Source organism: Peromyscus eremicus, chromosome 6 (genome assembly GCF_949786415.1).
Source record: "Peromyscus eremicus chromosome 6, PerEre_H2_v1, whole genome shotgun sequence".
NCBI classification, from domain to species: Eukaryota; Metazoa; Chordata; class Mammalia; order Rodentia; family Cricetidae; genus Peromyscus; species Peromyscus eremicus.
Window position 1 is genome coordinate 93898937 of NC_081421.1, and position 71315 is coordinate 93970251.

General features: G+C 46.4%; 1 protein-coding gene and 3 long non-coding RNA genes across 6 annotated transcripts in view; 1 reads left to right on the plus strand and 3 right to left on the minus strand.

Annotated features, from left to right (window-relative positions):
- Positions 1-3682: 3682 nt before the first annotated feature.
- Positions 3683-8229, minus strand: LOC131912683 (uncharacterized). Of its 2 annotated transcripts, none has more exons than XR_009379682.1 (3): positions 7811-8229; positions 5092-5202; positions 3683-4459 (listed from the first exon to the last, which is right to left on the minus strand). It is a non-coding gene; the product is annotated as an uncharacterized LOC131912683 (long non-coding RNA). The 2 variants fall into 2 exon arrangements; XR_009379681.1 differs by having other exon boundaries at positions 3683-4473.
- Positions 8230-10671: 2442 nt separating this feature from the next.
- Positions 10672-31293, minus strand: LOC131913524 (uncharacterized). Of its 2 annotated transcripts, none has more exons than XR_009379909.1 (3): positions 31181-31293; positions 28791-28918; positions 10672-10758 (listed from the first exon to the last, which is right to left on the minus strand). It is a non-coding gene; the product is annotated as an uncharacterized LOC131913524 (long non-coding RNA). The 2 variants fall into 2 exon arrangements; XR_009379910.1 differs by lacking the exon at positions 10672-10758 and adding an exon at positions 21664-22866.
- Positions 31294-33424: 2131 nt separating this feature from the next.
- LOC131913525 (uncharacterized) lies at positions 33425-36267 on the minus strand. Its single transcript, XR_009379911.1, has 3 exons — positions 36043-36267; positions 34828-34913; positions 33425-34063 (listed from the first exon to the last, which is right to left on the minus strand). It is a non-coding gene; the product is annotated as an uncharacterized LOC131913525 (long non-coding RNA).
- Positions 36268-61764: 25497 nt separating this feature from the next.
- Bcar3 (BCAR3 adaptor protein, NSP family member) overlaps positions 61765-71315 on the plus strand; it is a 114694-nt gene continuing 105143 nt past the window's right edge. Inside the window, exon 1 of the mRNA XM_059266182.1 lies at positions 61765-62092. Within this exon, the coding sequence (XP_059122165.1) occupies positions 61776-62092 (317 nt within the window). The 5' untranslated portion in view covers positions 61765-61775. The remainder of the gene's footprint in view (positions 62093-71315) is intronic.

Here is a 71315-nt window from a genome sequence, read left to right on the forward strand (position 1 = left end):
TTTAATTCAGTTCTATTGATCAATATGTTTGTTTTTTACTTGGCGTATTTTGTAATTAAACTCTTTGGTCACTCTTCATTCCATAACATTGGATATTCAATGTACTATTTTAGAGTTGAACTTCACAGGGTATTTCTGAATTTAATTCAGTGATGATATTTTGCTATTAAGTCATCCCCTGTCTTCCCACCTCTTCCGACTGTGATCTGCCCTGTTTTCTTTCTCCTGAATTCTCCAAGTTTCTTCACGGTGGCCAGTGTGCAGTACTGTTGCACATCCCAAATGACTTATTTAGAAACCAGAGCTGGCTACCCACTCACAGATACGTCCCATACTTCTGGGGCAAGAATGCTCTCCTCTGTTCTGCCTACAGAATTCATCGGAACGCTACCAAGTGTCAGGCTTTCAGCAGCTGTGTTTGAATCTCAGAAGAACACTGGCTACTACCAATGGGTACTGGGAGCATATGTAATTCAGGCCATGGGCCTCACTATCTTGGCCCAAAGAATCTTCTCTGAGAATATTATCGACAGGCCCCTTTTCCAACCAATTGATAAAGGAACACTTCATAGAACTATAAACAAGACGTGAGACACTGAGAGGTGTAGCTCAGTGGCAGAACTCTTCACAGGTATGAGTAATGACTCAGGTTAAATTCCTAGAGGTAGAAAAAAATGTAGCCGGGCATGTTGGCTCCTACCTGTTTTCCAGCACTCAGAAAGATGATGTAGGAGGATTGCCATGAATTTGAAACCACTTCGTGATACATAATAAGTTTGAGGTTTGAGGCAAGCCTGGGCTACAATGTGAGATTCTGTTTCAAAAACATTTTTTTTTAAACCTACGACTCTGGTATGATAGGCAAATGCTCTATCATTGGACTATAACCCCAGACTTTAAATCTATATGTATTTACACACATCATCAATATCGTCTATGTCTATATATCTATACATCTGGGGGTAAGCCAGATTCTCATTAAGTTATTCAGTCACAACAACCTCCCACAGACATGCTAGCAGGTCAGTCTGATCTAGGCAATTCCTCCATGGAGGCTTTCCTTCCAGATGATTCTAGGCTGTGGCAGGTTGTCATTTGAAACTAACCAGTACAAGAGACAGAGCGCACCACTCAAGAAGGGTCTAGAATTCACAGTCCCGGCTTCTTTAGTCGATCTCCACTAAGCCTAATTTTATTCCCATCTCATACGATGCCACCACCATATCACCTCTGCTCTTGCAGAGGGATAAAGCACTGAGCAAGGCAGGTACCATCCCTGCCCTTGGGAGCTGACAGTCCAGCTCTGCAAACAAACCTTAACAGCTTGTCACAGTGGAGATCGGTCACAGAGGGAAGTGCAGGTGGCATGGGTGTTTGGCAGAAATGTTTGTCTAGTCTAGGAGCCAGGACTTTAATATGGTTGTTGAGGCCTTTACAGGAATTATCCATGGGAAAGGCCTTCTCACAGAAAACCCCCGGACTACCTATCAGCTGCACTCAAAATCCCTGTGTTCTGTAGCCTTCCTGACTGGCCCAGCAATAACTCTGAATACCTGCCTTGGTGTTCCAGTTTGCTTGGAGTTCTACTGAAGTCACAACTAACTTTGCCTGTTCGGCTGAGGTCTGGCCACACCTGGATGTCATGGCCTCTGTCCTTGGTGGTTTGATCCTGGGGCCCATTCACAGATACGATGCCGCCACCACCTCTTCTAAGCTTCACCACTGCCCCAGAACACCACATGATCTCAACGGTCGGCCCAGGCCAGATCACCAACACCCTGGTCCTTGGCCTCTGTGACTGCAAGGCCAGCCTATTAATTACAGCCCCGTTGTCCTCTGACTCATGCCTATACAGCTACACCATGTGGCAGATCCTATTTGAATGCCCTCCATCACAAAACATTGTATCCCAAACAGGAAGATCCAGTATACCCCGAAACACATCCATACATCCCATTTGAGGCAAACCACACTGAAGATGAATGCAGTCACTTCTAATTGATATGATTGTAAACATAAATCCTAGTGTAGTTTACTACTCAAACCGAGAACATGGCTGCTGTGGGGTCTAAGCCTTACTGCCTTTGTTTTCTTTGCTGAGACGAGATGGGTGAAGGAGAAGGCCTCTCAGTGGGGGTGCAGGGCTCAGACCAGGCTCCCCGCTAAATAGGAGTGTCTGGTAGGAGGTGGGGTTATAAACTGGTGGTGTTATGACCGATCTCGTGAAGGCCTGAAATGTGGGCCTCAGCTTTCCTCCTGGAATCTGTCCTCCATGCAGTATCAAAGGGAGAGAACATGCTTGGATTCAGGTGGCACCTGAAATACTTTATTTCAACACCTACTATTTGTTTATGTAAGACAGGCTTCCACAGATGTTCCACCCCATGTAGAGCCTGTTTTTGAAGCTGAGTCCCTGGCCTTGCATGGCCTTCCTTTTCAGACTCCTCCCTATCCGTATTTCTGTGATAAATCAGATTGACTCAAGGGCTCAAGCAGGTCCGGTGGCTTTCCCCTGGCATGAAGTCGCTGTTGTGTTTTCTCTTTGATTAAAACAAAAATCCGTAGTTGACAGAAAGGTTGTAAAGACAGGACAGAGTTCCTGTGTCCCCCTGTCCTGGTGTCCCTACTGTTAACACGGTATGTTCCTGGAACTGCTGTCACAATGAGAACCCCAGGCTCGGATTGGGTTAGTTGTTCCCAGGGTCCTGTTCTTCTACAGGGTCTCACCGGGATGCCTCACTGCCCTGAATCATCCGCCTTCTTTCTTACAGTGTCTGACTTCCCTTTGTTTTAATGACCTTGGCAGTTTTGAGGGATGCTGGGCAGGTGCTATGTAAACAGCCCTTTGATCTGACTCTGTGTGTGTGTGTGTCTATACATGTTTGTGTGTGCACATGTGGATGTAGATGTGTGTGCAGAGGCTAGGTGTTGGCATCAGGTCTCTTCCTCCGTCACTCTTCACTTTATTTTTTTTAGACAGTGTTCACAGAATCTGGAACTCTCCAACTCAGGTCGCCTCCACTGTCTCTTCAGTGCTGGGATAACAGGTCTCATCTTGCCGTGCTTGGGGGACTCCATCTCACCAGCCCTTCCATCTGTTTTCGTTTGGGGCTTTGGTTAAACTAGAGTGTTGAGTTTGTGGGGAGCCTCCATTAGCACAGCGTAGTCTCCTATCACTGCACCGAGGATCCATGCATCAGCACGACTCACCGAGCTGGTGGATGGCCTGGATCACCTGGCCTCGTTGGTGTGCCAGGGTTCTCTGTGGCCAGCTACTCCCCACTTCCTTTCCATTCTGCATTCCTTAGAAGCAAAATATGCTTAGGGGAGGTACAGGAAGGAGGTAAGCTCTACTTCCTGAGGAGAGGCTAGCTACATATACCATCTGGATTCTTCTGTAAGAGACATCCCAGTGATGCTTTTGATGTGACAGAGAAAGTTCCTCTAGGACTTACTAGCAGGCCAGTGGGGCTGTGTGCACAACTTTTCGTGGGCGGACCTCATATAGAGTGTCTCATGGAGCCATGCATGGAGGAGTTTCTGGCTTCTAGGTGTTAGGAACAGTTTTGACATGCAGAATGCGGGACATACGCATGTAGAAATTCAACTGCTGGGTAAATCATTGAATCCTTCAAAAACAGTTAGCAGCTATGCATGAATATATAACACTCCGCTGAGGCGCAGAGGACGGAGAAGACTGAATCAGACCGTGAGCATTCAGGGCAGGGGTGCGTATGTCTCACCAGAGACTGCACACCCGCTCTCAGTCCCGGGCCAGGAGGAAAGGAAGCAGCAAAGAGTGATGAGCAGCAGTGGGAAGTCCAGAGTGCTGCCAGGGGAGCTGATTTAGGGGAAGTCAGTGAGGGTCTCTTTGTGGATCTGAAGAATGAACAGGAATAATCAAATGTGTGGCTTGGCAAGGACAGTCCAGGGGAACAGCTCTCCAAACAAGGAACTGCATGTGTCCAAAACAAACCAGTGTCAAGGCAGACATCTGGAGGAACTGAGAGAGGTATATATAGAAAGACAGCGTTCCTGGAAAAATCACATGCCAATGTAGTCATAGAGAATAGTTCTGCTTCCTTAAAATGAGTTTGTTCTAGAGAATTTAGCACATGAAACTCAACGATATTTTGAAAACATATTTCTACTTTAATTTGTGGGTAAATGTGAAGGACGAGCGTTTTAGAAACTGTGCTCTGAGACTGGACATTTCACTAAGGAGGAGCTTAGACAATCTCAGAGGGGCTTTTAGGACATGATGAAGTGGTCCCAGTTCCGTCTCACCACAAGGCTGGGTGGTGCCTGCTGGGGCTCACAGAGGAGGCCACTCAAGTCTTTGCTTCCCGTGAAGGCCACCGTCTTACTTGGGTTTCTTCTCATCCCAATGGCTGGCTGATGCAGAGTTCTGGGGCTCCACTTTGGACAACTTGGAATTACCATCCTGGCTTCGGGGCTCCTGATAGGCATGAGCTGCAGTTTCTGTTACAGCTGCATCACAATTCCTGCTTGCCCTCATCCCAGCACCCCTCATCCCAGCACCGCCTCTCTCCCAGCCTTCCAGGCAATGTTTCTGGAAGTGCTCCCCAAGGAAGCCACCTTCGGGATGATCTCTCTGTCTCCAAAGCTATTTCCTCAGAGAGTAACATTGTGGGCTTGGTTCTCTCCTTCACCTTTATGTGGGGGGCTTGAACTCAGGTTGTCAGGTTTGCAAGATAAATGCTTTGCACACTGAGCCTTCTCACTAGCCCTCAGATGTAGCTTTCAAGGGACCACTATTCAACTCAGTACCCACCAAAATATTAATATTAAAGTGATTCTATTCCAGTGTAGAGATGGGCCTTATAGATAACTTAAAATTTCTTCTGTGTATTTTTTTAAAAATAATTTATGCAGAAAACATGCATTACTTTTGTAATAGTTTTTAAGTTGGTGTCTTGACCCTGAGTGTGCAGTCTCAATGAAAATGTCCTGCTCTGTAAGAGGACAAGAGATGATGGCCACAGGCAGGATGAAGGGCTCTCCCACCACACCATTAGCAAATCTCATATCCTGAATACAATGCAACTTCCAGTGTGCTATTGGACTTACAGTCAGTATGGTGAGTGTCTGAGTTCTCTCCCAAACTTTTATCCTCCAAATCCAGCACAGGGCAGAACAGCAAGTTGTCAAATGCAGAAATGAACCTGAGGAAGAGTCAACCTGGAAGAATAAACCAAGGGCTAGGGACAAGGTGAGGCTGCCACATGACACCCAAGGACTTGTGAGAGGTTTGCTTCATCCTGTATTAGCAGCAGCATCTATGCAGACAGAAGCATGCTATTTTATGGATATAGGATTCCTACACATGAAGATCAAGCCTATATGAGCTCACCATTAGGTATCAGCAAACAAATAAGGAAACAAAGAAACCATGTACCAGTTAATAGAAGGAGAAAACAGACTTAAATTTACCTGGAAAGTAAGAGTTTTATAAGACTGTTGGCTGCACAATCAATATATAAAAATCATAGTCCTGTTGTACCATCTCTGGTTAGAAGTTCAATGGCTTCATTTAAACAAAAATGTCTTTAAAAAAGATAACATTTGCAAAACAACAAAAGTAGTGAATTTTGTAGGACTTATGACAACATTAAGGATATAATTCACCATTACTTTCTGCATGTTAAGGAGAGAAAATACTGCCCGTTAGAATTCCAAGAAGCTATCAAGCCTAAGGCACAACCTGTAAGATAGGCCTGAGAAAAAGAACTATGTAGAGAAAAGTATAACTTTATTGAAAAGTATTTAATGATGTAAAAAGTTGAGACATGATCTGTTTATGGACTCAATATTATTTCTCTTTCAACTGTACAGGACATTTTGGTAGATTTCAGTACGATACAGTCAATGCAATTCCCACTACAATCCCAACAAAGGTTTTGAGATAATTGACAAAGTAATTCTAAAGTTTTGATGGAATATAAACGATTAATATAAGTGATAGAGCCAAGAACTACTGAAGAAGATGGAAGACAGCATCCTCCTATCAGGTATTACTAATTTATCACAAAGAGACAAAGACAAAAATGTTCTTGTGTGTGGATAGAAAAGTTGACCAATGGACAGACTAGAGAATCCAGCGTCAGACTGACTTATTCATGGAAGTTTGATATAGGCCAGGCACAAAGTGGTGCATCTCTGAGAAAGAGAAGGGTTGACAAATCAATAGGGAGGAAACAGAACCCTTAGTCCATACCCAAGTGCTAATTCTTATGGAGCACAGACTTAAATATGAAAGGAAAAATTAAAACGTTTAGGGGAAAAGCTTAAAGATGTGTTTATAGTGCTAATAATAAAAAATTAATTAAACTATAAAAAATTACTATACCATATATAATAGTTAATATTGATTGTCAACTTGACAGGATTTAGAATTACCAAAGAGTCAAACTTCTGGACTTTGGAGGGGACATTTCATTACACCTTTGCCATCTTTTCTGACCTTTCCCTCCCGAGTCCATTCTAGAGAAGGGGCTCACATTTTAACCCCATCTGAAGTACCTTTCAGAAGGGAGTTCTCTGGCACCCAGGCCAGGAGGTAGGAGGGAAGCCAGACAACTGTAGGCGTGGCCTCACAGCAATGGCAGAATGTAGGCACACTGATGATGCTCTTCCAGAACTAGAAAGAATTCAAAACAGCTTTTTTGAGCTCTGCAGGTGCTGCTTGCGCACTCAAGGTGGGTTGTCATTGCAGAATATTTGATTGCACTGTGAAACCCCAAGACTGTGTTAGTAAAATAAACCTTGGATCAGGGGGTGGGGCCAGCGACCGGTTGACAGGAATTAACCATAGAGAGTATGGAAGAGCCAGGAATATGGATAGAGAGACGTGCAGGAAGGGGTAGGGAGAGACTTAGAGATTCACAGTCCTTTTTGGTCTGGGATGAGTGGAGAAACACTTTCTTGCTGGATCTCCAGCCAAAAAAGAAGGTCAGCTGGTTGCTCTTTGGCTTTTCTGATCTAGCAGGTTTTCAGCCCATCATCTGACTCCTGAGGCTTTATTGGTAAATAGAAGAACTTAGTTAAAAACAATATTAGGCACCCCACATTGGGCGCCAAATGTAGTCAGACTTTCTTTGGACCGCCAGCTCCCAAATAATGACATGGAGACTTCTTATTAATTAAGAAAGCTTGGCCTTAGCTTGAGCTTGTTCACAACTAGCTCTTACAACTTAAATTAACCCGTTTATATTAATTCACATTCTGCCACATGGCTTGTTACCTCTCCTCCATACTGTGCATCCTACTCTCTCTGCGGCTCGCTGGTGAATCCCTTGTGGCAGATTCTTCCCCGAAGTTCCTCTCTCTCCCTGCAAGTCCCACCCATCCTTTCCTACCTAGCTATTGGCTGTTCAGCTCTTTATTAAACTAATCAGAAGGTGCCTTGGCAGAGACACATCTAGACAGTGGACAAAAAGGTTATCCCACAAGAGGTGGTGCTCTGCCTCAGTCCAGCAAAGGAGGTGCTCTTGTATGCAGGTTTTCCTAAGATAATATGGCCAAGCAGGCACAGTTCTGGAAGATTGCCATAGGCTGGCAATGGAAAGCCCCAGGAAGCCCACTCACAATGAATGTGACTGTTATCTTTATAAATGTCCCCAGCCTAGGATGCACATATGGAGTTCTATCCACCAGAAGCCAGCTTCCTGTCTGGAGAGGACTTGGTTCCCCTCTGTGGGCTCTCCTCTCTTTTCTCTTCTTCCCAAGTAGTAGATACAGCACAATGAACAACTTGCCAGCTCTTATTGATCACTTTATTGCAAGTAACCTGTTCATCCAAGTTCTGCTGCCCTTGACAGGGGGTCCATCCATTCCTTACAGGTCTCCAGGGACAAGATATTGCCACGGAGTCCCCAGAGGGATGTGGCTGATTAGTTTTTCTTTCATCCTAAATGCAATGACTCCTTCCAACTAGAGAGCACACAAGACAGGGAAATGAGAACAGGGCAGCCCTTCTACTAAGAAGTGCACCAGCCAATTCCAGGCCACGGCAGCAGGCCCTGCCTTCCAATCCCCCCTGCTTAAAACTCCTAGCCTCCCTCACTGGCCACCATAGTCTGTTTAGTCTCTCTCCTAGAGTACACTCAAGATTCTGTCTATGATCTAAGTTCATGTTTCTCTGGACATCTAGTCCACAGGAACAGCTTCCCAAGGGTGACTGTTCTTCTGGTTACTGAGGCCATGAAAGTTGTTTTGGCTCCCCTCCCATCTCGCTGTGTGTGTGTGTGTGTGTGTGTGTATGTGTGTGTGTGTAGGGGGAAATCAAACAACAACCAAGCCAAAAGTTAGGATCCATCTTTAAGAAACCTTCCCCAGAGAGCTGGCCCATGACCCTGGTCAAGGGAGCAATAGAAGAGCTTCTAAAGCCTCAAAAGAGAAACAGCCCCAGTTACAGTCAGCCACAAGAGTGTTTGCGTCCATGTCCATTACTGGTGGGAAGGGAGGCGGGACCACTCCCATGGTGCCCCCATGAATGCAAGGTACACACTTCCAGAAGGCTTTTCTCTGAAAGAAGGCCTGTCACCAGCTAGGTGTCTGCTTGCCTCCAAGCCAACAAGGCAGCTGCCAGGGGATAAGGGGGCGTGTTTCCCTAACGTAATCTCTTGCTAGGTCACTTTCCTGGCCAAGGTCTGTACTCCTGCTAAGAGCACTGATTTTCCATGAAACACCTTGTCCCTGGGGCCAGGTTGGTGTTGAGGGAGAGATGTGTTTTTATTCTCGGCACACGTCTGGGAATATCCCTGGAATGAGGCTCTGTTTTTTGCCTTCAGGCATTTTGAAGTCTTGCAGGGGAGTTCAGAGATCTGCCCGAGCCTCTGCTCATGGCCACTGTTTTATTCTTCAGGCCGTGACCTCCACTGACATCATCCTGACCCCTCCATCTATTTGAATCTCCCATTCTTTTGTCTGGGTAAAGGCTTTTACTCTCAGAAGTCTAATCTCCCCCCAACCCCCAATGCCCAGCAAAGAGGAAGGGGCCGATTTGCTAGATTGGGGTCTGCACCCCTCACTGGCAATCAAAGTACAGACATGCTCCTCGAGTGAATTCCTGCCCTGTGCTTCAGCCCTAGAACACAAGCTCTTCTGTTCTTTTATTGCCCTCGGGCCACTGGGCCCAAGACTTTGGAGAGGGGACTTATGCTATAGAAAGGAATAAGTCACCCTTCCAATGGGCCAGCACTTGGTGTGAAAGCAAGTTAGTTTCACTGTTGTGCTGGCAATATGACTCCCCAGAAACAAAAATAACACCTCTAAAGAGTGCTATGGTTCCATAGTGGCTGCCTGTGGCTAGGGGTTTGTGAAGGTAACAGAGCCCAAGACGCAGGCCATATTATCCTCAAGGCGCCCCTCGGACCCCCATGGGTCAGTGTCAGCTGCCTAATTTCTGCACTTGAAAAGCACATAATTATGGTATTGTTCGACTGCCAAGAATTCTGGGTTAATCTCAGTTTTATTTTGACTGCTACCTAAAATAGCTTGTCCCCGAGGACAGCAGCGGAAAGCCGGGAAGCCCAAACTACAAGAGCAGGCCTGCCTGAGATCCAGGCAACCCCCCACTGGGGGACATGGAACCAGATCACTCCCCACAAGCCTATTCTTCACCAGCCACTGGCCCACAGCAGCCCCCACCCCTATTCCCACAGACAGACCCACTCCCACCCCACCCCCACCCTGCTGTGTTCCACCAGGATGTCTTTCTTTTTTTTCCAGAGATAGGGGTCTCTTTATGTAGTCCTGGCTGTCCCAGAACTCACTGTGTAGACCAGGCTAGCCTTGAATTCACAGAGATTCTCCTGCCTGACTCCCAAGTGCTGGGATTAAAGGCCTGTACCACCACGCCAGGCAATGTCATTCTTGAACCTTCTTTTTCCTGATGCTTCTGAGCAACTAGGCACAGGACTCGAGTCTGCAGGGCAGGGCAGGAACTGAGTAACATCCTCTCCTCTTCACTGATCCCCACTGTGCTGACGTCATGGCTTTCCCTACTTCCTTCTGGCCCCACCTAAGATCAAGTAAATTTCTCCAGTAGAAGACATCTCTGGAGTCCTGAGGTGCCCAGAGATGTCCCTCCAGTTCCTGCTAGCAGAGGCTGTATAGCCGTGCTACCAAGGGTCAGCATGATCCCAGCTGCAGTACCCATGGAATTGGCTCCGCCTTGTTCCGGCTGCTCAGCATCTCCACCTACCCCAGCAGGCCCACGTCAGGGCAGATGGGCAGCATGAGAACACAGGGAAGGCACCCGGCCCTGGATGCTCCAGAATCCTCCTCACTCTTTCCTCTACCGCTTATTAAGGACAAGAAGAAAGACGCCAGAGAGCCAGGCTTCCGGCAGCAGAGCAGAGTGTTAAGGACCCGCCTTTTCTTTGGGCTCCTTGGTTCACAGAACAGACTGGTTCTCTTAATAGGAAAACAAGCAAAAGATGGAAATAGGTAGAGGTTTTACCCCTAAGGGAACAGAGACTTCACTCTGTAGCCCAGGTTGTCTGGAGCTCATCATGTAACCTAGACTGACATTTAACTATTAACAACCCTCCTGTCTCAGACTTCCGAGTGCTGGGATTATAGATGCAATGCTTGCCCAGTTTAGCCCCGCCTCTTAAGGGGCTGCCACCTTCCCAGGGAGTCACACCTTTAGCACACGAGCCTTTGGTGGATCTTCTACACATGTGGGTGAACTGGAAACACTGTTGCTGTCTTTCTGACGGCTTTGGATCTCTGTGGAAAGTGAAAGGGTATTTTAATCTAGTAACCACAAGGTCCGTTTCGTGAGCATTTCCTTTACGGTTAGACCAATAGGGCTTGATACCCATTGTACCACTTAAACTTCGTGATGATTTTGAAGGCAGCTATCTTTTTTTTCCTTTTTATACTTGAATAAAGTGATGCTCAGAGGTGTAAAGTAGCTTGCCTAAGGTCATGGCTGGGATTAGAGAGAGCAAGGATTCACGCATCACCCTGAATCCGTATTTTTCTCCACATAGTGTGGCATAGCCCTTCCTAGCATCATTCCTTACAATGCAGCCTATGTCTACACAGCATGCTGGCATGTTCTCACCTTGGTACAAGTGGACCCTCAACTTGGGTACCCAGTGGCCTTTTGGGGAGTGTCTGGTCACAGTAAGTAGGTGAGAGCCTGCTTCTATCCCTCCCTCGCCACGGGTCCCAGTACGATTTATTCTTATTGCACACAACTGCCATAAATGTCTCTGCATCCTCCAGTTGGACTTCAGCATCTGCCTTGGTAAGCTGTCAGGTTGACTGGAGGCTGACTGAGCTAGGGAAGTTCAGAACCACTCTAGCACCCGAATCTGCCTGAGCCCATTCTGTACCTATGGTGTGTTCAGCCTCTATGTAAAGCCGACCAGATAATGCCCCACTACAGGTTTGAATGCGAAATGTCTTCCACATATTCATGCATTTGAACACTTGGATCCCAACCGTTGGTACTATTTTGGGATGTCATGAGACCTCAGAGAGGTAGAGCATAGTTAGAGGCAGTGAATCCTGTGAGGGGCAGGTCTTAAAATATATGTCCCAGCCCTACTTTCTGACCTGCTTGTTCCACTGAGCTGAGAGGCAGTAAGCAGTCTCAGCCACATGCTCCTACTGCCGGGGTGATGCCTGGGGGTCACAGCCATGAGCTCCCCCCTCAGCCATACCTTCCCCACCATGATAGGCTGTACCCTCACAATCAGCCAAGACAATTTTTCCTCGAGTTTCTTCTCGTCACATATTTGGTCACAGCAAGGACAGAAGAGAAGTAACATAAATGCCCTGTGGGGGGTGGGGACAACGAGGAAGAAAGCCATTGGGCAAACTGCAGCCTTCCCACCCTTACGCAGGTAATTCTAGGCTATGTTCTACACGGTCTCTCAGAGGGACCATGGACATTTGAAGTCAAGTATCCCTTGGTGGCCACTAGCTCCTAGGCCACCTTTATCGTCCCTCCCCTACCACATTTCTCACGTGATGCCTGTTAGCGTCTCATTCTCCAGAACCATCTTCCTCAAGAAACCCTGCACTATTTGTGACCAAATCTGTGTCTTGGGATCTGCTGTGGAGGACGATTGAACAAACACATGTAGACAGCAGTGTGCTCATGTCTGTCTCCTAGGCCAAGCGAACACCCTTGAATTTATTCTCTTGAGGGCCTTGAGCAAAATAAATTTATGTCTTCAAAACAAAATGAGTAGCAGAATTGGGCCTAATTCCCAAGTCTGCTGGCTTCGGGCCAGGGCTGTTAAATCCACGCTGCCATTTCAACTTTCAGATGTGAGATCTGTGGACTTTTTCAAAGTTCATTTCTCTTTCAAGAGACAGGGAATACATATCTCGTAAAAGCAGAAAAGTGCAAAAGATCTGGTTTTGTAATCATTCCCACCACTGAAGGAGCATTTACATGGCTATTGTTTTAAAGATGTTCCATTCTTTTAAACAAGGCAGAGGGCTGGAGGTGTGGTAGAGTGCTTCTTATCCAGCCTATCAGTAGCCCTAGATTCTATTTCTAGCACACACAGGAATATTGTTTCAGAGATTTAAAAGGCAGGAGAGCTCCCTTTGACCCCCTGAGAAGGCCCCAGCCCTGTGTCTTGCTTTTATCTCTCTATACTCCGTGTCAGTCTACACAGGGCTCTCTCGGGGTGCGGCAGCCCACAGGCAGCTACCGGAGGTGGACCTAGCGTCTTTTCACTGGAGAAGGATGCTGACATTCTTGGTCCAGAGAAACTCAGCGGGGTTAGCAGATGTCATCCTTTGCTGCATGTCATCACAAACAGCTACAAGTTGGCTGAACGTTACCCCAGTACATTAAAGTTTGTGGCTTGTTCTGACAGAAATCTACAAAGTGTATACTCAAGGCCAAGCTTGCAGCTTTTATCTTGATGAGCTGGAGAGCAGAGGTAATGATTCACCACACGCGGGTCTGGAGGCTTCTCCTGCAGAGCCGCCATCTGTCCAGAACGTGAGGGAATAAGTGCTGTCAGGTTAATTGCCTTGGATCCGCCAACCCATCTGCATCCGTTTACATCAAGTCCTAACCACTTTGGAGGGCCTGATGGAGGCCAGCTCTGAGTTCCCCTCTCTGGCACATTCATGGAAGCATGAGCCACCAGCTCTGGCACTCACGAAACAGGCCGATGAAGTGACAACCAGACAACTTTAGAGCCAGGTGTCTCTAGTGAGGATTCCAGCCTCATCGTTGACAAGCTGAGAGGTTTTGGATGGCTAGCTGGATCTTCTCTAGAAATTGTCTTACCTTCAAGAGTCTTGCTTATGACATGTGAAAATTTCAAAGGTGGGACTTTACCTCCCTCCTGCTTTCCAGACACTTACCATCCAGCCAGGGAAAGAAGACCCTTTTGCTTGGCAAAACAAAAACATCTCTAAGACATAAATACTTCAAAATTCAAAAAGAAGCAGGAATGGAAGTAGACCCAACCACATACCAGTGTCTGACACACAATAGGTTATTGGAGTTTCTTTTAATGTTTTATTATCCAGTAAGCTAAACTCAGGAGTCAAATATTAGGGAATAAACCTGATTGATTCACAGAGTGATGAAGCAAAGGTCACTTCACCCTCTTCTACACTTCTCTGTTCAAAAAACCTGCACATCTTTTCAGCCCCTCCTTATCTGTGTCCTTCTAACTCCTCTGAGTCCTCCAGAAAACTCTATAGTTCACTCCATGGGCAGTCTGGGAGTGAAAACACAAACAAATCTTTCAAAACATTTCCCACTTTTTGACTAAATATAAGGGAAAAGTTTTAACTCTAACATAGTAAAACTTATATAATAAGAATAAAAAAGGTATTAGCTCTAACAAAATAAAATTATATACACTAAGAACAATTATCAAGTAAGAAATACATTCACAATGTCCAGTCCATTAGTATTTGGCAAGTTCAGAGAAAATACTCCGCTATCTATCCTATCTTGGTGAGTCCAAAGTTTTGTATCTAATTTACTTTCTATCATAACTAAGGAAAACTGTAACCATACCTATCTAATCTTCAACTCCATCAGAGACCCAAAACGGATATAATATTACCTGAGTAAACAGGAAGTACAGAGCAAGCAACTTCCAAACTATAGACACGACAGAAACATCTGGCTGCCTGGACAGTCATTCCAAGGTTCCTCTGCAATATTGGGGCATCCATTTTTGGCCTACAGGCCTCAACTATCTGATAGACTTTTCTATGATGCAGGAATTTGAAGGACTGTCCTACCTTGTCTTGGCAAAGTTCAGCAGTCACTTTCTTTTGTGTCCTGCTTGTCCAATTTGGATAGTAGACTGTCAGCAGTTGAGGCAAGAGCAGTTTCTTTCCCAAATATCTAGCTTTGACACATTTAAAGCAAATTCCATATGGAGGTTCTTCAATGCCCATCATCCTTTTTTGAAGTAAATTGGTGCTGCCAGAAGCAGATGTGTCTCATTGTCAGGAAAAGCCTTAGGTTAGTATAACATTTTTAAATGCCATATTCTGTAGGTCTCTGAAGTGTTTGAAGACCATCTATCTATTTAAAATACATTTCTGTTTGACCTTGAATACATATCTAACATGACTATAAGTTTGATTGTTATAGATGACTCACTGCTAACCTGTCTTTCTTTATTATCCTAAATAGCTGTCAAGGACTAAAACTTTACATTATATGTTTAAATGAGATGCATAGGTGCAATACCTTAAACAAGAATAGGAACATATATACAGTATAACAAAAATAACCTTAAATTTGTATCATTATACAAAAATTCATACCAGTGTAAAATATTTGAGATTAGTTTGAAAGTAGATTCAATAATCTACCCTTTTATTCTATCATTTCTATATCCTCCTATTTCTTTTCTGAATAAGATCCTAAAATCTAATCTCCTTTGCTTAGTTTCCTCCCTGACCATGACAACTTGTAACCAACCCCTCCAAATGATGATAAACATCCATAATCTACCAAACAACCATAAACCACCCACCCTATCTTTTTTGAGTTTGGGTGTCATGTTCTTAAAATTACTTTCTGTTGTCTGGGGGCAACAGCATCTTTAGAGGACCCTGAGAAAATTGAGATAATGGTCAAGTCCTGGAGAGCCAGCTGTTGTCCAGTCTTGGTGTGATGGGAAAGAGCAGGGCTTGTCTGACATCCTGGCTGGGGTAGTCTATGAGGCTGGACCATCTTAGTTAACTGCCTTGAAATTGTCCTGTGTAGTTTGTAGTTCATAGTTGGTCATTGGGTGGTATTTGTCAGCTTTAGTGATGTTACTACAATCCAGGTGGAATCATCATTGTGGGGCTCCATCATCTTTTGGAGACTTCAAAGGTCACTGTTAGGAATGGTCACAGTTCACTGCAGAAAACTTAAACATTTTAAATATCATATACAGCAGATCTTAGAGAAATTAAAGACCCACAATCTATTAAATACATCTGGGGTACACAAGCTTAGTTCCTAGTTACCTGATTCAGACTCAAGCCTGAAATCACATACAAGAACTAGATGAAGCCTATTTCTAGAATTAGTTAGTACTCTATATGACCATTAATATCACAACAGAAAGTTTAAATATATATATGTATATTTAAAAATCTTATACATTTTTAGATAATAATTATACCTTAAGTTTTAAAGAGTGAAAATAAAATCAAAGGATTATGAGATTAGTGGCAATAGAATAGTCCCTTAATTTTGGTTTTTCTTCTGTCCCATACTAGGTGGCTCTTCTGACATGAGACAGAATTTTTGATTTTCCTATAACAAGCATGCTTGGGTTTAGAGAAGGAGAGAGCCATGCTCCAACTCCAAAACCAGCTTTAATTTTTAATTGGATTGGGAGTACAAAAGGACCATTTGCCTTATATGGGTATAGAGAACAACAGAAACACACATCTAAGAGATTTATGAGATTTTTATCCTACTGGAAGTGTGCTATACCTTTAGACCAGTTTTCTCTTTTTCTCAGGGTATTTTCTCTGGATGATTCTCCCTTTATCAGATGTCTCATTTGTCCAGTAGTATTCAGATTCCTTAGTTTGATGCTTTTATTTTCCTGAAAAAACAAAAACAAAACGCTGTCCCAACCTCAGCTTTGGGGAGTTTCCCTTCGGGGCAGGTTATATATGATCAAATGAAAAGTGTTTGTTAGTCTTATAAGTTAGTTTGGATTGAATGACCAAGCTGTTTGATGAACTATTGCCTCTCCTAATCAAGAGGTCTCTCCAGTTCGAATCTAATCTTTATTAATCTTGATGGTATCCATTGCTTTTCTTCTCCTGTGAAACAAAAGCAAAACCTCTTCCCCAAAGTAACACATATCCTGGTTTCCATTCTGAGTTCAACACATCTTTGAAGTATACAGCAGTTTTTTTTCTACTATCCAATGTCTCTCCACAGCTGTCATTCCTTTCTCATTAGCATTCAAAAAATTTAAAATTTAAAATAGAGCATTGGGTAATCTATCTCTGGGAGCCTTTATTGTCCCTTTCCGATTTTTTTTTTTTTTTTTTGGTTTTTCGAGACAGGGTTTCTCTGTGTAGCTTTGTGCCTTTCCTGGAACTCGCTTTGGAGACCAGGCTGACCTCGAACTCACAGAGATCCACCTGGCTCTGCCTCCCGAGTGCTGGGATTAAAGGCGTGTGCCACCACCACCCGACCTTTCTGATTATTAAGCATATCTTTTAAAGTATGATTAGATCTTTTTATAACTGTTTGTCTTGTAGGATTTGTGGTATAACTGTAATATGCTTTATGTTATAATATGCAAAAAACTGTTTAATTTTATTAGAGACATATGCTGGAGCATTGCCAGTCTTAATTTGTACAGGTATACCCATGATGGCCATAACTTCTAATAAATGTGTAATTACAGAATCGGCCTTTTCAGAACTGGAAGCAGTTGCCTATTGAAATCCTGAATATGTATCTATAGTATGGTGCACATACTTTAATTTTACAAACTCTGCAAAAATGAAACATCCATTTACCAAATTTCATTTCTTTGAGTACCTTTTGTGTTACTTTCTGCAGATAGTGGAGTTTGGTTATACAAAGAACAAATAGGACAGTTCCTTATAATTTTGTTGGCTTGTTGTCAAGTGATAAAAAAAATTCTTTAAACTTTTTCTATTAATGTGGTGTTTCTTATGAAATTTTGAGACTTCTAGAACATTTCCTACCAATAGCTGATTGGTTTCATTATTATCATGTGCTAGGGAGCCTAGTAGACCTGTATGGGAACTGATAACGTGTTACATAAAAGAGATGATTTCTATTTCTGATTATTTCTTGTAATTGAATAAATAACAAAGTTATTTCTAAATCATCTGGAATAAGTTCATCAATTTCAATATATAAAATAACTCTTTCTGCATATTGAGTCAGTAATATATTAAGAGGTTCAGGAAAATCTAATAATACCATAAGAATAGCATATAATTCTGACTTTTGAACAGAATCATAAGGGCTTTGAGCCACTTTACTTAAATTTCTTGACTTATAACCTGCCTTTCCTGATTTGTTTGCATCAATATAGAATGTAGGGCCTCCAGAAATTGGTATCTTCTGTACAGTGTGAGGAAGGACTCAATTACTTCTTTTTACAAACTGAAGTCTCTTGTTTTGGGGTATTTTTTGCTCATCTCTACCAAAAAATTACTGCAAGCTCTTTGCCATTGTTCATTTTCTGCCCATAGTGAAGAAATGTCAGCATGAGTAAAAGGTATCACAATTTCTGCTGAGTCTATTCCTGCTAATTGACGAAGTCTCAATTTTCCTTTCAGGATCAATTCTGAAAACTTTTCTTCTTCTTCTTCTTCTTCTTCTTCTTCTTCTTCTTCTTCTTTTTTCTGAGACAGGGTTTCTCTGTGTAGCTTTGGAGCCTGTCCTGGAACTCACTCTGTAGACCAGGCTGGCCTTGAACTCACAGAGATCCGCCTGCCTCTGCCTCCCGAGTGCTGGGATTAAAGGTGTGAGCCTCTACCACCAGCTCTGAAACCTTTTCTACACAGGTTTGTAACTTTTCACTCTGCTTCTGTGCCAAAAATATCCATTCTAAAATATTATCTTCTCTCTGCATAAGAATTCCTGTGGGTGAATGCATAGAAGGTAAAATAACCAGAATACAATCAAGCTCTGGATCCAAACAATATGCATCCTGTAATTTCTTTTCTACCAAAGCTAATTCTCTCTCAGCCTCAGCTGATAATTTTCTTGGACTGTTTTAAGTCTGTATCACCTGGTAAGGTTTGAAATAAATTACTTAGTTCATGAGTTGTTAATCCAATTGCAGGCCATAGCCAGTTTATGTCTCCCAGCAATTTTTGAAAACCATTAAGAGTTTGTAATTGTTCTCTCCTGATTTGAACTTTTTGTGGTTCAATTTTTGTAAATTTATCTTATATTTTAGGTAATTAATAGACTCTCCTCTTTGTATTTATTTCAGGAGCAATTTGTAGTCTCCAACAAGGCAAAATTTTTCTTTACTTCTTCAAACATTTTTCTCTAAGGTATCTGCATCAGAATCAGCTAGTAAGGCATCATCCATAGAATGGTAAATTATAGATTGAGGAAACTCTTTAGGAATTGTTTCCAATGGCTGTTGAACAAAATATTGACACAAGGTGTGGCTGTTTAGCATCCCTTGTGGAAGAACTGCCTGAATGCCGGGGCTGGAGATGAGGCCTGATTCAGGCAGCTGTAGGGCTGGGGGTGGGAGGGTGGCTATGACTGCACTTTTGGGGGCCTCAGGGTGCGCAGCTGGGATGATTGCAATGAGAAGAAGCCCCTGATGGGACAAGCCAGTGACCCCTGGTGGCAGGGAAGTTGAGACTTTAAAAGCTACCACATGATTTCACCCCATGTTGAATGCCAGATATTGTGGCTTCTTTTAATGTTTTATTATTCAATAAAGCTTGGAAGTCAAATATGATAGAATAAACCTGATTGATCTACAGAGTGGTGGAGTAAAGACCACTTCACCCTCTTCTCCACCTCTCCACTCGAAAAGCCCACACATCTTTTTAGCCCCTTCGTATTCTCTGTGTCTTTCTGTGTCTTCTGAGTTGGCCAGAAAACTCTATGGTTTACTTCATGGGCAATCCCGGAGTGGAAACACAAACAAATCTCCCTCAACAGTAATATTCAACAGATATTTGTCAGAATGAGTGCTCAAGTAAACTAATAAATGGATGAATAGTTTATACATTTTTTGTCATCAAATCCTATGAAGCCTTTCCAAGAGAACAATATGCAGAAGTCACAAACAGAATAAATAGCTTCCATACTCTGAAAATATTTTCCTCAGGCTTGTGAAATGACTAGTGGGGAAAGGTGCCTGCCACCAAGCCTGGGTGACCTGAGACCAGTCCCCAGGACCCACATGGTCGAAGGAGAGAAGCAGCCCCTGAAAGTTGTCCTCTGAGCTTCACATGCACACCACGGTGTAGCCATCTTCCTTTGTCTTTAGACTTTAGGTGACTATGAATCTTCATGGGGTGATATAGCTCAGTGATAGAGTATTTGTCTGGTATTTGTGAGACCCTGTGTCTCCAGCACAGGGAGGGGGGAACCCACCATCCCATATTGTACTGCCAGAAGTGGATGAGGAACAAACTTTGAATTTAATGACGTTTCAAACATCTGGAAACAAGACAAAAAAGAATGCATGAAAGGAGCCCATGTATGGACTAGTGAAGTTGGAGAATGTTTCTATTTTAGACATTAGAGGTTGAGAATATAACTAAGAGAAGGAGTTGACGAATTCATGAAAGCTTATCTCAGAATCAGTTGCCTCAGATTCTTCAGGGGTTACACACTGAGGACTCCATGTTGACTCATAGGCCGTGGAGACCGTGGATATAGCCTATTTCCTGTGGCTTTACATTTCTTCAGGGAATGTCTTGTAAGCACCCACCATACACTGGGCTATTTCCTATAGAGAAGAAATGCTTACTGAGTTCTCGTTCTTTTCTGGACATTGTTCCTGGGACCAAGAACATAGTAGTAAATAAGACAGTAACCCAGCTTTCAAGAATACAGACAGAAGCATATAAGTGAAGAGATACATTGCATTTTATCGAGTTAAGCTTCGTAACATATGACCAAAGTCCTTTATGACCTCAAAAATTCTAGTCTCTAAAGGTCTAAGTATTAGAGACAAGAAAATCTGGTAAGTAAATAAATGCATGATCCATACCTGGTAGAAGGTGCTATTGAGATAGGGGGATCAAAGCTATATCTTATTTGGACTATTATGAAATCTGGAAAATTAAAAAAAAATCAAATTGGGGCAAAGAGATGGCTCAGCAGTCAAGATGCTTGCTGCTCTTTCAGAGGACCCCCAGCATCCATGTCAGGGGCTTCACACAACCTGCATCCGGAGCTCCCAGGGGATCCGATGCCCTCTTTTGGCCTCCTTGAGTATCTTCATGTATGTGCACATAGATACACATAGGCAAACACACATGCACATCAATAAAAATAAGGGGGCTTCTGACCTCTGTGGGCGTTGGACACACATGTAGTGCACATGCATAAATGCAGGCCAAATACTCAGACACAAAATAACAAATCTTAAACAAGATCTTAAAAAATCAGATTGGTAAAAGTTGTATTTCTAATTTTTCAGCCCCTCTTTGCCAGCTGTATTTGAGAACTCCCCATGTGCTCAGAAAATATAGACGGGCAAGTGGTTAGATGTGTGGATGGATGGTTGGCTGAATTTAAAAATAAGCAAAAGAATGAATTATTTATTTGTACAACAGGTCAGACTCCTTTAGTAAATGTTTTTGAGGAATAGAAATAGAATAGAAATCTTTGAAGGCTCACTAGAATCAAATTTATCAGGTAGCCATTTCTGATATCTCTTTGCAGAAAAGTCCTGGAGGCTGTCTTGAGCCGATAAAAAGTAGAGCATTTAAGTTTCTGGAATTATTGCTGTGGACTTTAAATATGCATGTCCAGAAAACCCGAAGTACAGCTCTGTGGAATTCTAAGCTGCAGGTCAAAGGTCATAAGGACTATGTACTGATTTTAGCAGCGTATGCTGATAAAGGCAGCCTTACTGGAGTGCTTTCTTTTTATCTTTATGCTGGAATGAACATATTTCATCCCACACATTGCTAAGGAGGGCTGTCTCTGGAGAGTCTCAATATCATGGGTAGGGCCTGGCATTCTTGGTACCACTGTTAATGATTTGGTGAGTGGAAAGCATAGATTCTGAAAGAATCTTAGACCAGGAATCTGGACATTGTTGGACATATTTTCCTTATGAGAAGTTTAGTCTTGAGTCCATCAGGATTCACGAGAAACAGTTCTGCAGCTTCTTCCTGTTGCTTTCCTCCCGTGTACTCATTCCTGGCCTCCATCTCCCATCCTCTTTCTAATCACAAACTGTACCAAAAGACCACAGAGTAGTACTTCACAGTGCAGGAGGTCAACTTCAAGTTCAGTGGTTTGAGCTGGAAACACAGTGCAGTTTGTAGAGCGCTTGCCTAGCATATGCAAAGCTCTGGGTTTGAACCCTTTTGTGGCATAAGCTGGGCATGGTGGCATATTCTGGTAAGTATAGGCAGGATTGGAAGTAGAGGCAGGACAACCAGCAGTTCAATGTCAACGTCATCCTGAGCCACATAATGAGTTCAAGGCCAACTTGTCTAGGCTACATTAGACCCAGTCTCATTCATATATATATGATTGTATGTGTGTGTTCATGTATCTTCATACTAACAATCTATCAAGTGCTCTAAAGCCACATGTGTCTATCCACAATCATGACAGACATCACAGAACAATATCCTTAGAGAAGGGTCTATTGTCCTAGATAAAAGTCAAAGCAAGGGATGAGGGTGATGGTAGTTTTGAGAAAATGCTGAGAACATGTAGACCATCCAGACAGAGAGGAGAAACATTCTAGCAGGAAGTTGCCACAGAACACACAACTGAGCAACAAAGGATGAGTTTTGGAGCAGACCTTGAGTTTAATTTTGGTTCTCCTACTCACGTAGTTTGTGGTCTTGAGGAGGCATGTGAACTCTACACATCTCAGTCTTTTCATCAGGAAAATGGTGATGGGAGTAATTCCTGTGCTATAGGACTGATGTCAGGATGAATCAGACAATTGTGTAATTTCTTAGCAACCTCCCTGGCATAAAAACAAAGGTCAGAATAGCAAGTGGGGGATGGGAAGAGATGAAGCTATGGAAGAAGAAAGGGAAGAACCTAGCTATGAGACCACTAACCTGGGAAGAAGGCGTGTCTAGAAGGTAAATGGACTTCAGCAGTGAGCGCTATCCTGATGGCAAGAGGACGAGCAGCAGGACAGTGGACCAGGAGTCCAGACACCCGAGGAGGGAAGTCTCTGGCCTCGGGGTTAGAGAAGCTGTGCCAATGGTAAATAACACAGAACCCACCTACCCACTGTGGCCCCAAGAATTAATTGTGCATTAATTAGAGTTTAGGCACCGTAGGTAGGTCAGATCAAGGTCAAGATGATACAGGACATTAGGGTAAAGGAAAAGTAATGACTTGCATGTGTTTAACACAGCATATGCAACCACACAACAGCCCTTCAGCAGCACTCAGTGGTCACCCACAGTTTGTGTGGGTGAAGTAATTGTCCTCATCAGGCAAAGGAGCTTGCCAGTGGTATATAATAGAAGTAAGATTATACCTCTTGAAAATCGGTCTCAAGAGACCTCATACCCTTCCATTCCTTGGAATTCTTGGAACTCTATAGCTGCCAGATGGACACACCCAGGTTCTCTGCCCAGATGGAGAAAGATGCAAGGGTCGTTCACTTCCTTTGCTTTGACCAACGGTCAGCCGCCTGCCTGCCGGAGAAATAAAGGAAGTGATCTTAGACCCGTCAGTCCCATCTTATCCAAGAGTGATGCCAGATGCATGAGTTAGCACAGCCTAATCAGCTGAGCCTGCTCCAGGCCAGGAGAACTCCAGCTCATCCGCAGATGCATGGAAATAATAGATGGATGCTTTTTTTGCTTTTTTTTTTTTGAGCTACTAAGTTTCCATTGGTAAGTTTTCCAGCAAAAGCTAACAGACATGTGAGTAGCACAAACATTGCTTCCTGAGAATCTTATGGTCTAGTGGAGAAGACCAGCTTTCATCAGAAAACCCCAAAAACATATAATGAGGAAAAGGAATTGATAATTAACCCAGCCTTAAGATGGCCCCCAGGGATCTGCATCTCCTTCTACACGCACTGCGTGAGCTCTCCTCCCCCCCTGTGTGGGGTTTAGTTTTTGTGGCGTACAATAGAAGGGGTGTGCTATTTCTGAGATGAGATTACAAGAGACTGGTGCTGCCATCTCTTGCCTCTGTCAGCATCAGCATCTTCATCCATTCATTCAGGAAGTAGCCAAATCTGCAGCTAAGGATGCTCAGACAGACCACTGAGAGCCATGCAGCAAGAAACTGAGGTCTCCACCATCAGGCTGAGTCAACTCCCTGAAGTCTACCACCACCCATTGGAGGGATGTTGGAGAGAGATCCTTTCGCTCCAAATGCCTGAAGCCTGGCTGGCAGCATGGATGTGGCCTCTTATGAGACCTTGAACTGAAACCACCTAGTTAAGCTGTTCCTAGATTCTTAACCCAAAGGAAATGTGAGAGAACAGTACCTTTGTTTTAAGCGGTTATGTTTGGAACAGATAACTCACAAACAGGCAAAGGGTGTGGAAAGGGGTGGAGTGTTCCATGCAGAAGGAATAGCTAGAGCAAAGGTACTCAGAAGGAGTGGATGATAGCATGAGAGAACCATGTGCCAGGAGTTCAGAGGACAAACAGTACCACATGAGGCTGAGTGTTCAATGGGGACCAGGCCTGATGGGTGTGGCCTCGTTCGTGTTATTAAGAAGTTTGTATTCAGGAATAAGAACAGCAGATAATTAAGGGTCCAGCATGGAGAGAAGGATCTGAGGATGCTCTGCTTCTCAGTCTAGTGAGAAGAGGAGAGAGGAGGGCAGAGCCCAGTTCTAGACAGAATTGATTTCCTTTTGGCCTTACTCATAAGTTGTAATAGGATAGTGATGGCTGTCCTCAGTGGAGACTGTTCTCCTCCCGCTATGGTACACATGCGGGTGCCCGGAAGCAGCAATGGGTGGACATCAAAGAAAGGAAACCATAAAGAAGGCATGAGTAGGAGAAAAAGGTGGAGAGCTGGGGGCTCCGGCAGGACAGAGGAGCCTGCAAGAAAATAGACAATGGCTGAAGGAAGAAAGTGACGCAGAGGAGTTGGGGGTGGCCAGGATGGAGAATGGGCAAGGAGCAGGTGCATGCAGAAGCCTAGAGAGACTGTGAAATGGTCACTTGAAGAACACTGGAGACAGAGAAATGAGGATCTTGGAGACACTGGAGATCTAAAAACCTGAGAACAAGAATCACAAAACAGCACGTGTATCTCAGTTAGCGTTTCTATTGTTGTGACAAAACACCACGGTCGAAAAGCACGTTGGGGAGGAAAGGGTTTATTTGGCTTACACTTCAGCATTGCTGTTCATCACTGAAGGAAGTCAGGACAGGAACTCAAACAGGGCAGGATCTTGGAGGCAGGAACTGATGCAGAGACCATGGAGGGGAGCCACTTTGGCTTGCTTCCCCTGGCTTGTGCACCTTCTTATAAAACCCAGGACCACCAGCTCAAGGATGGCACCACCCACCATGGCTGGGCCCTCTCCCATTGATCACTAACTGAAAAAATGCCTTATAGCAGGATCTCATCGAGGCATTTCCTCAACTGAGGCTCCTTCCTCTGATGGCTCTAGCTTGTGTTAAGTTGACACACAAAAGCAGCCAGTACAAAGTGTTAGGAGTCCAAGGGCACACAGTAGGGAAGCAGCCTCCAACTGCAGCAGGCATACCCTGGAACCTGCCAGCCAAGCCCGCCAGAGAAGCAAGTAGGCCAGTGAAACAGACCAGTGCCTTGCTCGGCCACCATCAGAGATGGGTACAAACGTCGAGACTCACAGCCAGACACTATGCAGTGAGAGACCTTGGAACACTCAGCCCTAAATGAGATGTCTCCATCAAATCCCTCCTCTCAGGGCTCAGGGAAGACAAGGCAGAAAGAGTAAGAGCCAGAGGGGGTGGGGGACAAGGAACAAGGCCCTCTAAACACAGCAGGACGGATGTATATCTGAACTCACAGAGACTGAGGCAGCATGCACAGGGTCTACACGGGTGTGCACCAGATGAGGTCCTAGAGCTGAAAGGGAAAGTGAAGACACGTCCCATCCTTAACCCCCTACCTGTCTCCAACTGATAACCACTTGCAAATGACAATTTCTTTTTCTTCAAGGGAATCTTGCGGGGGAAACTACTCTCAAGGGTAGCCCGCATGTCCAGCAGTAGGTGGTCAACAGAAAGCAAACTCAACGTCATCTTGTCTCATAATGTCGCATCAGGCCTTTTTATTTTAATTTAATTTTACATCTCTCTATCTTACAGGTTTTCCACATACATATGTCTCCTGGTTTTGTATTTTTGTGGGGTTACCGGGTGTGGGAACGAGTGAGTCTCTGCATCTGTAGCTATTTCTTGTGCCTTTCCTTGGGCTCTTTTCCTTGATTGCTTTGTCCTATTTTAATTGTTTGGTTTTATCTTTTTGTATTAGTCAGGGTCCTCTAGAGGAAAAGAGGGAATATATATGGGCTTTATTACAATGGCTTACAGGCTGTGGTCCTGCTAGTCCAATAATGACTGTTAGCAATGGAAGGTCCAAGAATCCAATAGTTGTTCAGTCCATGAAGCTAGATGTCTCAGATAGTCTTCAGTTTAAACCAGAATTCCAAAGGAGTGGGCTCTCCTGCCAATGAGGGAATGGACTTGCCAGAGAGACCCAGAGGAAGCAGGTAAAGAGAGCAAGTTTCTTTCTCCCATGTCGTTTATGTAGACTGCCACCAGAAGGTGTGACCCAGATTAAAGGTGGATCCTCCCACCTCAAAAGATCTGGATTAAAAGTGAGCCTTCCCACTTCAAATGATTTAATTAAGAAAACCCTTCAGAGGTGCACCCAGCCACTTGGGTTTTAGTTAGTTCCAGAGGTAGTCAAGCTAACAACCAAAAATGGCCATCACACTCATGGAATCTTACTTTGTTATTATCCCTTAGATGCCTGTTTGTTTTCTAGAGAGAGAGGCAGAAAGGGGGTGGCTCTGGATGGAGGAGAGGTAGGAAGGAACTTGGGGGAGTAAAGGGAGGGGAAACCGTAATCAAAATATATTGCATGAAAAAAAAAACCCACCTTATTTTCAATAAAAGAAAAAAAAAGTTCGTGGGATAGGGTAGTCATTGCTGTATTTTGGATAAGTGACGTGTTGAGTTTGGTCTTCAGTCAAGGTATGTTTTACGAAAGTCTCAAATAATTAATAAAAGTGTTATAACTTTTTAGAAAAAGGTTTGGTCCCCAGCTGGACACTATTGGGAGATGGTGACACAGCAGGTGAGATCCCCCCACCCCCGGGCATTCTTTCTGTCACCGGGGACTTGCTCTTGGACGAACTGTGAGACTCTGGGGCTCTGGTTTCTTTCTCTGCCCTTTTGCTTCCTGGCTGTGGGGTGAGTGACTTTGTTCTGCCTTCTATTTCCACTACAGAGTGCTGCCACAAAGCTAAAACAATAATGTCAACCAACCCACGGGTCAACGTCTGTGATACCGATCACCAGAATTTACCTTATCTCAGGCATTTGTGATCGAGGTGGAGAACTAGGACGGTCACTTTGTTGGAAAATAGACAGGCTGAAAACAAGCAGTAAGTGGGGTTGGAGGAGCATCGGGGACAGAACTAGACAGCAGTCATAACTCATGGGACTGAATGGCCTCTGTGAGTCAGGCCTAAAGCTCACAAGCCACCACTGAGGCCGCTCTGAGCTGGCAGCCTTAGGGACTTCTCAGTCATGACAGTGAGCCTTGGGGAGGAATGGTGGGGTTGAGGGCAGGACGCTGGGGAGGTGCTGGGCTTGGGGAAATGCTCAGCAGGGTCTCTGAGGCTCTGCTCTGAGTTCCCGGATTACTCTGGAAGAAGACACAGCCTCCCCTGCTAGTGTTCCAGACGAGTGCTGAGTTCTCGGGGTCCCTTCTCAGGGGTCCCTTCTCAGGGGTGTCCTTCAAGGTCTCTAAGGGAAGAGACAAAGAGAGGTGGGGGATGCAGCAGGAGTGAGGCTTCTCCAGCTCCAGCTGTGCTGGGACAATCGTGCTCGCCAGACTTTCCAGGTCCTCGGCCTCCAGCAGGAGCAAAGAGGGAAGGAAAAGGCCACTTGATTGGGAAAGCCTGCTCTTGGTCAGCCTTTCTTGGTTCCTATCTTCCCATCTCCCCAATCCCTATCCCACCAGGAAAGCATGTACTGCTTCCCGAATCCGGAGACACTTAGACTCCTATCAGTTAAGTTGGTCTAACTTTCCTTTTCTATTTAAAAAGTATCTAAAGCTATGAGTATGCCCCCCCTTGCCCCCCAAACCATATGAAAAGCAAAGGAAACACAGAATCAAGTAGGTTTACTCATTTTGGGACTTGATGATAGGAAGATAATTTATATATAACTCCTTTTCTTAAAACTGCATTACTTATTTAAAGTAGATATGTGAGTTAATTACACAATGAACCATCAAGGAAAAAGATTCTCCGGTGATGTCACAGAAGAAGTGAAACCCTGGTCTAACAGAGGAGAATCAGGCTGATCTGATGGAAGAGTTTCTCTCATCTCTGATCCCATAAATAAGAAATAGAAAAATTTAAGACAACACAAAAGGATTTGCGTCAAAGAGCCTTCCCTTTTCTCTAGTTCAGAAAATAACCCCCTTCCTCCTTCTTCCTTGAAAAAGAAAGGAAGGAAGGGTTGACTGTTGAACCATTAATCCTAATTCAATGACATTAGTTCAAGACGTCCACACACAGGATGTTTCCTTCCACTTTCTGTTACTACCTCTGAATACCCTGAGGCCAAGCAATTTACAAAGAATAGAGGCTCCTTTGTCTCACAGCTCTGAAGGTGGGAGGTGTAAGAGCCTGATGCCACATCTTCTTGCTGTGCCATGACAGGGCAGGAGGCATCACGTGGTGGGAGAGCAAGTGTGCTGGCACAGGTCTCCTGAAGTCACTGATGCCATCACAGAAGTCCTGTCCCTCATGAATGTATCTCATACTAACTACTCTCACAGATCCCTTATCCAAATACCCTTAACAAATGAATGTGAGGCTTAACTTCCCAACCCCGTGTTTGGGTGGACACATTCAAACCATAGCACACGGTGAGCGATTCTGAGAGCCACAGCCCCCATGTTCGGGGAGCCACTGGCAAACACCTGTACAGACCACAGCCCCACTCCACTGAAGCTTGAGAGAGCCGTTTTCAGAAAGAGTTTAGAACTTAGCATTTGCTCAAAACCACTTCCTGGCCGGGCAGACTCCTTGGTCCCACTTCCCTGCTGGGTACGCTTTGAACAGACCACAGACCGGGAGGAACCAGAGGAAAAGAAAGGCAATGTGACAGAGAGCAGTGTGGCCCTTGAACACTGGAGGTCACATGAAGGGAGCATTCGCCCCACTTCACAGGCCCGGGCTCACCACTGGTGCCTGAGTGTTACCAAGCGTTCTATTTCGGCCTCTGTAGACCCCTTGTTCTTTTCTCTGTAGCATGAACCACATGTCATGACGAGAAATAACTCTCTCATCACGGCCCCCCTCCACCCTCCCACCCCCCCGCTTTCCAAAAGAAAACTATCAGTATTTAAGAAGAAATACCTTCTTCAAAGACACAATCCATCCTCCTGATAGAAAAGTTGTGTCCTCTGCTTTTGCTAGCCTGGAGCTTCAGACGCAGATGCTGACAGACACGAATGGAAATGTCTGGATGTTGTCATCCCTGTCACCTTTCATGGAGACATAGAACAGCCTGAGCCTTGGGCTGTCCCCTGTAGAGCAAAGGCCACCCCAGACACCATTATTCTTTGGGAAGGAAGCAGCAACACCGGCCAATTCGTGTGTTTTAGAGAGTGTCATGACGGTCTTTTTTATACAGTTACCAGTGCAGGTTGAGAATAGGGTAACTGTACCGGGGTGGAGCCCTGTGGCCCTGACATTTGAAAAGATTGAAGGAGGAAACGAAACCCGGTTTCTGTCAGCCCAAAGTCTCCCGAAGCCACCCAGCTTCAGAATTTGCTAGTAGCATTTAATTTTCTTCCAAAGCGCCTCCCATCTATGGGGTGTGATGGGATGCCAGGGAAAGAATTTATGAGCTAAACATGCAGAGAAGGAAAAGATTATGACATTTTTCAAAGGACCCACCATGGTTTGGATAAAATGACAAGTGTTAGAGGAGGCCAAGCCAAAGGAGGCAGGTTGGCATGTGCTGACATGGTTTCCGGATCCGTCCTAACGCGTGATCCCTGGTACACACAGGCTTCCATCTAACGTTAGTCTCATCCATCTGAAATCCAGATGCAGGGTATGTGGGGTCTTATTTATTTGCAAGTGGGCTCCAGATGCTGTGTACTAGCATCCCTGGTATCCAGTGGTTAGGATTTTGGGGCTCTTTCCAGATTCGGGATACTTGGAAGTTGTAATTGTTTTGCAAGGTTGGGAAGTGATTTGCTGAAGGGGTAGCTCTTGCCTTACTGGTCCCCAATCACATTCTCCACAAATGAGTATCGTGATGGGATGCTTATCTCCTTCCTTTATTTCTCTAGCCCCCAAGGTTCCATTTCCTCCTTGAAACCTCTGACTCAGTGGCTAGAGGAATGTCACCCGACCCTGTCCTGTCCCGTCTGTACTCAGAACTCTCATGACCCCCCCCTCACTCACCACCTTGCTCAGCCCATTGCTTTACATGGTGGGTGGGCTGTCTGGTGATTTGATGTATGTGGTTTAGCTGTTGTTTAGGTAAGATCCAGGTCTGACTCTGGAGGTGCAGTTGGCTTTTGATTACTTCTAGAAAGCAGATAGTGCAACGCATTCACAGGAACATTTAATACTATGGGATGTTTTTATGGTAATGCTTGACTTCTCTATGGCATGTGATATTGATCGTGACTTAGCCTCACAGGATTGTGGACCATGGGGATTGTGTTGTTAGGACTTTAAAGCATGATCATTTCATCTGGATTCTGCACATCCATTGCATTTGATCTCTTTCTGAATAATTTTTATTGTTTTTTTAAATTACTTTAGTAATATACATAGACTACAGGTTATTTGGAAAGCAGAAAGATCTTTTTTGCTATAGAATAAAAGTATATACTTTAATATTTTCATTTATATAGATTTCTTTCTTTATTTAAAGATGTATAGTGACTCTGTGTGTATGCACACATGTGTGTGCAAGTGTTCCTGAAGGCCAGGGGGTACTGAGTCCTTTGGAGCTGGAGTTAGAGGTGTTTATGAGCCACCTGGTGTCGGTGCTGGAATTTGAACTCTGGTCCTCTACTAGAACGGTTAGCATTCTTAACTGCTGAGCCCCCTCTTCTGCCCTAGATTTATTGTCTTTCTTGAGTAGGAGGGGGAGGTTGAGACAGGGTTTCTCTATATAGTTTTGGTGCCTGTCCTGGATCTCGCTCGGTAAACCAGGATGGCCTCGAACTCACGGAGATTTCACCTGCCTCTGCCTCCCGAGTGCTGAGATTAAAGGTGTGCGCCACCATTGCCCGGCTTTATTGTCTTTCTTAAATGATATATACTGTTCAGTTTTTAAAAATCAGTTTCACAGGCCAGGCAGTGGTGGTGCATTCCTTTAATCCCAGCACTTGGGAGGTAGAGGCAGGTGAATCTCTGTGAGTTCGAGGCCAGCCTGGGCTACAGAGCGAGTTCCAGGAAAGGCGCAAAGCTACACAGAGAAACCCTGTCTCAAAAAACAAAACAACAACATCAAAAAATCAGTTTCACTTATAATGGATCATGAATGTATTTCCATGCTCCTATGAAGATTTTAACGACTATGTGGAGTTTATATGGTCAATTCCCCATTATCGGAATTTATTTATCAAGCACTGGTATGTGTACCTTCTATGTTCCAGACACATATAGATACCGACTCACTGAACCCTCATCAATACCTACCACGTAAGTCCTATTACTGCAGCGTTTTGCAAACGAGGACACCGAGTCACAGAGAGTTAAATAGCGTGTCCCCGTCATACCTAACATTGAGAGTGGCAGCTCCAGATTCAAACCCAGATAATGTGGCTCTACTTCTGTGCTCCGAACACACTCCAAGTCTCTTTACCGTGTTGAAAAGTGAAGGCTTCCCTTACCTGGAAGGCTTCCCTTACCTGGATATTGCTTGCTGTACACAAGACTTCCCTGGAAAATAAGAAAACGCTTATGAGTCACTCACTGCCTGTGAACTCATCAGCTCTTGAGACAGCAGGCAAAGAAGCGGCTGGCCAGGACGGGTGTCGGGAAGGTGAGCCTAAGGAAGGTCTCCGTGTGGGACCCAAGCAGCTTGACCCCCAGGTTATTCTCTCCCCAGGCAGAACCAGAGAGAGCGCAGCTTCCCCCGACGGAGGGTGACTTCCTGGCACAGAGGTTTTCTTTTACATTTGGCACAGGAGCTGCTGCCTCTGACCCAGCCAGCTGGCTGGATGCCGGGGAGACAGATAGGAAGTGGCTGGCTGGCTGCTGCTTTGCTGAGCCAGCAGGAACGTCGGCGGGGCTCGCGGCGGTGCTCGACCAGTCTATGGGTGACTTTGGTGCAGCATCTGGAGTTTATGGAAACCCTCTGGCTAACCTGGGGAGACCTTGGGGAGTGCATGGATCCTTACTCACCCTGGCCTTGAGACTGGGCTGGGATATGGTCACCTCCCTTCCTATCCTCTTCAGTACTGATCATATGACATCATTGTTGACAGTGATAATGGTTGTTTGACCTCATTAATTCTACTTTAACCTCCTTAATCCCCATAACAGTGCCAAGAAATTGAACAGCATTTATCAGCAATTATCCTCGTTTTAGTAATAAAGCAAGGCCACCCTAGAGAGGCTAAATATTCTGACATAAATAGGGAAGGGTGGCCAGGTGTAGTGATACACACTTTAATGTGAACATTCAAGAGGCCAAAGGAGAAAGATTACAGAGGATTAAGGTCAACTTGGGCCTACGCAGTGATACCCTGTCTCAAGAAACACCAACCAAACAATCAAACAATAGGAAAAGCAGTACCCTGTATGGGCAATATTGAGGAGTTATAACCTTGATGTAAGCCTGTACCCAGAAGCAGGCCACCACGGAAAGCAGTTATGGCCGGAAGAGAAATGACAGTTGAACTGCCTGCCCATCACTACTAGAAGAGATCTAACGAGCCACTTGGACTTGGTAAGGGAAAGTGTCACAGGCTAGAGAGGGTTAGAGGTTGAGTTGTTGTGACAGGGTCTCATGTAACTCAGTCTAGCTTTGGATTCTATGTACCTAAGGCTGGCTTCAAACTCCGAATCATCCTTCTACCTTCCAAGTCTGGGATTACAGGCTTGCAGCACTAAGCCCAACTAGAAGTTACCTTTTATTTAAGCAACTAAGTCAGTTATGTGTAGAGACCGGGAGTAGAGTAATATAAAACACCCTTCCGGTTTTCCTTCCAGGAGGTCTGTTAATTTCATTACCTCATTTCTTCTTTTACAAGGGAGCCTGGAACACTCAGACCCTGCCTGCAAAGTGAGTGTTGTAGGGTGAGTTGGCCTGAGGAGACGTGATTATCCCTGCAGTCTTGGCACCTGCCCTACTAAATGCTCAAGAACAGGATGTGGAAGTTCCATGCAGCTCAGGAGGCCCTCTTCCACACAGAAACCCACTCCTCGGTTCTCTCCTGAGTCTACCCTCTCCTCACAGAGACTGAAACAACCTTCAGTAGCGCCAGAACCAACTCAAGTCGGACTTCTCAGCCGGGAGACACTTGGCGCGATTTCATAGCCATTTAAAGACTGTAAGGATGGTGCTTTAAATCCGAACAAGGTAAGACTGGGTTGAAATGGTCCTGTGCAATGATTGGAAAGTCGGGTTGTATGCGTTGAGTTTGGAGTAACCAACTCTTAGGGGTGTGTGCGTATGCTTTCATAGAAGTTATAAATTGTTTATTTTCCCGTAGTCTTTGAAGATAAGCAAATGATGAAAAACAAAAGTTCAATGTCTGGACTGTAGTGGGTAGCCATCCCAGCTTTGATCTGGAAGTTCCAACCCCCATTGAGGCTTCGGTAACTGTCACACCTACAAGGCGGGGCTGAGAGAGGACCCTGAAGACCTAAGATCCGGAGGTGCGGGCTCCCTTGGTTCCTGGACCCTGGACGCTGGAGGTAGACCGAGCAGAGATCTCCAGAGAACACCGCCGGACAGCGCTACACCTTTCCCAGACCCTGTTACCTATCCCTTCACTTGTAAGTTACCCCACAAAATACCCCCCCCCTTTAACTACGTGGAGTGGCCTTAATAATTTCACCAATACTGGACTGTAAGTCTGAGGCCAGCTGGGGCTGCTGAGTGACACCGTTTCATAAACAAAACCATAAGCCAAAAGTTTAAAAGGAAAACAGACTGAGGAACTGCTAGCTAGAACCAGGGTAGGCATTACCTCAGACAGACAGGTACACCATTTCATAAACAAAACCATAAGCCAAAAGTTTAAAAGGAAAACAGACTGAGGAACTGCTAGCTAGAACCAGGGTAGGCATTACCTCAGACAGACAGGTAGTCGCTGACTGACGTGGGTCTACCCCTCACTGGACTCCAGTCTGTTCCCTCACTGGCTGTGCAGCTTTGGTAGTCTGTCCTCTGGGTCTGCTGGCTCTTGTTTACTTGATAGTAGTACCCACCTCGATGATCCCGCTGTCACGCGGTGAGCATGGCTGTCACCTCTACTTATTACTTTTGACTTCATTGCTGCTATTGTCTCTCTTACCCCAAGGTCACACTTCAACCACGCCAATATTTCTCTTCCTCAACTTTGCCAAATGTATTCTTACATTTCTCTGTGCAGAGTCTGGATGTGCCTGCCTGTCATCGCTGCCCCCTTGTCTCAGTCAGTGTTCTACTGCTGTGAATACAAAGGAAAGCATTAAATTGGGGCTGGCTTACAGTCTCAGAGGTTTAGTCCATTGTCATCATGGCAGGGAGCATGGTGCAGGCAGACATGGTGCTGGAGAAGTAGCTGGGCGTTCTACGTCTGGAGCCACAGCCAGCAAGAAGAGAGGGAGACACTGGGACTAATTTGAGCTTTTGAAAGCCCAGAGCCCACCTCCAGTGACACACTTTCTCCAACAAGGCCACACCTCTTAATTCCTCTCAAGTAGTGTCATGCCCAGATGACCAGGCATTCAAATATGAGTCAATGGGGACCGTTCTTATCCAAACCACCATCCCCCTTCACCCAGACTCTGCACCCTGCCAGCCAGCCACTGGTTTCTTCTCATTTTCAGACTCCTGCTCAAGGCCCCTCCTCAGACAGGCCTTCCTGCCACCCAGTTTGAATTGGCCCCGTCTCTCTTAGTTCTTTGCCATTAGTTCTGCAAGGGTGCAAGCGTTCTGTACCCATGCCACCAGCCACTAGCCTTGTGTGGTTGTTAGCACTGGGCATGCAGATGGAGTGAACTTAAGAGGTACATTCTTGTCTCGTTTTATTTCAGTAATTTAGACTTGAGTTTAAGTGAGCTCCCACAGCTGTCTTGGAGGACAGCACAGTCACCATGCTGGTCCTTGCCTGACTTTCTGGTCCTCATGACATTTACCAATCTCTATCCACCCTAGCCAACAAAAGTGTGTGTGTGTGTGTGGCTGGGGGGGGGGGGGCTGTCATCTTACCTTTGTTGCTCATAGCTATGATATCCTGGAGCTGGAATAATGTCTGGATCTTTGTCAATAAACAAGTGAATGCATCTGTAGAAGCACTTTAGAAAATCAAAGAATATACCTGTATTATTTGTTTTCATCTTACATATGTATAATTAGAAAGCTCACAGAGGAGTTTTGGTTTTTGTAATAATAAATCACACACACACACACACACACACACACACACACTCTGGTTGTTAATCATTTTTGAGTATTAGAAATTCTTAGCTGCTAACGATGCTTGCTGCCAAGTCTGACTGACAACCTAAGTTTGATTCTCTGGGATTCACATGGTGGAAAGAAAAAAAAAATCAGCTACAGCAGTGGTTCTCAATGTGTAGGTTGTGACCCCTTTAGGGGTTTGAACAACCCTTTCACAGGGGGCCACATATCAGATATCTTGTAGATCAGACCTTTATATTACAATGCATAACAGTAGCAAAATCACAGTTATGAAGTAGCAATGAAAATAATTCTATGGTTGGGAGTCCCCACAACATGGGGACCTGTACTAAAGGGTTGCAGCATCAGGAAGGTTGAGAACCTCTGGACTACAGCAAGTTGTCCTCTGACCTCCACAAATGCACTGTGCCATGTGGGCATCCCCTTTCTCTACACGAGAAGTTCATTAATTATAAAATTATAATTATAAAAAATAAAATATAAAAAGCTCCTCTAATTTTTCCTGTTTATGAATGCACTTTTCATTTCTTCCCAATAAGACTCCACACTTTACAGACTTTACATACAACCTACCTCCCCTCCAGAATCTTAAAGGGGCCTGGACCTGGCCTGGCCACAGTTCCATTTCTAGGTAACTCTAAGCAGCCCACCTTCTCACTGAGGCAACACACCCGAGATCAGACCACAAAGGGCAGCCGCCTTCTCTGGTCTCGACCCACTTATCTGCTGCCTAGAGAGTACAGCAATGGGCACGGCCAGGGTCAGGTCCTAAGCCTGCAGTGTCCAGGGAGCTGCCTCGCAGACTACCGTGATGGCATGAGTGTTTCTAATACAGTACTGTGGAATTAAGAAACAGGGTGACTCTCTGTCCTGTGGGACAGTGAAGTAGAGTTGTGTGTAGTGCGAATTCTAATTGGTCTTAATAATAAAAACCCGGAGCCAGATATGGGGTAAATGCTGAAAGATCAGAGACGTGAAAGAGCAGTCAAAATCACCTCTTACCTCCACCACTCCTCAGATGGAAAAGGGGCTGAACTTCTGTCTCCTCCCACCATGTATTACTGTCTCCACCTCCCTAGTGCTGGGATTAAAGGCTTGAGCTTCTGTCACCTGGCTGTTTCTCTTGTAGACTGGATCAATCTCATGTAGCCCAGGGTGGCCTTGAACTTTTGACCTTCCTGCTTCCTCCTCCCAAGTGCTGGGATTAAAGGTGTGTGCCACCACTGCCTGGCCTCTATGGTTAACTAGTGGCTAGCTCCTCACTCTGATCTCCAGGCAAACTTTGTTAGTGCACAAACAAAATGTCAACACAGTTGTCCTGAAACACAAGGCTGGTGCTCCCGGGAAGGCTGGGACCTGCTAATTCCCAGTCACAGACAGGGTGGTGCGTGGTTTCTAGAGGGGGCTTAGTTGTGACCTGACCTCCTGTCTTAATGACACGCTTTGGGTTCAAGTCTGTTTCAGTGCCAGAGCAATGGAATCAAGTCAGACACAAAGGGTATGCCCACCGCGCAGCAGATCACCCCTCTATGCAGATTCTCAACCCGAGCACAGCGACACCAGGAACAGGACCTGTGGCCAGCGGAGCTACTTCCACTGATGAAATGTAGGTGTTGTGTCTGGATCAGGTTGTTGTGCCCAGCTGTCCTGCGCCCAAGCTGGTAAGTCATTGGTACAGACTGGTTGAGATTGTTTTGAAGAGTCCTTTGTGGTCAGTGTGCTGGAATGTCTTGTCAACATTCCTCTTCCTGTGCACCTACCCCACCTCCACCTCTAGACATAGGCTTTTCCTCTATAACATTAAACCGGAGATGGAATCCTGGGAAGGTTGAAGCAGTGGGGGGCTTGGCGTCAGGAACTGGTCTGGGGTGAAATTGTCTGAGAAGAAGGGCGTGTGTAAGGTTGGTATATTAGCTCTTCTAGGTGTGTACAACCTGCAGCCCAGGGGCCACATGCAGCTAAAGATTGCTAAAAATATGGCCCCAAACAATATCTTATATAAAACATGAGCTCTTTTTGTAACTCAATCAGGGAGTTTTTTGAGTGTAAACTTTGTTGATGACAATGTCACGTTGTGAGTGGATATCCTGGCTAGAATTTCTCTCCTTGGGGGCCAGTGGGATGGTCCCTGCCTAATTTAAGAAAGTGAGACTGCTTTTCTGGAGAAAGCGTCGGGACCATTGTGCCCACTCTGACTCTGTCTATGGGACTGTGCATAGCACACGTTCATCAGCTGCCGGCACCCAGGCCACTGTCTACAGACTTAGTCCAGGTTCTACCCTGACCCTCAGGTCCTTTTGGAAAAAAATGAAGGTGGGGTCCTGTAGGATGCCTGACTGCTCAGAGACACAGGAAATGGCTCCTATGTTGCAGGCACCTGCTGCCTCACTGGTGAGTCACTTAGAGAATGTTGGGCCCCAGGGCAAGCCTGTCTAACAAGGACTGTAGGCGCCATGGCCAAAGACAAAATCATGTCTGTCTGTCAGCCCTGGGGCCGGGGCCTGAAAGTCCATAACGTGGGGACAGAGAAATCTTCAGTGGCCCTGGAACCCAGCACTCTGTCACATTCTCTCACCTCCACGCCCCCCCCCCCCACCTAGTGGCTTTGTACTATTTCTACTTTTTGCAAATGCTTTCTGATTTGTCTGTGTCTTTTTCAAAAACAATAATCTGTCTTTGTGAACGTATGTCTTGAGGAAGGAATCTGGGGCTTCCCCCACTGCCCAGACCTGTAAAGGAATGTCCTCAGCATCCTCATCTGGTTAGAATGAACCCTAATTCCAGCGGCGACGGGGGAGACTTGTGCCGTGGAGCACAGGTCATGTAGGCCTCTTCCTGCCGTCTCTGAAGGGGTTTGGGGGCTGGAGAGGATCCTGGTCCTGAGATGGCAGGAAGCCAGAGCATGTGGCTGAGGTCACGCTGTTTGAAGCGGCAGAAGCAGCCCTCACAGCCGGGGTGGAGCCGTCCCAAGGCTATGCTCTCAGTGACCCTGCTGTCACCTTTCCCTGGATGCTGTCCCCTGAAGGCTCCTCACCTCCCCACCCTGCATCAGGACCTCTGGGCAGTCCTCTGCTGTCTTCTGTGTGTACTTGAGAGTAGTCCATTTCCCTCCTCCACAGTCAAGAGACTCGGATCCCTCCCCTGACGTAATGTTTCTTCCTGTGGAATTCTGAGAGAAGGCTCCCGACTGTGTCCATTTGTTCAGCACGGGAGAATCCTGTTGGGGGAAAGATTATCAAAATATTTGCCATCCTCACAGGGAGCATTTGCAGTGGTTGCTGGAGCTCTGCTGGATGTGCACGGCGCCGTGGTTCCTCCTGGCTTCTGTCTGCATCCGCCTGCTGAGGAGCCGAGGAGTGAAGACTATATTTAACCCATAGGTGGAAGCTATATTTAGCCTCTGAGCCCATTAGGGATGCTCCAGTGCAGTGCAGATGTCTGCCACTGGCACATCCAGATAAATGTGCATTTAGGAATTGTCTCCTTTGAAGCGTTAGATGGGATCAAACTCCGAGTGTGGTAATTAGCATATTCCTGGAGTCTTAGGTACTGAGACCCCAGATACAGTAAAGAGCCCTGAGTTCTGACATTTCTACTGGTTCTGACCTTGACCTGAGCTTGTATCCTAGCCTAGCCTGTGGAATGGGGAGGGGGTAGCAGGAGGGATGATCTTTGAGTGGCAGGGAAGCTTCTAGGAGTCTGGTTGTTTAAGCTCCCCTTCATAAGAGATGAAAGACCCATTATGGGCTTCACTGTCCATCTTTGCATTTGTGCACATGTCATGTACGTGTGTGTGTGTGTGTGTGTGTGTGTGTGTGTGTTGTCTCGAAAGTGGTGTCTGACCATGAAACAAGAATTCAGTGAACTGTTATCATGGCCCTTCCCACTCTTACATTTTATGGACTGCAGTTCAGAGCTTGGGTGTCATTCTCACAAGGATGATGCTTTGTTTGAACAATGGGTGGAGAAACTGGCTGGAGAAAAAAAAAAGGGATTTAAAAATGGAGAGGGGAGGGCTAAGAATGAATGAGGCCCATAGGTCATCTGTTCACGGGCGTCTTTTGCCCACCCTTCTCAACCTCCCATGGTACATCTTTAGCGCTATAATTTCACCTGTATGGGAGTGCTCAGGGACAGGGTCAGAGGCAGGGAGTCTAATTTCCTAGAGCCTAGCTTCCCTGAGATTAGCCTGAAACAATGATCAGGAAGGGGGAAAGATTGTAGGAAGATTGGCTTCAATTACTCAGACAGAACTCCACAGATGTTTTCTGCTCTTTCTAACTCTTTTGAGTCTCTTTCTCCCCAAAGAAGATACTTTGTATGAGACACAGTCTGGGTAAAAAAAACAAACAAACAGATACGAACAACCCAGAAACCAGCGAGAGCCAGCGGTCCAGGGATTTCAGATGGGGAGTCCCTCAGGCTGGCAAACTGGCCAAGGACGTTTCTTCCCAGCAAAGTGCAGTATCTTTGTCTGCAGAATGGAGATAGGAGACTCTCCCAGGGTTGCTGTGGACTGACCATCCCCACATCCAGCACAGGACAGTCCTCCCCTCCGTGCTTGAGCTGGAGAGGGTGCTCTGCCTCCCTGTCTGCCTTCTGGACCAAGCAGTAGAGGCAGGGAGCAAGGATTCCTCCTGAAGGACGCTGCTCTCTTTCAGACAAGGCTGGAATCTTCCTAGAGGTTTCGGGCAGGTTAGAACCTGTGTGCTGCCACCAGCAGTGGACGCTGCTGAAGAGAAGCTATAAATAGGAAAGAGCCCAATGGAAAGAACTCAACAGACCCTTCTCACCTGGCTTCAGCCACACCGTGGTAGCTTAGCTTGGCTAAGGTCTTGGCTAGGGAATGAACAACGGAAGGGGTCACAGGCAGACAGGATGACTCTTCTCCACACAGGTATCTTCACCCTGTTTAGAAATGGGTCATTAGATTTGGGGTGGCTAGGGCCAGTGTCATGAATAGTTCCCTTCTTTCCTCTGGTCACAGAGGCCTCAGGGCTGGGGGCGGGAGCTGGATGGAGTGGAGAGGATAAATGGAGGTGGGTATAAAATAGTCTATTCGGTATCTCAACAGGCTAAGATCATGAAGCACATCTGGTGGAGTCCCCAAGGACCCTAAGGCCCTTGCTACCTTCTGCTGGCTACTGGGTTCCTGGGCGTTCTCCTCACCGCTGCCGCCAATATCTTCTCCGTTAAAGTCGTGATCGTCTCAAATGGCACCTTTTACAGACTAGAAACAGGGACCCTCTTTTCCTAGAAATGCATCTTGCCCCGCTTGCCAACTGGGTGTCCAGGTTGGGTTTCAGTCCCAGTTGCTCCCTTGGATGGGCACCCACATCTAGTCAGCAGCACTGCGCACAACTCCGCTTCCCACTCTATGATTTATGCACACTGCTCTCGAGCTGCCTTCCCAGAATTCCCTGCTCCTGACCCCACTGATATCCTTCCTATCAGCAGGGCCAGCTTAATAGGTTGCAAAGTTAGCCCCACGCTGCCACTTCCCAAGCCTGCTTTTGAAGCGGCTGGTGATCCGTTCCAGGAGTTGGTCAAAGGGCATCTGAAGGGCCCCACAGAATGTAACTCAACAATATTCTTTCTGACATCAGTCAATACTCCAGGCCAGATAAAGGTCCACTTGGACTCCTATCAGAAGGCCCCCTGAGAGTCCTCTGCTTACCCAGAGGCCGAGAGCAGCATCCCCTCTATTATGGGCATAGAGTGTGTCCCAGAGTCATGGCGGTGCTGCTATCTGTCCTCGGGTCTTCATCCTTCCTTGGAGGAGCTTTTGAGGTGGTTTGTAACCTGCCCCCGTCCCCCGAAGTCCCGCTCAGGATTCCTAAGGTAGGTGCCTAAATAGATTAGAGTTCTCCCTCCCACCCAGATGGTTCCTTCACCGATGGGCTGGCTCCTGGGGCGCAGGGTGGTCTGAAAACATGACATTTGTGTGATTCTATCTCTTCCCGCTTTGAAATTCACAGTTCCTGTCAGAGTATCCAGACCACCTGTTTAGACCTGAACGATCTGAAGCCAAGTTTCTGGCAGCTTTGCCAATAACCAGGGGGGCCACTCCCCCAAGGAGCAGAGCTAGAGCTGGGCTGATTCCTGGGTGGTCCTGCCGCCATGAGAGGCCCAGGGAGGAGAGGTTTGGTGTCAGACACCGTCTCCATAGGAGCAAGGAGGAGGCAGCTCTAGACACAGATAGCAACCTGGACTGGGGGAAGATGTAACAACGAAAAAATCCACTGACTTCAGTTCACGCTGAATTTGCCACAAGAACCCGGTCATGGGAGGTAGCTACAAAACACCTCCGAGGAATACAAACCCAGATATACGGAGCCAGAAAAGGAACTGGGGTGGGTGTTGCCAGCTGAGGGAGGAGGCACAGAAGAAACATTGGCATCCATGACATGGAGGGGGGTGGGTGGGGGAGTGGGGGGTTAAGGAGCACTTGGCGGGCTTTACACAGTAGAGAGGTGGAGACCGGGTTTGCATTTCAGAACATCGCTCAGGCGACTAAATGAAAGATAGACTGAAGAAAGACAGGACAGGAGAGAAGGAGACGAGCTGGAAGCCATGGACGGCGAGGTGGGAGAAGATGAACACTAGGCCTGGAAGAGAAATAGGAACAAGGGGAGAGACCCCGATTTCAAGGGCTAATTAGAATAAAGGACCCAGGCCTTCAGTGAACAGTGTGTGTGGGGGCAGTGGGGGACATGTGTGGTGTGTGTGTATGTGTGTGTGTGTATGTGTGTATATGTGTATTGTGGAGGGGCAGTGGGGGGCATGTGTGGAGTGTGTGTATGTGTGTGTATGTATATGTGTATGTGTGGGGGCAGTGGGGGCATGTGTGGAGTGTGTGTGTATGTGTTTGGGGGGGCAGGAGGGGGCATGTGTGGAGTATGTGTGTGTGTATGTGTATATGGGGGGCTGTGAGGGAGCACAGGGGGGCACATGTGGAGTGGGTGTGGGTATGTGTGTGCGCGTTCATGTGCTTGCATGCAGAGATAGAGAGAAAGCAGGGTCTAGGACAGTTCCTGGGGTTCCATCTTGGAACCAGCTGGATGGAGGAGCCATCCTAGCATAGGGAAATACAACTAGTTTGGGGTGAGCTGGGTAGCTTAGGATGTGCTGATTTTGAAGTGACCATGCCATAATCAACATCTCCCAAAACCATTTGAATGTTAAGACCTAAAGCTCGGAAAGCAATTTTCATTAACACTGTGGTCACGTATGTGGTGACCACAGACAGCAGGCTGAGCTCAGAATCAGATATGCTCATTTGCAAACTGGTTGTGGAAAGAAGACTCACAAGGAAACCGGACTGGAAACTCCTGAGTGTCCTGAGTAAACGGTGTCTCAGAGGTCACAAGATCAGGAAGATTCACAAAGGAGGAAGTGAGTAGCGGTGTTCAGTGAAGCTAAAAGACCAGGTGGTACCGGTCTGCACTGCACTAATCGACTCACCAAGAGCTGAGAGTTCCAGGGCCTCTACCAGAAAGAAGAAGATGGGAAAGAGACACAGTAGGCGGAGGGGGGAACAGCGACTAAAGCCAGACACTTAGGGTATGGGGATCCTGCGCAGCATACCCGCCTGAGCTGGGCTAGCTAGCTGAGGAGAAGCCATAGACACAGAAAAGAGAGAGGGAGAGATTGATAGGGAGAGGTAGGAGATAAGGTGGATGCATGGATGTGCAACAGGAGGACGCCGGCCTGGTCCTCTAAAGTGGGAGGAGCTTGTGGTGAGGATAACTGAGCTGCTGGGTCTACTGTAGGTGAAGAGAGGATGAAGAGTCGAAGGCTTGCTGCACTCAACTTCTAGATGAAGTAGAGTTCAGCCGAGGTTGGAGATCATGGGTTCATGGTGGACTAAGCCTGTAGGATTGTGAAGCAACTCTGAAGATTCTAAAGTTCAGGAGAAGATGAAGGAATCTGAGGCCATTGGAGACATGAAGAGAAGGATGTGGATGGACTCAGACTGGCAACAGACTAGTTCGTGTGACCAACTATGAGTTCCAAATGGCCCGGAAGGGAATAAGGAAGCTCATGAAGGGACCGATAGAGCATGAAGATGCCCATGCATGAAAGGACAACATGTAGAGGGGAGGGGATAAGAATATCAAAAGGGGGGTGTCATGTAGGCAGAAGGAGGCGATTGGAATGTCAGGCTGGAGCCAGGTGATAGCAAGGTCCAGGTGGGGCCAGGGGAAAGGGACACAGGTATAGGTCACTGGAGTTGGGAGTGAGTTTATTTGGAACTTTGGGTAATATCGTTACGGGCAGGGAGGAGATGCCTTTGAAGACCTCCAGGTGACTGAATAGTAGCAGTTGTTCAGTGGGTAACAACAGGAGATCAGTCCAGTAGGGTCTCCAGTTGGACCTCTCAGTTTAGATATCTAGAAGAGGAGCCCTGGAATCTGCATATTTAAGCTCGCCACTGGCTGCCATGATCAGGCAAGTGTGAGAATATTGCTCTGAGAAAGAGGAAAGCCTCCGTGTAAGGAAAACTGGGCCATGAGAAGGATGGATAGAGCAGAATGGAAGTGAAGGATGAACAGGAGAGCCGTGGGTAGGTTATAGAGGGTACCCGTGCTCAGAAGCCTAGCTTGTAGGATAGGAGCAAGGATGGCACTCTGGGGTCATGATTGGGCTCTCTCAGGGCAGCCCAGGCTCCAATGATGACAGAGACACCGTCAGTCCCTGGAGAGTTCTGCCGTGAAAACCCTGTAGACCACTCAGTTGCATGGTATTCTTGTGGGGCGGGCTGCCTGTACGCCCCTGAGCAAGTAAGCATTGGGTTATTTGTGGCTTTGGGTCCTTTGTTCTCTGATGCGCTGTCTCGTGTGTGAGCAGGGGAGTTCACGCTTGGTCAAACTCCATTGCCATTGTTTCTTTGGGTGCCTTGTTTTTCTGTGTCTTCCTGCTCATGGTTCCCACGAACAAATGGCCAATGCCTCAGTCTTCAGTTTTGTCTCCTAGGGATTCATAAGGGTGTCTCAGGAATCTAGAGCTGGCAGTAGACTGACACACACATGGAGTAGACAGTCACCAGTGTGATGTGACATGAATGTGACCAAGGAAACCCGTCTATTCCTTTACTCTCCATATACAATCCCTCATACACCTAAAGTCCTGGACTTGAAATGACCAAGTGTGGAGGGACAGGCCTGAGTTGTAGCACCCTTGTCTGATCAGCATTCTAACCTCACACTGCTTAGACATCCAACTTCTCAGAGCTCCAGTTTTCATCCAGAAGACAGAGATAGCAATAGCCAGTTCAAGAGCCATCTCCGGGATTAAAGTAGGCAAAGCACATGGAGATGCCTGTGATGTGTGCTGAAGCAATGCCATGATCACGGAGTCATCGTTACCCACACTCTGCCCTGGGAGCACAGAGTAAATGGGAGGGGAAAGGCAGCAGGAGAGTTGCGGGGCCCATGTCAACGTCCGCAGAGGCACCTTGCCTGTCTTTGTGTTTGGATTTTGTGAGCAGTGCGGTAACAGTATATTTTCGTATGGAGAGCTTCAAGGTCAGAGACCACCCTTCACTCAGGGAGACCCTTCTAAGTGTTTGTGACTTGGATACTCGGAATCAAGAAACAGAAACTAGAGATTTACTCATCCGACTCCCAGTGCTCCGTGACTCACTGCAGAATGTGTGGGGATTTATGTGCTGATTTCCGTCCATTTGTCAGTGAGGAAGCAGGGCTCTCACTCCCCCTGTGTTCATGAACCTGAGACATACAAGGTCACATGCAGATCACACACGGCTCAGTCTTCCTGGAAATGCTGACAACTGAGACGTCTGCCTCCCACACTCACAGGGACGGGTTCTGTGATGGGGCAGAGGCCAGGGTGGTGGTACTCAGAATCCCCAAGTGCGGGAAGAAGGACTTTCCCTCCCGCTGCCTGGGGTGATGACGGGGACATTCCTTTACCGAACAGAACATTGCCGAGCCCTGGCAGTGCCCTTTAACATAACTTGCCTTGCTTGCTCATGTGCAGGTTCTCGGGCCGTGCCCTGGGTGGGGTTGAGGCTTGGCATTTCTGACAGGTTCCTGGGTGATGGGGGTTGACATTGAGGCAGCTGCTCCAGTGCTCTTGGGGGAAAAGAAAGGCCCCTCTGTGAACCATCTACGGCACCACCTGGGGTGTCTGCCACGGAGGGGGCTTGAGGGAGGTTCTGACCATCAGAGAGAGCATCCCCCCTTCACCCCCACCCCACTGCCGTGTCGAAAACGCCTTTGAAAGGTTCTGTTCGCAAATATTGAGTCTTTTCCAAGGATTATACACCTTGCTAATGCTCTCTTACTCACCTTGTTTTTATTTTGGAGTGCTGGGATTGGGTCTTGTCACTGTGTGTGAGAGGCACGCATTCTGAGCTGTGTCCCATTCTGCTAGCCTCTTGCAAGATTCACTCTGCCACGCCACGCTACGTGCTGCTACTCGGGCAGCTTAACCAGGACACCTCTGCTCCCTCTGGAGAGCAAGGGTTCCCGCAGAGGGATGGTACAGGCCACAGAGCAGGGCGGTGCAGATTTGAGGCCTCTCTAATCCCAACTATGTTGTGGCTGGTTACGCTGCCTTTTTGTGCCTGTGTTTTCTCAACTCTGAAACTGGCTTCATAACTCCTCCTTTGCCCTTCTCTGGATATCTGGAGAGATTCATGAAGTGATACGTGATAAGGGCTGAGCCCACTGATGGTACACATAGCTGTTATTCAAAATCAGGCTGTTTCCTCCCACAGGACGTTTAACGCTCAGCCCCTCGTTACACACACGTAGAGTGTTGGATTCTAAGGGGCTCCCTCCTTGAATTGGACTGTGTCATCCTTTGGAGACTTTAGTACTGTCCAAATGGCCACCACCCAAGAGGAGTGTCCCAAACTAACTCGCACATCCACTCATACACACTTGTGATGAGAAGGGAGGGATTCCTATGAGGAAGAAACCAGAGAGGAAAATATCAAACCGATAACCTTACCCAGGCTTCCCACTAGCTGTCCCAGCTGTATTTGCCCGGGAATATTGGCGCTTACACACAGCGCCACAGGTTAAAGCTTGTTAACCTTTGAGAATTCCATGCATGTATACAGTGAAAACTTATTTTAAAAAATGAATTAGGAGACACAGGTTGTCTCCATCCCGATGCCGCTTTTACCCACTTGTGTTCCTAAAGGCTTTTTTTTTTTTTTTAATTTATTTATTTTGTATATAGTATTCTGCCTACATGCATGCTTGCAGGCCAGAAGAGGGCACCAGATCTCATTACGGATGGTTGTGAGCCACCATGTGGTTGCTGGGAATTAAACTCAGGACCTCTGAAAGAACAGCCAGTGCTCTTAACCGCTGAGCCATCTCTCCAGCCCCCTAAGGGCTTTTTAAATATTTATGTTAACTTTTCATTATGGTGTTTTTAAAGCATACTCAAAAAAGAGTTCAGCAAACATTTTGTCCCAGGAGGACTTTATTTTATTTATGTCTGTGGGTCTTTTGTCTACATGTAGGCCTGTGTATCATTCCAACGCCTGGTTCCTGCAGTGTCCAGAAGAGGGTATATTATGTCCTGGAACTAGAGTTCCAGGTAGTTGTGAGCCACCATGTGGGTGCTGGGAACCGAACCCAGGTCCTCTGAAAGGGCAGCAAATGCTCTTAAGTGTGAAGCTATCTCTCCAGGTCCCCAGAATGACTTTAGAACTCACTATGTATTCGCATTACTGTCTTAACCAGATTGGTTTTAGATCACACTGTGAAATGGGCTCATTTGACATTTCTGTTCTCTCTGCCATATTCCTCTTACCCAAAGCAGCATTTGTAAATTCACCTTTTTAACCATTTCAAACACAGTGTGTGCTGGGGGAGGGGTGCTGAGTGGCCAGAAACCTCAGCTCTCCACATCCACTTGAATTTCCTCCATGGCAGGACATGGATGGAGCATGCACAGGCATGTTCATAGGTGTGGACTTTGGTCCACATTTCAGCAATCAGAGAGCATTATGAGTGAGTGACAAAGGTGTGGTGGGATGATAGCCATGTCCTGGGGTTACATCCTGTGGCACTTAGTCGGAGTCAGATGTACGATATTCGTGCTTTGTTGAGGGGGGGGGAAGGCTGAAAACTCTAGGACTCCCAGACTCCCAGACCCCCGCAAGGTGTTGATTCTGTGTCTTCTGTTTTCTCAGGCATGTGGTTGCCTCTCAACTCCGTCTTTCCATTTATCCTTGAAGAACCAGATGCTGTCAGGTTGTCCATCAAGAAAAAAGTCAACAAACAATGTGTTAAAGAGGTGATAATTCAATTTAAGCAGAGAAAATAGACTGTCAAATGCTCACTAACTGGCACTGAAGATGTCATGTGTCCTTGTTATAAAGGATGTGACTATTATCACCACTTTATAGGTGGGGAAACTGAGGAAAAGTGAGACAGTTGCTAAAGATTATACAGTTAAGTAGCAGAGACTAGGACTGAAAACCAGATGTGTCCAGTTCTGAAAGCAGGGCTGCTTATTTACTTATCTGGAGGCGTTACAACCTTGCCATTCAGAGCACAAAGTCTGAGCCAGATGGTCTCAGTTCAAAGTTAAGCTGCTTTGCCTTTTGCTCTGATACCTGGACAGAAACTGTCCTCAACCCAGAGAAGGGGAGAAGAATAGTTCCGCCTCCCCAGGACCAGTGGGGGTGCAGGCTTGTAATTCCAGATACTTGAGAGGCTGAGGCCAGGGGATCACAAGTTCAAGGTCTGTTCCAGTTACAGAGAGAGTTCATGGTCAGCAAAGACAACTTGGTGAGACTCCACATCATTTAGAAAAAGAAAAAAAAAAAAAGAGCTCTGTATATAAGTAAAGCTCTTGAATAGCCAACTTGGTGGGATATTTTCATAATCCAATGACTTAATTTACATAATGCTCTTGGAACAGTATCTGTAGATAGTAAGTGCTATGTACGTTATTTTTAATTATGAAGGCAATCGGTGTCCGTCGTGGGGAGGAATCAAACAGCTTAGAAAAACACGGAGGAAATAGGAAAGTCCCTTTTGCTCACTCATTAACTATGCCTTCCCAGACTAGCTGATGGGAAGGCTTCCCAGACTATGTGGCTATATAGATGTATTCTACACACTCCAACACAAATGCACACTGATACAGAAGTTTGTTTTTAGATATTGCAAAGACATTAAGAAAAATAAGACAGAGTCTTGCTGTATTCCCGGGGTGTACTTCGAAGTGCTGGGTTCGAGCTACCATCCTGCCTGTGTCTACCGGGTAGATGGGATTACAGGCCTAAGTCCCAGGTCTGGAAGGGCAATGGCACTCTGTTTCATTTGCTTTTCCCTCGATGCTTCACAGCTGTCTTTCCTCGCTGGGCTTGTCAGCACCGTCCGCACCGCGCCGTCCTGCGGACAAGCGGTCATTTAATAATTGCTGACGCCCTGCCAATGAAGGGGCCATACATTTCTTTACATTTAAACCTTAGTATGTTCAGGTGAGGGACAAACCTCGAAAGTCAACTTTGCTCTTGAGAATTGTTTAGTACCTCTGCCTCTGCACAGGTCAGTCTGGCCCTCTGGTATTGGGGTGCTGGTGGCTGCAATTCCTCCAGCCACGCCCCCACTTCCCTCTGTCCTGGGACAAAGTCACTCATCTCACGCTACCCACCCTGTCTCTCCATGGGGGCAATGCGGGGCTTACACTGAGCCCTTCCCCATCAAATGGCCAAGTGGCCACCACTAGATTTTACACATGTTTGTTTCCTCTGATTTTCCGTAGTTAAGTGGACATAGACACATATATTACCTGCGCATTTGAGGTTCCACCCCCTCCTTCATTTTCAGAGCACCAGCAGTCTCTCCCAGCCCCACAGTCCGGGGACCCTCTGCTGTCGCCCTGCTCTGCCCACTTAGGGTCTGCGCTATTTCCAGAGAGGAAGTCCTGGTACTGTGTTCGCCTTCCTATCTCCCAGATTAGAAATGCTTCCTGATGGAAGGCGAACAATGAATGTGCTTCTTAAGAAATGTTTCAAATGCAAATGCTCGCTAGAAGAGAAGGAACAAAAGGGAGGGCTGAGTAGAGGAGAAAGTTTCAAGCTTTTGGAGTTCCGTCGTGTCCCAGAGACATTTTATTTCATTTCCCTTCTAAGTGTCAAAGTAGTTAAGAAGCAAATTAGTGAACAGTGATGAGACCAAGCAAGTAAATGACGACCTGGTGTGGGGGTGCCGTGTGTTTAGATCATCCTGAGCTACAAAGCAAGAATCAAACAAACCGTAATGAGAGGGGAGGGGATGGGGGAGAGGGAGAAGGACAGAGAGAGACAGAGAGAGACAGAATGCAGACTTTGGCGATGAGGACATGTCCTGAAGTGGCTGGGTCAAATATGGACAAGCAGGTTTAAACGGACCTTGAATAGAAAGTGAGCCTGCGTTGCTGGGCACATTTCTTTCGCCCTGTCGCTATTCAGTAAGCACTGAGCGAGGCCCATTAAGCCATAGCCCTCATGCCATGAATTCTCTAGCCAATGTGGCAACGAGTAAACAGCTGTTCTGCCAGCCTCTTGGAAGCAGAGCGACTGCCCAGCTTAGTAGACTGGGGATTGCCATGGCACCAAGTCCATGGCAGGAACCTAGAGGGGAATGTTCTGGAAAATACTGCAAACCTTGCTGCCGTGGTCGGTATTGGAGCTGACAGTTCCCTGTGTCACTGATTTGCTATATATTAACTTCAGGGACTTCTCAGTCCCTCTTTCTACAGTTGTTCAAGTTCGGGTTTTCGATTTGGGCCTCATCACAGCTGCCTGCATCTCTTGTTCCGTTTTTTTTTTTTTTTTTTTTTTTTTCTGGTCGGGACTCTGCAGAGCTGAAACCTCAGGGATCACTCCAGCTTAATGTGCAGTTTGCCCAGTGCCTGCTGCAGCTGCCAGTCAACACATGATGTCACAGGACAGGACTCAACAAATTCCCCTGTGGATCCACAAAGTTGAGGGTCAACTCCAGGCTGAGTACTCCCTGACCAAGCATCCTGCTGAGCCCTGAAGTCATCAGACTGCTGTCCTCTCAGACATTTGCTGGACCCAGGCAGCTAAGGGTTTCCCTGTCTAAAACTGCAAGAGGAGGCTAGCACGCAGCCTGAAGAACGATGAATACTAAGACTGTTTATGGCGTGACCCAAAAGCATTCCATTTACTTAGCCTGCAGGGAGCTTTAGGACAGAGTATAAGGATAAATGGCCAAAGGACCTGGACGTCTGGAGTTCATCTCTTCATCCAACAAGTACTGAGTAGTAATCCTATGCCAGGCCTCTTGCTAAGAACAAAACAAAGGCCAATCCACACATAGACCATACATTCTATAGAGCAATAAATATTAAACAGCAATAACAAAAACAAACGTAGAATTAACAACAGCAACAAATACAAGGAGGAGAAGGAAACTCTGTGCATGTGTAACTGGAGAACCTGACCCGTGAGAAGAGCAAAGGAAGGCTTTCTGCCCAGCAGGACATCTGAGCCAAGATGGCTTAACCTGCTTCTGCATCAGCAACAAGGAGGCAATGCCGCTCCTCCTGACCCACAGAGATGTAGGGAGAATGATCACAGATCAGACTTTGAAAAACACCCGGTGATCCTAAAGCTGAGCATATGTCTCCACGGCCAGAGGCAGCTGTTCCCAGGCTTCTCTGCATCTGTCATCAAGCTAGGCATTACTCACGTGGACTGAAGACTTTGATCATTTTCCTTTACCCTGCTAGGCAGCTAGGGCTGGACGGACCAGGGGTTAGCCTTATTCTGCCACGTACCTCTCACGTGACTTTAAGCAACTCATTTAACTCATAAAACTCACCTCTTTGCAATCTCGAGTGGGTCGGGAAGAGCTCAAAGCTCCTGGAGCACTCAGGACAGCATCTACATGTCATTACTCCTACGTCCATTGTAGCTGTTATCACTACAGATTACTGAGTCCTGCCACCTTATCTCCTGGTAATGACTTTGGTCCTTCGCTCCTATTCCCACTGCCACCAGCCAAGAGAAAGTACTTGTCATATGACAATGACTATTGCCACAGCCTTCCAATCAGCATCTACAACTTGGCTTACTTTTCCAAGTGCTTTCCTAAAAGAACAGTGCTGTGCCTCCATCCCCTCTTTAAACAGGTATGATAGAAAAATTATTTACAGCTCATACCGTGAAAAGCTAAGCTTCCTAATATGGAAAGAGACCCTAAAAATTGATAGGAATAGAACCCACAGATGGATTTTGTTTTTATGGAAATACGGGGATCTAGAGAGTTCTTGGCTCAGCAGCTAAGAGCACTTGCTGCTTTTGCAGAGGACCTGGGTTCGATTGCCCGTACCCACATGGTGGCTTCCAATTCTAGTTCCAGGGGCTTAAACACCCTCTTCTAACATCCTTGGGTACCAGGCATGCACATAGTGCACAGATATATATGCAGACAAAACACTCAATACATATAAAGTAAAATAACTCTACAAAAGGAAATATAAGCTCAAAAATAGAAAAACAAAGGACTAGTAAACATGAAATGTATGTAGCCTCATTTCTTAAAAGAGGAATGCAAATTAGAATTCATATTTTACTTGATAAGCTGATGAAAATCCCAGAGTTTAATAACATCCTCTGATCAGGCTGACATTTGTAAATTGGCATAATTCCTATGGAAAGCAAGTTGCCATTATTTATCACAATTAAAAAAGCATATACTCTTTGAATCAGTAATTTTTAATTGTGGACATTTGTCGTACGGGTATACTTGCATATTTCATTCATTGTGGTGTTCCTTGTACCAGGTAAGGCTTGGAAACAAGATCGTTGTCCAGGAAACCCAGTGCCTTCTTTTGACCCATGGGGCACCAGGCATGAACACGAAGCACATACATCCATTCAGGCAAAGACTTCATCTACATAAAATAAATACATCTTTAAAATTTAAGAAAACTACATCTGAGGGAGTTAGGGTTATGCTCAGTTGGTAGAGTTCTTCTCTAGCATGTGCAAAGCCCTGCACTCAATTCCTAGCCTTGTATGCACCAAGCATGGGGCTGCACGTCTGTAATCCTGGCACTGACTGGGAGGCAGGAGGATCATATAGTAAATCCCAAGCTAGCCTGAACTACATGAGATCCTGTCTTTAGAAAAAAGAATCTGTAGTTGGGAAGTGGGAGGGACAAGTGGGAAGTGGGGGATTAAAGGAGGAAGGTAAATGTGGTTTTAATATTCACATACGAAAATGTCATAATGAAGTCACTTTATGTAATTAATATGCACTAATAAAATAAATGAGAATGTGTCTCTATCTAAACAATACAACGTAACAAGTATATACACAACATTTGCATTGTAGTAGGCACTACAAACTCTAGAGAATATGGAGCACACAGATATTTGTAAACACTATACCATTTTTTTATAAGGAACTTGAGTATCTATGGATTTTGGTGTTTTGTGGGTTTTCTTTGAGCCTCACATGGGTAATGAGGAACAGTGTGTGTGTGTGTGTGTGTGTGTGTGTGTGTGTGTGTTACATAGTTTTAATTTGTGAATTATGTGACTATTATCTAACCAAAAATTAAATTTGAATATTTTTACTCCATTAAAATACACTCTCATTAATTCTTATTACTGTGTAGTAATCCACACATATTCACATTAGATGAAAATGGGAAGCTTAGGTAGCATGAATTGTTAGAAAGTCTTATTAATAAAAAAAACCCCAGAGCCAGGTATTGGGGTGAACGCTGAAAGATCAGAGAAACAGAACCAGTCACAGCTAACCTAACGTCGCCAATTCCTCAGCTGATCTCATTTCCTCAAACTAGAAGCCTGTGTCCTCATCCGAATGGATCTCATCTGAACTGCTGCTCAAAAGCCTAAAAGCTTAACAGACTCTAGTTCCTGGTTTTCACACCTTACATATCTTTCTGCTTCCTGCCATCACTTCCTGGGATTAAAAGCGTGTGTCACCATGCCTGACTGTTTGCAGTGTGGCTTTGAACTCATGATGGATCTCTGTCTCCAGAATGCTAGGATTAAAGGTGTGAGCGCCACCATTTTCTGGCCTCTATGTCTATCTAGCGGCTGTTCTGTTCTCTGACCCCAGATGAGTTTATTAAGGTACACAAAATATTGGGGGACACAATATCACCATAAGCATGTCATCAATAATATGTTTTCACAGTTTGAAGGGAAAATTAAACTTGACAAAGGAAGGTAAGAGGCCTGTGTAAAGTCATACAAAATGGTCTTCACATCTTTGAGGACTGTCACTTGACACAGCAGTCAGTGGCCATTTGAGTCTACATCTCACCCTATGTTTTGCGGTTCGCATTAAGCAGTAAACAGTACACAAATAAAGGGTTTCTGCTCCCGTGGACCCCGGAGTTCAGTAGACCTGACCAGGGTTTCTGCCCATTCTGGGCAGCTGATAGCATACTCTGACTGCTTCACAGCAACCTTGGGAGAGTGAAGTGTGATGACTGGGCTCTCACAAGTGGCTGTTTACGATCTTGTACTCAGAGACAAGGCCAGAGCCTTTGAATGTTGTGTTATAAAGCCTTCAGCTGACTTGGCCTCAAAATCTACTGGAACAAACTTAATGTTCTGGAACCAGGTCACCTTTTAAAGGCTACTTCAAAGCAAAACCAAACCAGTGGCTCTTTCAGCAGTGACATGGGGGTGGGGTGGGGGACATGGTGTTAAAAGGAGTGATTGTGTAGGTAATACGTATACCAATAAAGGTCAAGGCTCTGCCTGTAAAGTTGGAGGGTAAGGCAGCTTATATTTCTACTTGATTGGTTAACATTCTCTGGGCTCCATGGATCGGGATGTTCCTTTCTCAGTCCAGATTCAGGACGTTTCCTTCCACTGCCTCTTTCTCTGCTCCTACAAGAATACCCACAATGCAATACATAGATTGGTTCACTAGATTGGCGTGGCATAAACTAACAGGGTTTTCCTTTCTTTTTTCAAAAAACACCAAGTTCCTCAAGTTTACTGATTTTTTTTTTTAATTATTATTCTTGAGTCTGTCGTTAAAGCTGACTGTGGAATTTCTCACTCCAGCCATTCTTTAGCTGCAGAATCATTTGGCTCATTTTAAAGATTTATCCTTGGTGAACTCCTGGTTGTGCCCACATATTGCCTTCCTGGGTCCATCCAGTTGCCCTTTATGACGGTTAGTTTTTGCCAATTGGAACAATCTAGAGTCGCCTGGGAAGACGGGACATCAGTTGAAGAATTACCTCCATCAGATCGGCCTGTAGGCATGTCTGTGGGGTGTTTTCTTGATCAATATTGATGTGGGTGGTGTCACCCCTGGGCAGGTGGGCCTGGATTGCGTAAGAAAGCTGAGCACACCGTGGAGAGCAAGCCAGTGAGTCCCATTCCTCCCTGGTCTCTGCTGGGATTCCTGCTGGACTTCCCTTGACAACGGACTGTAACTTGTAAGCCAAATAAACACCTTTCTCTCCCAAGTTGCCCTTGGTCACAGCATTCATCACAGCAACAGAGAAGCGAAATAGGACACTTCCTAAATAAAGCACCCTGCCTGTTTTCAGTTGAACTTTCTGGCTTATTCATGTGATCTGAAGGTGTTCTTTATAGATTCGGTATACATTTCCTTTATTAGATGTATGTACTGCTTATGTTTTGTCTGTGATTTGTGTTTTCATTCGTGGTATGGGAGCTCTTAATGCCAATTATGTCAATGAGCAGTGTGTCCCATTATAGTTAATATTTCATGTATTTAAGGAATCTTTACAGCAAGGTATTTTCTAATAATTTCTTTAGTGTTACTACCGTTTTACCTTTTATATTTAGATCTAAAATCTATCAGGATTCTATTGATTTGGGGTGTGGTATGGGGTCGGCATCAAGACTCCAAGACCTAGCATCATTTATTGGACTGTGTACAGTCTCCCATAGGTCAAGCCACCAGGTAGTGCAGATGTGTCTCTGGATTCTGGTCCACTGGTCCTTTAGTCTATGTGTGTGTGTGTTTCTGTGACTTTATAAATAGGTTTGATAACTGCTAGTATGGGTAGCCCCAAGAAACCATCTAGTACTGCGTGCACCTCCCCCAACTCGACTTTCCAAGCTTCAGTGTTGAGAGTGACTGATTTGCCTGTTTCCAGGCTAGTTCACTGTGGTTACCTCGGTCTTTGTCCCTTCAAAGCCCTTTAAATTGAAAACCAGCCAGGTGTCTGCAGAGCCGCAGATCTGTTGGGTAATTAAATAACGCCGGGAAGCGGGGGTGGGGGGTGGGGGGGGAGTGGAGTAGGCGAAGCCGGGAGTTCCGTAAGGAAGAGTTCCGTCTACACTTGAAGTCTTGCTTCTCGGGGAAGACACCGGGGAGTCAAAACTCTCAAATCCAGGCGGAGGAGGGCCAGACGAGGTCACCGAATGTAAATGTCGCGGGGGGTTCGGCCCAGCCCGGCGAATCGGCTGGGCGGGGTGGGGCCGCGAAGCCGCAAATCACCAGTTGAGGGCCAGAGAGCGCGCCGCGGGCTCAGAGCCGTGCTTGCCGCCGCCGGGCCGGGCGGGAGCCGGAGCGGAGCCGCGGTGCGCACCGAGCAGCCGCGCCGGCCTCTGGGCGGACGCCCGCGGACCATGAGCCGCCCGCGCTCCCGGAGCAGCTGCGGGGCGGGGCGGGCAGAGCGGCGCTGAGCCGGGACCCGGGACCCCGAGCGCCGCGCCGGGAGGTGAGTGTGCCCCGTGCGATCCTGCTCAGGCTCCCGGGCTCCCTCGCTCGTCCTGAGACGGGACTGGGGAGTTCTTTAGAGAAAAGTTGGGCTCGGGGCAGGGCGCAGCCCGCGTGTTTGCCCCCCTTGAGTCCCCACAGACTTGGCGTGGGGGTAGGGGGTGGCCAAAGTAGGGATGAGACTTGTGCCCTCGGGGTCGTCGGATCCCGGAGCTCCCGGGAGTGGAGCGCCGTGGTGATGTGCTTCCAGCATCTCCACTCTTGGGCTCCCTGACGGTAGCATCCCGGGCGCTGGCTTCCAGACCCCCTCCGGACGGCCCCCTTCCCAGTCCCGTCCCGTCCTGCCCGAGGCCGGTCTAAGTTGGGGAGATGAGGTGGCCAAGAGGACTCTGCTGGACGCCGGAGGCTTTCTCCGCTAATCTCTTGGGAAGTTTGCAAAGAAAGTGAAGGAGCCTGCCCTGTAACCGTTGACAACATCTCCCTCCCCTCGCCTTCCCTTTGTTGAGAAAGAATGAATAGTTGGTTGTGTGGCTCCCCTTGAGTCGGGGAGGGGAAGGCAAAAGGAGGGAGGGACGGGTCGCAGCCCATCTTCCTTTACCCGTCTAGTCGACTGCCACTTAGGAAGTTTGATCAGGTGTAGACACTCATCGAGGGCAGCCAGTGCTGGAGGACCGCGCATCACAGGACTCAGGTTTAACAGTCGCTTGAGGCGAGGTGGAAAGGGGAGCGACCCGAGTCTGTTTTTGCCTACCGCAGTTAGGCAGGAAAAGTAGAGCCCCGAGTTCAGAGGTTCTTTTAAACCTTGACTCTTATCTCCCAAGGTTCCACCGACCTCTCCATGGCAAGTACACTGGGCCAGGGAAGGTCGGTTTCAGAGCTGATTATCTCACTCTGTGTTCCCCCTGGTGGAGGTGAGATCCTGAAGGAGGCTCTGCAAGGCCGAGCGGGGGAAGCCCACTGGCTAAACCGTTTGCCCACCCACGAGTGTGCCAGGAAGCCTCCTGAGTATAAAGAAAACAGTTTACCATGCCAAACGCTCCCTCAGCGCCCAGCACCGACTCCCTCACAAGTGCTGTTAAAAAGCCTGGCATTTCCAAGATGAGTAACCAAGACTTCAGTTCCTATGGATAAGAAAGAGCTGCTTTGTCATATGGGTGCTGATCTTAAGAACCTTGCTCTGTAAATCCTTCACTGTATTGCCTGAAATACAATCCGTGGAAGAATTATTCATACTTCAGTCATTTGGCTAGACTTCATGAGTTTACTTCAAAAAGAAAAGGATACCCCCGATTCCTAAAGCCAAGCCAAAGTTCTAAGTGGAGAAGCCAATTTTGTCTGTGGGGTAGTCCCGTCTGCCCTTGCTGTCCGACTTTGCAGAAGACAGGGTCGCTGATTTGAATTGTAAATTCTCTGTCATGGTAAGGGCGGCCGAGGCAGTGACATTTCCAGTTTGAGATATAAACGTTCTTGAGGCCCTTTTATCAGGTTGTCATGTGAGTTCAAACTTGAAAGTATGCCCCGTTTCAGAACCAGAGAAAAATCTAAGCAAGTGGGCTGTTTATCTTTGCCTCAGCTGGCCAGATCATCAGGTTTTACTGTTCTGTTTTAGAGCAAAGTGAGTTGGACCCAGCTCATTAACGTTTCAAAGCTCGGTGGCTGACCAGGAAAGGCAGGCAGCAAGGCAGTTAGTTAGGAGTTTGTTGTGAGGCTCACTCATAGTTTCAGCATTCCCAGAGTTCCATACTTTCCCTATCAAGATGGAGCAGCTGACCTTTGTGTGTATTTCAGGGTCTGGCAGTCAAGCCGATGGTCAAAGTCTCTGCTGGTGTTTGTTTGAAAGCATGCGGCGGCGTATGGTTCAGTTGGTGCCTAGGCCCTTTTGTGTCTGTGTCCTCTCGGCTTGGTGTGTTCACATCTGTTCTAGGTTGAAACATCTCACTCCTTACCCTCCCCAGCTCACCCTCCCCAGCGGCGGTGGGTGCTTTCATTTGTGAACTCCAGCTTCACTGGGGACAACAGTGACTAAGCTCTGCAGACATGGCCCCTGCCCTGATTGGAGGAGATGTATTCTTGCTTGCTGTGCACCAGGACTTCATTATACAGGATCACATTTAATTTTCGCAACAGCCCATGGTTGTTAACACATTTAACAAATGACCACCGACTGTTAGAGAGGGGTGTGACTTGTCCCAAGCCTCATAGCTACTAAGGCAGAGGCAGGGTAGAGGTTTGAAGGAGTAAATACTGGCTCTAAGACCCAGGTTCTGAGTCATATCATTTTGATTTTCAAAGGCCAAATGGTACACAAGAGTGTTTAATGGCATCAACACAGAAATATCTGCAAGTGGAGAATACACGGGAGTCTGAGTTACTGTTCTAGCTCCTTAGTCCCAGGCTTCTGCCTTTGTGGGACTGGAATCCTTTCCCTGCCTGGGGCTGCCTTCAGATCTCCTTTTGCCTGGTCCCTTATCTTTTTTCTCACATCTCATGCCATTGTTAACTCTTCAGAAAGGTCCTGCCAGACCATCACATCATAAAGTTATCTTTTCCTCCAGCCAGCATCCTCTATCATTTCTCTCTGTTCTCTTTTGAATTCTTTGGAGTACTTACAACTTGGGTATTGCCTGGTTTATTTTCTTGTTTATGTGGTTTGGTTGGACTCCCTACATCTCAGCTCAGGTGTCTTGAGAGCAGAGTGTTATTATAGTCCCATCCCTGGTATATTCTAAGCCCTCATAGAAAATATTTTGAGTGGATGAATGTTATTCCTCCAAACTGGAAAAATGAGCTTGAACTACCAACATCTACTGTCAGCTTCCTATAGAGATTTTAACCTGGCAAGGTCAGGGATCATTTCTATATTATTATTATTTTTTGTTTTGAAGACCATGCACAGTGTCAGCCATATTTGAGGCTTTCCACCGTTTGATTCTGTTACCCAGGTTGACAGTTTGAGTGACAGGTGCTCTCTGCCAAGGAGAATCCCCAGTGTAGTGCTTCTCAATCCTGGCTTCAGATTGGGCAATGCTGTAGAGCTTTAAAAATGCTGATGCTGGTGTCCTGCCCACAGAGATTCCGATTTTAGAGTCTGGTTTGTGGTTGAGCCACACTGTAACTATTCCCTATAGGATTCTTAACATGCAGCCAGACCCAGCCCTAGGTTTTGGTATTTCAGAGCTCACCCTCTGCCTTGGCCCCAACAGCCATAGTGAGAGGTAGGGCTGTCATTCACGTTTTGTTGATGATTCCTGGTAGCATGGGAGATGCTTTCACATCCGCTGTCGTAGGTGACAACACTAAGTGCTCTGGATTCTTCCCTTTGTGTTGATGATTCCATCTGACTCCATGTCTAACATAGCAGAATCTGACCTACACTGAACTGTCCCCTGGTGTCTCACACACAGCTCCACTTGGTGACCTTATCTTCCTCCTGCCTGGACCCCTTCTGAAACCACTTGTGCTAAGGCACCATGCCGTCCCCCATGGCCATGGCTTTGGCTTCCTTCCTTCCAACCAGAGACCTTGAGCTTCTAATAATCCTTTGCTCTGTCCTGTCCTTTCTCTTGGCCACTTCCTGAGGTCAGAATCCTTCATTGTTCGTCCTGGTTTACTGCCATCTGCCTGAGCGACAGTCTGGCTTCCTTTTCCCTTTCCAGACTTACCAGAGTCACCTGCTGAGGTGCAGTCTGGACCCCTCCTGTGCAGGGCTTCCCTGGCGCTCACCAGCCTTGTCCTAAGCTGTAGGTCTTTCAGGAAATGTTTCTTAGCCTCTCCTCTCAAGCCATAGCACTTGGTCTGCAGTGACCCAGTGTGTGGGGTTGCTTCCACACCTGCATGGGCCTGGTGTCTCAGTGTCCTCTCAGAAGGCTTTTCCTGAGACGTTCAGAATTCTGTCTCTCGTCTTTTGGATCTCTAGGAGGACTTCTGTCAATGTTAACTGTTGTTCCTTCCAGCTTAAGGGCTGCTGTTTACGAGTTGTGGGTTGGGGCTCTCTGTATTTTATGTCGAATATTACTTTTAAGCGTCTGTTGAAGTGGAAATAGGAAAGGAAGATGTTAATACTTTGTTATCAGAAGATATATTGAGGTGTGGGGTACTCAAGGGCATTGTAGAGCCTTCTAGTGTGATGGCAAATTCCAAATCAAACTTGGATGTCCAGAGAGGCCACGTGCCAGAGTCACTGGGGCTAAAGTCACTTTTGCTCTTCTTGGCTCATGGAAATAGACTTGGCCAACGGCGTGGCCTTTACACATGAAGATGTTTTGTGTGGTGCTAATGGTGTGTGCTGTGTCTCTCCCCACCCCCACCCCCACCCCACCAGTTTCTCTGAGATGATGCAGGCCTGTCCAGGAAGAAGAAAGAAGCATGACCAGAGGGAGGTCACAGCTGTGAGGGGTGGGGACTGCTACTTGGTGTGCGTCACTGGTGGTCAGGTAGAGGGCTAGGGAATTTCGATTTCTTTCTTTTAATAACAATGATTAACATTGAGTAAGTGCTGACAGTGTGCCAGGAACTGGCCAGGATGGGAGGGCCCTCTCCCAGGACTCACCGCCCTGTTTTTCTCCATCCCTGTGAGCCAAGCCTTCTATGTGGTCTCACGTGCCGCGGACAAGCTTCTGAATTATCAAGGATGAGAAAGAACAGAGGACAGGGTTAGGACTGTATTCTTGAGTGTATCCTACCCAGTTCCCAGCACTGGTGAACTTTTCTCTGTTGCACGGGGCAGTAGATTTGTGTGGCTTCGCATACAAAGTGGGTTTCCTTTGCAAACTCCGTTTTACCCACTGCCACCTCCTTGAGCTCACAGAGTGGTCGCTGGTGAAGCCAAGTCGGGAGCTCACAGAGTGGTCACTGGTGAAGCCAAGTCTACAGTTCCATAGAGAGCCAAGTCTGCAGGGGCACTTTGCACTCAAAGCTCCTCCCCCCTGAGGATTGCAGTAGAAGGCTGGTGAGTGAGGAATAGGTAGGAGCTGGGAGCTGAGAATGGGCTGTGGAGTTCAGCTGTCCCGCGGTGATGTGCAGATCCTGGTAGGATGCCATAGGCCATGTAGGACATCTTCTGGGACTTTAGGTATCCAGGGAACTGTTACAGTTGGATTTGTATGTTGGCCTTGATGGGTCTTGTACAACTTGGCTTAGGTCAAAACTATAGTTTGGAGCTTTAGTACTGTTCAAGGCCAGTGATACTCCAGCCACGTGGGGACAGTTGGAGCTGGTATTGCCTTCTCCCTGGAAAGTTTCCTCTTTTTCTGTGCCCCCCATCCCTTTCTTATTATCTCTGCCTTCCCTTTTTCTTCCTCCCTGACTTTACATGCACCTGTGGGCATTGCTTAACCCTGCTGGTGGCTGGCAGGTTCCTGACTCCTCTTGGAAAGAATCTACAGGGTGTTACCACCTGATGGCTTTCCGGTACAACTGAGCATGCTGATGTGTGGAAGAAAGAGCCACCCCTGACCCCTGACCCCTGTCCCTGCCTTGGTTAATTAGAGTACACTGATTTATTTATAAAGCATCCAGTCTTTGCCAGAAAAGCTGCCCTATCATTGTGGGTAGCACAGTTTTGGTCTGGCATGGTAGAAAATCCCAGCAGCTAAAGAATTCCAGCCATCTCTGCCTGTCTTATCATTTACAGGGTGGTGGAAATCAGGGTAGCCATCATCTAACAATTTATAGTATTTTTCCTGGTATTTATTACTGAACCTATCAGTTCTTCTATAACAGTCTTTTTCCTTATTTGCATCCCCCCACTGCAATAATGATAAAGATGGCCCACATGCCTCTAACAACTCTGAGATGTGCTCATCTATTTGGATTTGCTGCCCACCCAGCTGAATTTCTCTACAGAATCCTGAAAGAGAGAGATGAACAAACTATCCATGCTTACGATGTTCCAGTAGTGATGCCTTCAGGCATTATTTACCTTTTGATGTTTCATGGTTTTTTTCCAGTTTCTTCCATACGCTTGAGGTTGATTCTCGTGGATGGTTATCTTAGCTTGATCCTTCCCTCTGTTTTCCCTCGGCAGAGTTGAGAATCATGGCGGCGGGAAAATTTGCAAGCCTTCCCAGAAACATGGTTGTGAATCACCAGTTCCCCTTGGCCTCGTCCATGGACCTTCTGAGCAGCAAGTCCCCTCTCGCTGAGCATCGCACAGATGCCTATCAAGACGTGTCTATACACGGCACTCTTCCACGGAAGAAAAAAGGCCCTCCTCCCATACGGTCCTGTGACAATGCCAGCCACATAGGTACCCTCCCCCACTCCAAATCACCACGACAGAGCTCACCTCTGACCCAGGACATCATCCAGGAAAACCCACTGCAAGACTGGAAAGGGGAAACCTTCACCTTCAGGTAACTCCTGTCATTTTTATGAGTGAAAATTATTTGTCTAGAGGGCTTTATGTTAAACATATTCAGAGCTGTATGACTCCCTCCTTCCCTATCTCTCTTCCTTCCTCCTTCCTTCCTCCTTCCTTCCAGTGTTAGAGGACCCAGGGCCTTATACATGTGAGGAAGTGCTCTCTCCCGGAACTGCCTCCCTACTCCAGGTGACTAGTGTAACTTCTGAAGCTCTCACTGCGCCTTAGCTGTTACAACTGATACAACCAGTCCTGTCTTGTCTTGATTTCTCCCTGTCTCCCCTCCTCGGCTACTGTTGAAGCAAATCTCATTTTCTAATAAACTTACTTAACCTAAGTATATTTTCGAATGTGCCTTTTAAGGATAAGGATTCTGATTTAAAGTGTAACTAACCACAACTTAAATATAACAGCTTTTAAAAAATCATTTCTTCGCCGGGCGGTGGTGACGCACACCTTTAATCCCAGCACTCGGGAGGCAGAGCCAGGCGGATCTCTGTGAGTTCGAGGCCAGCCTGGGCTACCAAGTGAGTTCCAGGAAAGGCGCAAAGCTACACAGAGAAACCCTGTCTCGAAAAACCAAAAAAAAAAAAAAAATCATTTCTTCATATCATCTAATATTTGAGATCTAAAGGATTTAAAAATCTAACTTGCTACATTAAGACTCTTAAAAGAAAACACATTTAAAAAAATCATAGCATTGGATTAAACTACATTTAATTCTGTAGCAATGCCAAGGTATATGTAAGTTAGGATCCAGACTTCCTTTAGTTGCTAATACGCCAAAATTAAATTTTGTGTGGCTGCGTTACCGGTTCCGCTCATGACAGTGTTGTGGAAGGGTGGATTTCTCTCTGCTGAGGCCAGGGCTCTGGGAAGGAAACCTCACAGCTGGGAATGCTGCTTCTCTAGCTTCCTGGTGGCTGGGCTGGGATTGGCTTCTGCTCCTTCGAGCCGGTTCGGGAACTGGGCTCTTTTCCGGTAGATGAGTGGCCTGTGATGGTATCAGGTAAAGAAAGGGCGGTTTCCTCCCTTATCTTTCTTGTTCCACCTTGTAGCAAAGAAAGCTACTCTGATCCTGGCTCATTTTTTGGTTCATCTATATATTAAACACCTATGTTCATTAGAGTATATTGATCTTATAGGCCCCAGGGTCTCAGCAGGAAAGTTCTCCCCAGTCCCGGTGAGTACTTAAAGGGCTGGTTCAGCATTGCAGACACTCTAGCAGCCACAGTCTTGGAGTAATGTGCTTTTGTCCTCTTGCATCTGAAGCAACGCCCTCTCTGAACTGCATTTCAGTGAGAGATCAGATGCAAGTAATTAAATAAGACAACTCAAGATTATACTAAACGCTGTGGAAGGAATCAGTTGACATGCTGGCCCCTGATGGACGTAGGTAGTCATTGCTTTGTATTTGTAAAGGCCATTAGGAGATGACTTTAGATCTAAGAGGACTACTTACTTTGACACGTGTAGGCTCTTCCAAAGGCAAAGAGCTGGAGTTCAGAGCAAGATCGGTGTGTTTGCAAAGCCCAAAGAAAGCTGAAGTGGCCTGTAACTGGACTGGGTTAAGTTGAGAGGTGAACAGAAGGGATACTGGGGTTTGGGGAATGGGCAGACAAGAGTGGAGCATCACCACGAGGTGGTGGCACATGCCTGCAGGCAGCCTGCTGCTGAAATGAGCAAGTACCTGAGTACATTATTGTTAATAAGGCACTGCTGGCATCCAGTAGGCAAGGATGGAGAAGGACCGCCAGACACAAGCTCCAATCAGTGTCTAATCAAGACGCAGAGGCAGAACTGGCTGCTGTGATTGGCTTACTGGGGAGCACGTTTTCTTGCCTCATCTCTTCTGGAGCTAGCTATCTGCCATGTACCAGACACAGACAGTTCTCAGAGCCACACCTTAAAACTGTGAGGTCCTCCCTGACCTGATGCCAGCTCAGGGGTGGTGGGAGTGGGTGGGGTTGGGGGGTGGCGGAGAGCGGGGCTGCTCAGGAGGAGGTGGCAGTAGAGTCGCCTCCTACCTCCAGGAAGTTCTTCAATAAACACCCAAGGTCCAAACTGCCAACCTGCCTGGAGTTCAAAGCTTTCTTATTTGAAAACGGACTTGGACAGAGGTCAGAGCTCTGTAAAAGATCTTATCAGAGGGCGGACACAAATCCTGAGTTTCAAGTCCTGGCTACAGATTTAGCAAGTCCTGCCCACTTAGGGTTTGCGTATTGTTCACAGCTCCGGTAATCTACATTCATACCTTCTTTTCTTCACTCAAAAAAATCATACTATTTAGCATAAATACAAGAAGTACCAAGTGCATCTCCCACACAAATCACCGAGAGCGGGAAGGCCATGGGTTGTGTGTGAAAGGCCCTTGAAGTTCGACCCGTTGAGATTCATTATTAACAGAATTGTTTTCCATTTTTTTTTTAAAATCTCTCCTTGATTTTTAAGAGTTCAGAGTACATGATGTTTTTTCTTCTTTTAAAAATATTCCAGTAAGATTATGAACTACCTCAGTTCCTTTTTGTAATAAACCATGGTCTGAGGAAAGACTCTGTACATGGGTGGTTAGAGATAAGGAGTGTAAATGAGAACCCGAGGTCCTGGAGGAGAATGTCACAACAGAAACTCAGTGAACGGTAGAACGTCTCCATCTGATCCGGCTGACAGCCGAAGGCAGCCGGGCCAACGGCAGCCACCTACAGTTACTTTCAGTTTGCAGTGACCGGGCCAGATGCAGAGGATGGACACGTTCCATCACATTTGGCCTTGCCCTGGCAATGGCGGGTCCTCGTGTACCCCACTGACACACAGAAGGCGACACTCCAGACAGGTGCCTCTTTGTGTTGTAAATCTCCATCTGCACTTCTGGGGTTTCAGTTACCCACCATCAGCTGTTAGCTAAAATATTAAATGGAAAATTCTAGAAATAATTTACAAAATTTCAGTGTGGGCCACACTAAGTAGCATGAAAAAAAAATCTCCCAATATTCTGTTCTGTTCCACTCAGGACAAGAATATTGTTCTGGTGCAGTGTCCCCAAACTATATATGGTAGCTCCCATTAGTCACCTAGAAGCCATGTTGACTGTTACGGTAGGGCAGTGTTTGTGTTCAGATAGGCATGCTTGACTTCATAATGGCCTCAAATCATAGGAGTAGTGATGTTGGCAATTCAAACATGCCAAAGAGCAGCTCTAAAGAACTTTTTTAAAAGTGAGAATTGAAAGTTTTCAACTAAAAAAAAAAAGTATGTTGAAGTTGCCAAGATGTACAGAATATTATTATGCTTATTATAGTTTCCTTTTGCTGTTGTTATTTTACTGTGCGTGATTTATAAATTATACTTTGTCATAGCTGTGTGTCTAGGACAAAACAGCATGTACAGGGTCCAGAACTGTCTCATCTTCTAGCACTGTTGGGAGACAAGGGGACTACTGTATTCTGACTTGTTGCAGATTTGCTGTTTTTACAATGGACATGCTTAGTTTATTAATCATTAAACTGTGACTGTTATTGTAATTGCAAACGAATTGAGCATCCATCCCACGGGAGGCCTTGAACAAAGTAGTCAATCTCCCTTGTGACCCAAATGTGTACAGTTCTGAAGCTGACATATCCACACAGATCATATGCTCCATTTTATAAGTAAGCCATGCACAAAGAAAGCTATCCAATATAAAAGGGTGCTATTAATATTCTTACATTTTATAGCTTTAAAATACCTTAAAGAGCTGGGTGGTGGTGGCAAACGCCTTTAATCCCAGCACTTGGGAGGGAGAGGCAGGCAGATCTCTGTGAATTCAAGGCCAGCCTGGTCTACAGAGTGAGTTCCAGGACAGCCAGAGATACACAGAAAAAAACCTGTCTCAAAACCAAAAAAAAAATCTTAAAGGGTATATCTTATTGGAACATCAAAACCTGTATAAGGCATGGCAGATCTCCTCCTCTTTCCCTTTCTCCTCCTCTTCCTCCTCCTCTTCCTTCCCCTTCTCCTCCTCTCTCTCCTCCCCCACCCCCTTGTCTTCCTCCTCTTCCTCCTCTCCCTTCCCATCTTGCTCTTCTTCCTCCCCCCTCCTCCTCCTTTTCATCATCATCAACATCACCATCATCATCAGTGTGGAATGGGTTGAGAGCTCTTGAGGCATCTAAGCATACACCCTAGTGGATAACTGAATTTGGTGGGAAGGGATGGTGCTTGTTGGCCGCTCCCCAGACACTGTGCTCCACAGCCTCCAAGAACGATGGTGACAGCTGTGGGCATCCTGAACTGTCTGCTTGAATGGAAGAGGGGAGTCTCCCATCTAACACCCTAACACCTTTGGGGAGAGTAGAGCCTCAGCGGCCAAGAGTCAGAGGGCCCGCCTGGAGAAGGGAGTTGGTCTTCTCTTTCGGGGGCCGTATCTCTTAGCTTTCTTGTTGTCTTGGCCGCCCTTGGATGTACTTGTGGTTTTGAAAAGTGGCCAGAGCCAGAAGCCAGAGAGTTCTTAAGCCTGCTGCTTGATGTTACAGGGGAGCCTTTGTTCCACACGCACAGCCGGGCTTCTCCAGGAGGCCTCCAGACAGGATTTCCTCTTGATATTAGCGTCATTGGTTGCTGTCCCTTTGATTCATTTATCTTCAGGGATGGATTTGTGTTTGAATCTAGAACCCTACTTGAGCTGAGGGCAGCCCAGTTCCTGCTGGGATGTCTGTGTTGTCAGGATCACCGAGCGATCAGTGCTTGGGCCCTTTTCCTGCCCGTGGGTATGTGAAGGCATGCATTCCTGGGAACAGCTGTGAGGGGCTAATTCCTTTCGCATCGTGTGCTGTGGGCACATGTGGCGGGACAATGTGGGGTTTCATTAGTTTGCACGAAGCGTTCTGACTGACTCGGCACAAGTGTTGTAACTGACAGTGGGCTGCAAAGTCCATGTGCAATTGTTCTTGGTGAAAACCGGCTTGCTTTCCCAGACAGTAAGTAACCTACCACACCACCACATCAGATCCTTAGGGAGGTGGAGCTGGGGGATCAGGCCCCTGATCCATGCAGACTTTTCTCCGAAAATCATTTCAAAGACATGACTCTGGGCTGTCAGTGCCCTCATCTGGAAAATTCTCCAACTATGGCCTTCTCCTTGACAAAGCAAGATGTTGTCCCAGACATGCCAGTAAACCACCCTTTCCTCTCAGAGATAACCGGAAGATCCGCAGTGCACGGGGCCACCTCGGTGTCTATAGTTTGTGCATGTCACACCTGCCACCTACCAGTTGCCGACTTTTCATATGTAGAGGAAAAACTGACTTTTGAGTTTTAAAAATGTGTCTAGTAGATTAGTAGATGCTGTTTAATAAAAAGCTCACTTATTGGGTGATTAGGGTAACGTTGGCTTTTTAATAACTCTGAGCATAGAAAATAACAGCCCGTGGGTTGAGTTTTCCTAACGTTTGGAAATGCCCCCGTGATGTTCAGATGCAGCTGTTGTGGATGGGCTACTGTTTCCCAGAAATGGTGTATGGCCTGGTCCTGGTAGTCCCTGGTGTGCTGAGGCTAGGGCAGCTGGGTCAGAGGTGAACCTGTCCCTCAGCTTACACTGCTTCTCTCTTGAAGGAGACCGGAGAATGAGCTGCCCAGAGGTCTACCAGCTGCCTGATGGTAGCCCTAAATCCTGTCCTGACAAGGAGCTGGGGGGATGGGATCTGTGCATTCCCAGCTGTCCTGGGAGAAAGGAAAAGATTTTAAAAAAAACTGATTGTAAACCACAACCAAGAAAATGACCAGAGAGTGACACAACCCAGTCCTTGTCAACTGAACTTCTTAAATCCCCTCCCCTCCCCCCGGGGCAGACCTGCTCTAACTCAGGCTTCTTCCAGACTCACCCGTGCTATTTGGGAAGGGCCATGCTTTAATCTTAGCTGTTTACCTCCCACAGTATCTGCTAAGGTGCACTGTAAATAGATCCACAGCTACGCCAGTGAATCTGCCAGCCATCCCAGTCTAGCCAGGATATGCACTCCGGAGAATCTGCAGTTTGCTTTTGTTCAGTGGAAAGAAAGACTGTCTTCCGGGGATGCGGACTAGATGACCTCCACACCCTCAGGTCACAGCCACTCTGTGGGATGTCATGGTCATCATCCAGCCTCGCCTATAGATCTGGAAGCAGAATATCAAACCGTCTCCGTAGGTGACCCAAGACAAGCTCACATTGTCTTGTTGAAGGATTGTGTTTTTATGTGTCAGCTATGGAGGGCTGAGGCACCGTCTGGTCTGTATAATCTATAGTTCCAGATTCACCTGCAAATAGATACCAGATTAGGGTGACTCTTGTCAAAATAGCTCCTAACACAGATGAACTAGAGGCCTCAGTTCAGATGCCCGCCTCTGCCACTCAGGCAAGTGACTGGAGGAAATTCTAAATTATAAAATTGGTTTGAAAATAACCTCTCCTAAGGAGTGCTGTGATGATTAACTGGTCCCCAGAGAGGAAGGTGTCGCTAACTTTCACAGCTAAGCCCGGGCCACCTGAGGATCACTGGGAAGTCCATGTTGCCGTAACTACCAAAGCTGCCAGGGATCTTAACACTGATTCCAACAGCCAAACCTGGTAGCTTTGTGCCATTAGGCACATTATTTGACTCTTTTGAATTACCACATTCTTACAGGGTAGCTCAAAGCAGGTCTGGAGGAGGGGCCCAGGCTGGTAGATTTCCTTCCTTCCTCCAGGAAGGCAGAGCAGGGGGGCTCCTAATCCCCCTTGTGTAAGCTGAGATCACGTTCTAGGCCTGCAGCTACAGTAGGAGAAAGTTTCCCACGTGTTGATGGAGTTTGGCTAGGATTCCATCATCTAGGTCTGCCCCACAGCAATGTGCCTCAGCCAGCACTCAGTGTGTGTGGGGGTATAACCATCATCCAGGGTGGTGGAGAAATACCAGCACACCTTGGCCTTCACACACTAAACAGAGCCTGGCTGTCCCCCGGGGACTGAGGCAGCCCTGCCTGATTGTTCTTGTGCTTAATGTGAGTCTGCTGTTCATTCTTCTGTGCATTTTATTAAGGTATCGTGTCAGATACCAGGGACCAGTGGAGAACAGAGGTGGCCCCTGTCCTTAGGGAGCACCCAGTTTAGGGGCCCTGGGATAAATGCATTGCTAAATACAAAAGGAAGTGTTGGGAAGATACCCTCAGAGGACCCTGACTGAGATTGGTGGTGACCGCTTCTCTAGGGTTGGGGACACTCGCAGATTAAAAACTTAAAGAAAACATGAAATACTTCACTAGTAATTTTTACATTACTGTGTACCTAAAGGGTAATATCTTCAAAGTGTGTCAAATAAAATATAGTATTAAAATGAACTCTACCTCAAATAAAATATAGTATTAAAATGAACTCTACCTGTTGGCCCTTTTTCCCTTGACTGTTATTAGGAGACTTTGATTCACCTGAGTGACTCATGGTGCGTTCCCATTGGACAGCGCCAGTCTAGACCTTCCTTAAGGAGTTTAGATCTCCTCTGTATGCAGAGGGGAGCCTTTGAGTACACGATCAGACCGGGGTTTAGAAGATGCCGTGTTTCTCTGTGGAGGACTGACTTAGGGGTGAGGGGGGGACAGGAGCCGGTTCTGCTCCTGAATGACGACAGAGGAGACAAAGGGGGTGGATTCAAGATTCACTTGGAAGCCAGAAGAGCTAGTACTTGTCTGTAATCCAGCACTTGGGAGGCCGAAGCAGGAGGATCTCAAGTTTAAAGACAGTATGAGTAGAAGGTTAAAAAAAAAATCTATCTAGAAAAAAAATGGTCTGTAGAGTCTGACAATGTACTGAGGGCTGAATGTGGTGGAGTTGGGGGGGATGGTCAGGTGTGGCTCTGGCAGTGGGGGGTTGGAGGTGGGAATGGAGGGGCGGGGTCATTACTATGACGGTAAAAGTAGGAGACTGAGGGAGGTGTCATTTTGGTTGGGTGCTTTTCCTTGAGGGAGGTGGTAGCTGGTCTCTGGGAATGAAAACTTCTGTTTGGGGTGTGCCAAGTTGGAGGTGTGGAGATGGAGGACTTCCTTAATAGACAGGCAGTTGGCATCATGAACCTGGAGCTGTGGAGAGGGGTCTGGTCTAAAAAAATAAAAAGTCTGCACTGAACTGAAATTAAAGCCATGAGAGTAGACGCTGTCCCCAAGGGAAAGACCTCTTGAAGGGGAGAAATCCTGGGATCCAGCCCTGAGGAATCACAGCATAGTGCATCCTGGGGTCAGCAAAGGAAGCTGAGTTTGTGGGCAGAGAAATGGATTTGAATCTGGAAAGGGTCATTCAAAGGGAAACTTTTTTATGTTTTAGAAAAATTTTAGTAGGAAAAGATGAAATCTTTTCTGTTATGTAGCCCTGACTGTCCTGGAACTTGCTGTGTACATCAGGCTGGCCTCGAACTCACAACAGAGATCCGCCTGCCTCTGCTTCTGCTGGGATAAAAGGCATGTGCCACCATGCCTGGCTCAAGACTTTCTCATATAAGCTTTTGACAAAACAAAACACACTTTTTTTTGTTTGTTTGTTTGTTAGTTTTTTGAAGACTGGGTTTCTCTGTGTAGTTTTGGTGCCTGTCCTGGATCTCGCTCTGTAGACCAGGCTGGCCTCGAACTCACAGAGATCTGCCTGGCTCTGCCTCCTGAGTGCTGGGGTTAAAGGCGTGCACCACCACTGGCCAGCTCAAAACACACTTTTTTTTTTTTTTTTTTTTTTTTTTAAATTCTTTTCAATGAGCATTTTTTATCTGGTTAAAGCAGACATACCTTCAGGGGCCAGCATACCTATGAACCAGTGTCCGAATCTCAGGGACTATGCTTTAATGGCTCCAGCTATCCCCAGCTGATCCAGATGTGTCTATACTGCTGCCAAGGACAACTATGCCTGACATAAAGCCATAAACTTACTTAAAACACTGAGGTGGTGGTGGTTGTTGTTTTGTGGCTCTGTTTGTTTTGGTGACTAGATTGTGTGGTTAAGCATCAGCTTTGCAGATGAACAGCATCATGATGTATTGTCTAAGGTTAGACAAGTCTGTGTTGGCAGTCAGGCTTTGGCATAAAGAGTGATAACTGCTTTTCCAAATATTAGACGGGCAGCCCCCTTGAGAATGGCTGTGGACCCCAGAAGGCAGATCTTATGTCTTCCTATCTGGTTAGATGGAACCCTTTTTCTGAGAGGCCCTGACGGCAACTAAAATCCTAGCACTGTTATTCTGCCT